The sequence below is a fragment of the Misgurnus anguillicaudatus genome, chromosome 9, assembly GCF_027580225.2.
Source record: "Misgurnus anguillicaudatus chromosome 9, ASM2758022v2, whole genome shotgun sequence".
Taxonomy (NCBI): domain Eukaryota; kingdom Metazoa; phylum Chordata; class Actinopteri; order Cypriniformes; family Cobitidae; genus Misgurnus; species Misgurnus anguillicaudatus.
This window is the reverse complement of record NC_073345.2, coordinates 30,353,617-30,425,705: the sequence shown is the minus strand read 5'-3', so window position 1 is coordinate 30,425,705 and position 72,089 is coordinate 30,353,617.

The window sequence follows — 72,089 nt, the reverse complement described above, 5'->3', positions numbered from 1 at the left end:
AAAGAGAGTGCTGTTTTTCCTGGCTGACTTCATTATCTCTAATGCGGTAACGCCCAGAGGCGGTACCCACTGTTCACATGGTAATGAAGAGACGAACAGTTCAAACAAATACAAACAAAGTGTAAAGTTGTATCAGATTTAAAGACTTTACCGCATGTTTGGATGATAAACTTTATACACAAACACGTGAGGAAGATCTTCATTTATGTCTGGACATTGAGGAAGAGAAGCGTTTATCTTTAACATTACGTAAGAAGAAGAACAATGCAAGACGCACTGGAGGAGGATATATTTCTGACAACATGACACAGTTTATTTATCCTCATTTATATTTGCTATCATGTAATATGCTTATGGCTTGTGCAGTTCAGCCTACATACAGGTAAGTGACCTCAGCAGACTGCATGCTTCGAATTAAAAACGTTTGCATTGTTTACAAATGAGGAAATACAGTAATTCACTTTCGTTTCCTTTATGGCAACTTTCAGTAAGGCTGCACTTCAGGATCTTTTAAGTGTGTGCTGTACATGCAACATGCAACGCAATTCCATACATTGCGATTTACATGCGACACCGGTTTTAATGAGCGCCACGTTATTTACACGGAGACATGAGTACTCGCACACATGGTCGCCATATGCAATGTTTGTTTTTAAAGTTTATACGCACTTACAGAAACGCATTAAAACATTGTTAAAAACAGAAGCTAGATGATCAGTCGATGGGCATCTGAAAACAGTAATCTGAAAACATTTTTTTTTTTCAAACTAATCACGGCAGATGTTTATCTAATGTCCTGAATATAGTTTATGTACATGATAGTTTATCTGAATGCAGTGAATCAGTAATATTTACCCATCAGTTATGTATGTAAGGGTATTTCTGTGGAAAATGCATGCTAACAGCTCTTTATAACTCTCTTATAGGTCTACATCCCTCTCATCAGTACAAAACTACGAAGATTTTTATACTTGATTCCCGATTTAACTCAATGAATATAGATTTAATACAAATACTATATTTGAAGAGTTTGGTTCCAAAGCGCGATGAACGCCATTTTAAAAAAAATTAGTTACTGCCAAAATCAGTATTATATCAGGTCAGTAGTTAAAAGTAAATTCTTAATTTTACGCAAAATCCAATATCCGCCGTGTTATTTTGTCATCTTTTCTCCCTTTTTTCCCAAAATGCGATAAACGCCAGTCCTCCTTTTTTACAGAACGCAATAAATCCATTTCTGATATTACAGCCCACCAGTCACGCAATGTAAACAAACAATGGCGGACGCGCTGAGTACACGGAGTCCTAGTTTTCCTCATCTACTTTGTACTTCGTGATCAACAAACAAAACAAAATAATACTTTAATTGCATTGCTAAACCTGTGATGGTTTTCTGTGATGGGAAAGAAACGTAAGCCATCAACATCTAATATTTTCCCTGAGAGGAACTCGGGAGACGGGTGCTTGTTCTCCCGACAGCATCAAGCTTCTCATGCTAACACATTGACCCCAGAGGATCTTATGAAAAACTTTCCATAATTTTACTCAAAGTCAACGAAAATCGAGCAGGACCAAAAACATTTTACAGCTGATCGCTGTGAAAGACGTTAAGCGACGTCGTAACCGCAATGACAGTGATCTTAATATGACAAAGTAAGTGTTTTGATTAATGACATTAATTGTTATATTTTTAATTAGTGTGTACAACTAGTCAACTAAATGAATATAACATGGCAAAGATGAATGCACATTTATATAGGCTATTGATTCAATAGATTTATAGCATTTTGAATAAAAACTTGTCATGGATTTATTGCATTTTGTGGAAAAAATAATCAGTTTTTATAATAAATCTTTGAAAATCAACTTATGGATTTGAATTTTTTATGTTTTTATAACCTAAAGATGTATGTGAAAGTTTGTAACAGAAAATAGTTGTTTTCATCTTGTCACTTTCTTGGTATAGAAAACACGTTTTTACCAAAATTTGTCAAAATGGATTTATTGCGTTTTGGAACCAAACTCTTCATTTATAAAAAAAAGAACAGTAACCATAAGTTTACAAGTGGGTAATTAATAAAAGGAAATTAATTGCCACAAACCTGAATATGAAACTCTTTTATTTTAGGTACACTTTAGAACATTAAAACAGAACCCATCTCTAATGTTCAAATGCATACAATTATGGTAAATACAATATAATGTTGATGCAAGATGAAAAATGTATGATGAAAAAAGTCAGAACAGTCGCATTCCTTGATCAATCAGGAACAGGTTATTTCATAAAAATCGATTCGTGGCCTTTGAGAATCGATTTTGAATAGACCACATTTAAAAAAAAAAGATTAAGCAAAGCCATATACTATTGATGGGTATGCATTAAATAATGCCTTAAAATAACCCCCAGAACAATGTTTTGTCTGAGATAACTGTGCTATAAGTGTAATAATTGACTCTGGTCCTTTGAATTATTTGAAAATAACGCTCCACTTTGCGACAAACCACATTACCACCTTTGGGTGTGCTTAATTTTCGAATAATTCAACATAGATGGGTATAATTTTTGTACATATTAAGTCCATATTCTTTCTTTAACTACTGTAACAACATAAACTTGTAACATCATGATTTTTAGTGACAATTCATTTAAAATTAAATCTACAGATTTCACATCTAGAAATAAAAGTAATCAAACACAAAAGTATGGGAATTAACTTCACAGTTGCATGTTTAGTCATGAACAAAACAGTTTTCCAGACCGGTGCAGATACAGAACAGGCTGGACAAAACCAGCAAAAACAAAAAATAAATAACTAATTATTAAGGCTACCTCAAGATACTGGTTTATCATAATGCTATAAAATCCTGCAAGAGTAAATGGAGTATATGTGATAAACATGCTGACAGTAGTTATGAGAATGAGATAAAACGCTCTTCTCTTCATGTGGTTTTCCTCCTCTCTCTCTCTCCCTCTCTCTCCTGGTCCTGACTGCTTCAAAGCTCTGAGAACAGCCAAACAACAAAACATCTGGATGGAGAGGAAGACGAGGAACTGGACTGAGAAAAACCACGTAAATACAACCAGGTCATGTAAAAAATATTTTAAAAACAAGCTGGCAAAACAGGATGCAAGGCTGATGATCCAGGCAACAGTGCAACAGATGACTTTATATCTGAGAGGTTTGTACTTCAGAAAGGTTACAGGATGAACCACAGCCAGGTAACGCTCGACACAGATCAGACACTGAAACAGAGGACGACCGGTGAAAAAAATCCCATCTAAAAAATAGTCAATTTTCTGGAGATTTATAAACCAAATTTCCAGTATTTCCACTAAACAATCCAGGCAGATAATAATCTCACACACAGAGCAATTGAGGGTAAAAAAATCTAATGCCGTTCCACTTTCTGATCTTGTGACGATGAGCCATATAACACAGATGTGTGTAGGAAGACCAACCAGGATATTAATGCTTAATAAACAAATGAACAGACAGCGTATTGGCTCCGTATTGTATGGGAATGATTCGGTTATGTTGAGGTTCAGTGTAGAGTTATCCATGTCTACTTTATCTTCTTTAACTGGGATCTATTGCAAGAGCAAATGGATCAAGTCATACAGAATGCATGAATGAAGTAATATAATGACAGAGTTTTGTCATCATAATTAAAAAAAAAATTGCCTTGGATTTTATGTTTTCTCAATTCTAGTTCAAGCTTATAATTCCTAAACTATATGACAAAGGCAATCACACCGACATTTTCAGATATAGTTAAACAACAAATAAAAGAAAACAGTTTGTCACCTGACGAGTGAATCTGCAGTCTCTATGCATGTAAATAAATCCCAGTGCTGAAGTGAATTTTATCCATAAAGTCAGTGTAAAGAATTATTGTTAAGCCCTGCAAAAATCACCTCCTTAAAAATGGTGAAACAGATCAAGTAAAATGAGGTTGAGCTTTATAATGAATCAATCAAAGATGACCAATGATGAACTCAAAAAAAGAATATCCAGTCTCGCCTGATATAAATCTCTATAAAGCTCCTCTGTTTTATACTCTACATCAAAGCTGCCTTATGAATGTGTGATAAATTACAAAACAACAATTATGCAAATGTTTAAGTAGAAAAAGATTCAAAAACATCAGGTCTTTTATTCAAATTGTTTAAAATATTTGAATAAAACATAAATCTTACTCCTTTATGCACAGCTGTAATAGGATAGCTTATGATTGTTTTTCACATCAATATAATAAATAACAATTTCTGTGAATGTAAAGCAAAGTCATGGTGGCAGTCATGGCCTAATAATTAAGTCATGCTTGTAACCTGGGATTCTGCTAACAAACTGGTATTTCTGAATGGCCAGAGGCTGCAATGAAGCGGAAATATTTGATGAATGTATACTACATGCCAAGAGCATTCGGTCAATATCAAGATCAGATTTTTTACCAAAGTGCGTTTAGCCGCTTTTGCATCTGAACTCTTGTTATATATGACGATAGTCTATGTCCAACACATTCTCACTCCCCAAGGCGTCAAAATCTAAATCTGTTGCTTTCATGCTAATCCCTCAGCGTCGGTTATAGACGAAAGGGAATCCCGGAAGGTGATGCCGTCACGTTATGTGACGATCGCCAGGATCATGCCGCTTCTGGATGGTAACTACTCAATTTTTTTCCAATTGTGACCCGTCACGGAAAGTAGGGTCACACGTCGGCAGCACAAGTTTCACGAGTTCACACTTACAAATAATTCAGAACAGAGATATTAATATGCGTATTTGGCGTGCTGTCCGAGGAGAGGGCTCCGAGCTCGTTAATGGACTGAGCCTGGAGCGCTTCCTGGCGGGGAGAGGGTTCCGGGCTCAGCCTTAGGCCCGAACCCAGAACAATCCCCCCTGTTCTGGTTAGTAAGTAGACTATGCAATCGTGCGGAGAAGGGGAGGTGGAGGGATGCTGAAACTATCGAGGAATGAGGGTGAGTTGGTTTCCAGTCTATATAGGTTTCTGTTGATGCCGATCAGGTGGATAGCTGATTGCTGATTGTCAACAGCTGGTCATAGTTGAGGTGATTAGGTTGATTATTTGAACGTGTTCCTCCCGAACTTTGGCTATGTTTACACGTGGGTGGCTATTTTCATAAACGAACATTTCAACCTCTCCGGTTTCAAAAATAATATCGTGCACACATGTCAGTTTTCAGAAAAGTGTTTATTTACACGTACCCTTGCATATTTGCCGTCAAGAGACGCTCTCGCGATACTTTGACATCATCCGTCCGTCGGTTCTTGCAGCGCCGCATGAAGTCAAACATGCGTAAAATTGCTGACCTCCGAGCACTCGTCTCTGCTCCTCGACATAATGGAGCATCTGTATTTGCAAATACAAACACACGAAACGAGTTTGCACGAACATAAATGTGATCTTGGAAGCATTCAGAGTAGCAGTCACATGTAAACATGGGTCGCACCTTTGACGTAGGTGCGAGCTCTGGCGCATACTCTGTGACGTTGCCTGCTTAAACATCCGTTTGCCTCACTTTACATGCACCCGTGCAACCGAAGATTTTCAAGATCTCCACTCTGGCCGGAGTTTTTAGAAACAATCGGTTTCAGAGGCGAGTTCTCCGTTTGCGTGTAAACGAGGGGCACAAACGAAGGTAAATCTCTCCGTTTTTAAAAATAACCATGTACATGTAAACAGAGCCTTTGTTAGTTAAACATCATTTCGAGAAAATGAGAAATAAAGGTTTTTTTTCCAAAATTTGTGATTTTCGTTTTATTGCAGAATCTGTTAGTTGAGATCACAAAGAAGCCTGTCCATGTTTGAGATAGCAGTTTTTGTATATTTAAAAGCTTACATTTTGCGGTTTAAATCGGCTTGTTTTTCCAGAGATTCTAGCATGCAGTGGGGGGCGTCATTGTCTGTGAGTATATTTACATACTGTATAAGCTTGTGTTTTCGCCTCCACCCCCAAAAGGAACAGCGTGACTATTAAATAAGGATAACTAATGACTTACCCTTATGTCGTTCTAAACTCGGAAGACCTCCCTTCATCTTCGGAACACAGTTTAAGATGTTTTAACATTAGATTTAGTTCGAGAGCTTTCTGTTCCTCCATTGAGAATCTTTGTATGGTTTCCATATCCAGAAAGGTAATAAAAACACCATCAAAGTCCATGTGACATCAGTGGGTCATTAAGAATGTGATGAAGCATCGAAAATACAGTTTGGTCCAAAAATAGCAAGAATTATTTGAGCTCTTCCGGCTCGAGCGTGAAGTCACGTGATTGTAGTGAAGCGGCTGCCCTGTTCCTCAGACATGTTGGTTGAGGTTTTTTTTCAAACTTATAGCGTGCGTCTCCCCAGACTGCTAACGAAGCTCAGGCGCACAAAACAAAAGAAAAAGAAAAGAAGCTGAGGCGGAACAAATAACAGTCAGGCGCGTCGTACGTCAACCGCGTCACTGACTTTATGCGGCGCCGCAGTCGGATGACGTCAAAGTACAGCGAGAGCGCTTCAAGAAATCTTACGGAGTAGTTTAATTTCGACTCGCTATAGCGGTACTTTGACGTCATCTCTCTGTCAGTTCTTGCAGCACAGCATGAAGTCAAACCTACATACACAGAGATCGTTGAATTTGTTATAAAATTGGCTACATGTTTTGTCTATCAATATTTTCCATGAAGTCATTGGCTGATGAAGGAACGAGTGAGCGATTGGTTACATCCCTAAAGGACTTAACGTTTTCGACTGTGCTGTTTTTGGATTATCTATTATACTACCTCCCTATTTTAAACAAACAAATTAAATAAAAAAGTTTGTCACCTGAATAGTGAATCTGCAGACTCTCTTCTGTAAATCCATGTGCTGTACATGTACAAATCTCTCATATCGGTCCATCTATATGGTTTGTTGCACATTCAGTCAAAACATATGCAAATATTTGTTTTGTAAATGGTTCGTATGATGGTCTTCTATTCAAATTGTTAAATTTTCAATAAAATTAGTGGACAATTGTACTTTCATGATACCATTTCAATACCAAAACTACCATAGATGACCAGCTAACTTATTATTGAAAATTTTACTTCAAAAGCAAATATTTAAACTTTACAGACTGTTTTGAGGCATTAAATATTAATTAAGATAATTAAGTCAACTTTACTCACTATCAGTTCTTACTAGTTTTACTTAAAACCAGTTTGACTTTATTTCATAAAATGTATGTGCAAAGGCTCATGAGAATTACAGAAGTTTAGATTTAGATCAGATTTTAATGAAAATAATTGCTTTGTTTGAAGTCACCATTTTGATTAGTTTTTGTTTTAGTTGGGTTAATGACCTTTTCACATCAGTTGCAGTTGTGTTTCATTTTAAACAGATCAGCTAAAATTGTCTGTTTTATGCCTTTAGTCTGTAATTAAGTTAAACATATTTAAAAAATAAATAATTAAAAGAATAGTGTTCAAAAAGATCATGCTTGTTCTATTAAATCAATGAGACACAATGATTGTCCGGGACAATGCGTTCAGATAACTCGTCTGGGTAATATACTTATGCTGCAATAGTTAGCCTGTCTGGAACCAAGTGGAAATAATACAACAGTAAATATAGCCTACTGAATCTATAGATTTACAAAATATTTTTTTGGAAACTGAAATTAGGTGCTGGCAGGCATTGCATGCAATATAAAACAGCCATGCAAATTTTTGAGAACCAAAAAGGTCCAATATTTGAAAACCTCAAAATAGTGACAAACCCAAAATAAGTGATGATGGTTTACATTTAGCCACTTACTGGAAAATAATGTTTTCCTAATTAAAATCATATTTTTAAAGAGCACCTATTTCATTGCTAAAAAACTTTATGTTGTGTATTTGGTATAATACAATGTGTTTGCATGGTTTATGGTTCAAAATACTTTTTTTTGTAGCTCCAGATATCCCTGGCTTCCTCAAACGATCTGATTTGTTACAAAGCTCATTGATCTGAAAATGTGTGTCCACGATTGGCCAGCTTACCAGTATGTTGTGATTGGCCTGTATACCTCTGATGTCAGCCAGAAATGTGACGCTCACCATGTTTGAAATATTCGGTTACAATGCCATGCTGACAGGAGTTAATATTGTCTTTACTACCTTATCAACATGAGCCGAATCGGATCCAGAAAATGCAAATGACTAAGCTGATCGATCAACTTTACCAGCACGGCTTGAGCAAAATGAAACAGATTGCTAAGGTAAAGGATACTAAAACATTAACAGACTGATATCACGTAAAGTTGTGTTCACAAAACATTTTATTAATTTATTTGTTTCCATGGCACAAATTCAGCTTTTTCTTGTGCCTTGAGCACAAATGGCTTTTCGTGTCCCTCATACAAATTTCTATAAATAGTTTTTCGTGTCGGTGGCATTTCATGTATTGTTTTCTCAATTTTTTTTTCTTATTTTCTTACCTTTGCTTGTGGTTGGAATTAGTTTCTGTTACAATTTTAGACATTCTAACCCAAACCCCAACTCCAGACGAAAATAGTTTTAAAAGCAGAGGAAAAATATGTAGAAACCAATACATAACTACATCCTAACACAAACCCCAAATCAAATTTTTTGTGACCATAACACAACTTTCCGTGAAATCATGTTGAACATTAAATCATGTCTGCATTTATGATCACAGAAATGACAAACAACAAGCGCTACTCAGCACTGCACAAAACTCGTTTTTGAATCAGGTTTAGTTAGTAGTAAATTATTCAAATATGAAAACATAGACTACTTACAGGCTGTATTTCAGAAGCGGGTGGAATTATGATAATGACCTTCGTTTCCACATCAAGTAAACTGTTGCCTACAATCTGTGTGTCATCATTTACTTTGGGATTTGTACCTTTCGCATATTGCACACTTACATGCACACTTACACACAAGAAATGGAAAATTGTGAATCAGATTACTGGTGCTTTTACAAACTAGAAAAAATAATGTATGTAGAAATAAAACAATTGTGATGTCATGAATGATGAAGTCAAAAACCAGCATGGTGAAGGAAAGATAAATATTTACTAAAAAAGATTAACTCTTTCACCGCCATTGACGAGATATCTCGTCAATTAAGAGAAAACGCTTTCCCGCCAATGGAGAGATTTTCCGTCTTTATGCAATGGCAATTTTTTTTAAAAACGCTGGCGGTGAAAGAGTTAACCTTCTAACATTATACACTTTCATGTGGACGATGGCAACTATTCATGTTAAATTAAGACTAACAATAACATACATCCATTGAGTTTCCAAACCATCACAGTTTCAGTCCATCACAAAACATCCATAGACACACAAACACAAATTCACATTTACACAGCTATTAGAAATTCTGTGTAAACATCAACAGTAATTTAGAATTTTCACATATAGAAATAAAAGTTATTTTTTTTCTTTACAACTGCAAGATTTATGATTAACAAAAGCAGCGGAGTTTTCCAACCCGGTGTAGGTAAAAAACAGGATGAACATAGCCAGACAAAATAAAACAAACTGAATGAAATAAAGAAGGGTTCTCAGAAAACTGTTGTGTTATAATGCTATAGATTTCTGAAATAACAAATGGAACATATGTGATAACCATGTTTAAAGTATTTATGAGAATAACATTAAACGCTCTTCTCTTCATGTTGTTTTCCTCGTCTCTCTCTCTCCCTCTCTCTCCTGGTCCTGACTGCTTCAGAGCTCTGAGAACAGCCAAACAACTAAACATCTGAATGGAGAGAAAGACGATCCCCTGCACTGAGATCAGCCATGTATATATAGCCAGTTCATGTAAAGTTATGAGAAACATGCAGCTCAAACAATAACAAAAACAAATGATCCATGCAGCGGTGCAACAGATCAGTCTGTATCTTAGAGGTTTGTACTTCAGAAAGGTTACGGGATGAACCACAGCCAGGTAACGCTCGACACAGATCACACACTGAAAAAGGGGACGACCACTGACGCATAGTCCAAGTAAAAAACTGGCAAATCCGTGGAGACCTGAAAACCACACAGCCATTGTTCTAAAGAAACAAAACAGGCAGATTCCAATTTCACAAACCGAGAGATTCAGGCTGAAAATCTCTAATGCCATTTCACTTTCTGATTTGGCAATAAACCATATGATATAAGAGTGTGTAGGAAGACCAACCAGGACATTCAACAATGAAACTGCAACAGACACAAATTTATTTAGCTGAAGAAAAGAAGCCGTAGAGTTTGTGGTGGATTCAGTTATATTGAGGTTCAGTGTTGAGTTATTCACGTCCATTTTATCTTCTTAAACTGTGATCTATTGAAAGAGTACATGGATCAGATCAATCAGACTTGTATACAGAAAACTGAAACAATTACACTCGTGATATCATCTAGGAGAACTTGGCAGAAGTCAATTCAACTTAACTTATATTCAATTGTTTATATAGAAATTTGTTAAATTATTTCAATATTAAATTATTTATATTAAATTTTATTTATATTCAATTATATATTTATTTATATTTAATTTTATTAATTTTATTAAATAAAATTAAATGTAATTTATATTTAATACAATGTAGATAATATTCATTTTTATAGTACATACATGTAGCCCTTTTTAAAATCACTCAATTGTGCAGATTAAAGGCGGAGTCCACGATGTTTGAAAAATGCGTTGGAAAAGGAGATGGGCCGACTACCAAAACACACTTATAGCCAATCAAATCAAATCAAATGCCCGGTTGCGTATGTGTGGGGCGGGTCTATCAACAGAAGGTCCAGATTCTATTGGGGTAGGGGCGTGTTTGTTTAGGTGATTTCAAATATCAACATTGGCTTTCAAACATCATGGACTCCGCCTTTAATAAAAACTAGAGAAAGCACAGAAAAATCAGATGACCACAAAAGTAGCAAAGTTCAACAAATATTGGCTCTATCATACACCTGGCGCAATGCAGCGCAATGAACAATGCAAGAGTCTTTTGCTAGTTTCATCCCGGCACAATGATCATTTTCATGTTTAGCAGCACGTTGTTTAAATAGCAAAAGCATTTGTGCCAATTTTTGCGACGTTCTGATCTAAAAACAAGGTGTGTTCAGGCGCGTTGCTATTGAGGCAACTAAAATAGACTACACTATGCCATTGACCAACTAAAACCTGGTCTAAAGTTTAAAGTCTATGGCGCAATAGTGTTTTTATTATTTAATGAGCGCGTTAGAAATATGCGCCTAAACGGGACGACAACGCGGGTGTGCTTATCACACACATGGATGTGCAGCAGCACAAAAAAGCTTTTAAATATGAAAAATAAAGCATTAAAATGTAAAAGATTATTATTGAGATTCTTGGATATAAATAAGGACTGATTATGAGATGTTAGAAGGCGTAAAGAGCTGCTTCACCTGTAGCCTGGTAAGTAAATAAATGCTTTGCTTTAAACAAATGAATCTATTTTTAAATTCTACCTCACGGATTTATTGTATATGATGACTCTGTACCTGTGGATATGATGAGATGAGAACAATTTTTAAGTAATGCTTTAAAAAACTCATGGCGCTGTCCGAGTGCTGAAACGGCACTCAGCATTTGTAAATTCTTTATTTGCTGTTTGTTACAAATAGAGTATTTTTAGAGTACAAACCTTTTCTTACATAAATTATTTGTTGATGATATTGGATAGCCATACATTTAAGGCAATTAAAAGCCTGCTATTTTTACTTCCATGACTAAAAGAAAAAAGTTTTAAAGGTTTCAATCCAAAAAATAACAATTTCAATACAAGTGAAAAACAACACAATTATTTAACATTAATCTTAAACTGGGGATCTTCTTCATTCGCTTAGTTTTTTTGTTTACAAAGTCCATCATCTAAATAGGGATTAGACATAGCGCCAGCGCAACTGGCTTTTAAAAGGGATGAGAGATAAGACTCTCATTGGTTTATTGCACGTTACACCCAAAACACACCCATTACTCATAAAAAAGGACCAACCCTTTTCGACCTTGCGCTCAGCGCACAAACCATTTTTCCTGTTCTTAAATTAGCAAAAGTGGATTCGGACATGCCAATTTAGACCATGAGCTGTGCGCTTTCGACTATGCGCTTAGATCGTTAAAATAGGGCCATATGATTTATTAAAACTAGTGAGCGTAGTATTAATGTTATGTAAAGACATTTTTTTAAGCCAAAGTCATGTTACATTTTAGTCAATATATTTTGGTAAGAATGGCTCTCATATGGGTCATATACAGTACTGCTTCAGATGAGCTGAGGACTCTTAAATAATATTTTTGTTTAAGTTCTCATAGCCTCATTATGCAATTACAAGGTAACATCAGGTAGATTATTTAAATTATGTTTTGTAAAAAAAATTTTCTTGGTGAATAAGTAAAACAACGCAACTGGCAATTGTGCACTTAAAGAGTAAAATTAATTGTTACTATATGATAAATCCATTACGCAGTCATTATACCAAATTTGAGAAATTTAATTTAAAACACACTCTGTTCATTTATAAAAAATGTCCTTACGCAAAATGCTATTTTTTCTAAAGAATGGATTTCAATGTCAATATGTCAATGTCAATAGCTAGTTCAACTGTCCATAACGTTTACACTATAAGTTTACACTATACCTATGGCAATAACACAGACATGCTTTATATTATTAAAAAGAATAAAACAAACAAATAAAACAAAGAGCAATTGTCACCTGAAGAGTGAAGCTGTCCCAATCTCTCGTCATGTAAATACGTTTTTGACTAGTGTCTGTCACAAAACGTCAAAAGGATAAAAACATGGTTTCATTTGTATTATTTGTATGGTAGGTTGCATTTATGCAAACAAAACAGATGCAAATAAAGTTTAAAAGAATTGTTCATATAGACGTCTATTCAAATAATTCTGATGTGAAATGATTCATGTCCCCTTATTTGTAAGTTGCTTTGAAAAATAAATAATGTAAATTGTTAAAAATGTAATCAAACAAAATGTAAAACATGAAAGTGAACTATTGGCCAGTTTCCTGGACAGGCCTTATCCAAGTCCCAGATTAAAATGCATGTTTGAGCCACTTTAATTTAAAAACAGCATCCACTGACATATCAGTACCACTGTGTATGTTTTTTCTAAAAACTACTTAAATGTCATAATATAACTAAAGCCTATAGTCCTGGATTAATCTTAACCCTGTCCTGGAAACCACCCCTATATGTTGTAATGTTTACGGTAGGAAATGTACAAAATATCTTCATGTATAATTATCTTGATATCCTAATGATTTTTGGCATAAACTAAAAAAATACATCATTTTGACCCAAATGTATTTTATGGATTTTGCTACAAATACACTACACCTACGCTGTGAAAAGCAGCGCATTAGTTTGCATGTTTCAAATGGCGATCACATTCAAAGTGCAAATGGTCACGACATTTCATTTGGATGGCTTACATGCAAATACTGTACATTAGTTATTGAGATATTTGGTTCAGAGTCACAGTGTTATGTTTAAGTCTATATGCTAAGACTATGCTAAGTCTTAAAACAGCAATACAGTGTGGACAGATAAAAGGCATGTTCTTATTTTCAGTTCAGTTCAGTTTATTTCTATGTCCTTATTTTATAGCTAAGCTGATGAAAATGGTCCAAAATAGTAAAGCAGAGCCATCGACACTTAAGGTTGTGGACTCTGCTTTACGCACTGATGAGGTGAACCAATAAGCATCACCTCAGTCTTGTCACTGTTCAGAAAAAGAAAGTTGTCAGACATCCATTTCTTAATCTCAGTAAAACATTGAGACACAGGCATATTGACATCTGGTTTGAAATGTGTATAGATCTGAGTGTCACCAGCATAAAAGTGATAGTTAAGACCAAATGATCTTTAAAGCTGGCCAAATGGAAAAAGTAATGGGCCCAAAACTGACCTCTGAGGAACACCAGATTGCACCACACCGACCTCAGACTTGCAGTTGCCCATCAAAACAATCTGCTTATGATCGGAAAGATACGACTTAAACCATTTTAAGGAAGAATCAAAACTCCAAAGATAGGAGGATTAAAATTGAGTGATCTATAGGGTCAAAAGCAGCACTAAGATCAAGAAGAATCAGTATAGATAGACATCCAGGATCAAAAGCCATTAACAAGTCTTTAGTGACCTTAAATGGTTACGGGGTTACCGGTGTTGTGTGGAAGTCTGTTCCCCCTGTGTTTTCCTTTAGTGTAGTGTTTTTATCGCGTTTTTATCACATTATACATTTATTCTTTATATACATTGAAAGTTTTAATGGCTACTGGGATGTGTGTGCATTTATGTAATGTATCTTGATTGTTCTTGATTGTAAATCAATTATTTTTACAGCATGAATCATATTATATGTATAATATATATACAGTATGTATTGTGTATGGAAACATAACAGTTTTAAGACAAACAGTAGAGAGAGAAAAAAAAGCAAAAATACAGGCTATATGTTAAAAGACATAAAACTGTCAGATATGAAATATTTAATACATTTAATAATATAATACATGATATTATTGCATTTAGTATAACCAATTCAAATCTTTAATCTTTCTAAATAAAATATAAATGTAAACGCTGTAAACATAGAGGGAACAGACTTCGATCGGGAACAAACACCGGCGGCGGCGCCGTCTTTGATTCATTAGTTCTGATACCAAATAAAGTCAACTGCATAAATAGCCCTGATCCATTGCAAACATATTTTATTTTTAAGTCTTAAAATGTCCATAACATAAAATCATTGTCAGCATATCATAGTTTGACTTGTACTGCGCTGCGCTGATTTCTAAAGACTGCGGCGATAGCGTTTTGCCTTCAAACAACGCTAAGAGAGAGATTACGAATGGTCCAGACCAACCTTACGAAAGTGTGACTTACAGAAGATATACTTAGCGTACGAACGTTTTGGGAATCGTGCCATAGAGATAAGAGAGAGGTTAAGGAATAGGTTAAGAACTACTTAGCGATAAGAACGTTTTGGGGAACCGGGCCCAGATCTGACACCTTTGCAGCCTTATATTCGAGTAAGCTGTCTTTCTAGGTTTGGTGATGAAGAGTTAATCCTGATAAGTGCCATCTACGCTCCATTTTGCGACACAACGCCTTAATTGTACAAAATCATCATTGTACCCTGGAGCAGAGCATGGAAAAAAAACAGATCGTGATGTCAAGGCGACCAGTGTGTCTAGGCCAGACAGGAGAACAGAATTCAGCACAGAAACATTATGTTCACATTCATGTTGTTTTCCTCCTCTCTCTCTCTCCCTCTCTCTCCTGATCCTGACTGCTTCAAAGCTCTGAGAACAGCCAAACAACAAAACAACTGGATGAAAAGGAAGACGATGTTCTGGACTGAGAGGAGCCATATACTGTATTTACCGGTAGGGCATGTAAAAAAATATTAAAAACATGCGTGCCAAAGAGGATCCAAGACTGATGATCCAGACAACAGTGCAGCAGATGACTTTATATCTGAGAGGTTTGAACTTTAGAAAGGTCACAGGATGAACCACAGCCAGGTAACGCTTGACGCAGATTAGACACTGAAACAGAGGACGGCCGGTCATAAGTAGTCCTTGTAAAAAACTGACAATTCCTTGGAAACTTAAAAACCACATTGCCAGTATTTCCAAGAAACAATCCAGGCAGATAATAATCTCACAAATGGAGAAACTGAAGGTGAAAAACTCTAAAGCCATTTCACTTTCTGATTTGATGATGAGCCATATAACACAGATGTGTGTAGGAAGACCAACCACTCCATTGATGCTTAATAAACAAATGAACAGAGAGTTCATCAGTCCAAAGAAAGGAGTTGTAGAGTCTGTGAATGTTTAAGTTATGTTGTGGTTCAGTGTTGAGTTATTCATGTCCACTTTATCTTGATAAACTGTTATGTATTGAAAGAGTAAATGTATCAGGTCATACAGACTGCAAAATAAACATCAGACAGCAAATGACTCTGGACTCCGGATCTACTGACTTTGGCACGTGTCCGATACAGATCCAGTCGTCTGCTGTGGAGTTTGCTCATCATAATTGAAAAATGTACTTTTCATAGTCTATGTACACATGCAAAGTTTTATTCATACAGTATTTGCCCTGGGAAAGGATTTCAAGTTCCCTTTCAGTCGGTCACTACAAAGTCACGTCGTGACCGACGAATTGGGAACCGCTTCGCGGGTGACCTATCTACTTCGAGAAACTATGAAAACGCCAATGAACTTGGCATGCAGGTATTTGCATAATGCCGGCGCCGCCCCACCAGGTGCGCATATAAGCCGCAGGTGCACAACACCAAATCAGTTTTTACTGCTTCGAAGCCGGCAGACATCTGCTTACGAGAAGCGAACTGATCTTCGTAGATCCTTTTCTAAGAGAAAAATATCTCAGCTTGCCGAAGTTGGTTGGACCAAGGCACCTCAGCGGAGGCTCACAGTGTTTTCTCCACCCTTTTCTCTCTCTCTCTCTCTCTCTCTCTCTCTCTCTCTCTCTCTCTCTCTCTCTCTCTCTCTCTCTATCTCTTAATTTAGGATTTGAGTTCGAGTGAGTGCGTTGCCTCTCCCTGTGTGTTTCACCAGCTTGCACAAAAGAGTGATTTCTCTAAAATAGCAGCACGTTTGAGCTTTGTGTCTTTTTAAAGACAGCCACTCATTCGTGTCACGGTCGGGTTCGTCTTTTTAAAGATGTAATTCCGTCCGTGCTCCGTTTCTGGATGCGGTGTGTTCATCACCCCCCGGGATGGCCACGAGCGTTGTCTTTCATGTCTTTTAACCACATTTCGCTTCCAGATTTGTTAAATATTGTGTCCAGTCTAAGATCGACCACTTGCTCTCTTGACATTATTCCAACTACATTACTGAAGGAAGTGTTGAACTCAGTTGCACCAACTATTAATTCTATCATTAACAGTTCCTTACAGTCAGGCTCTGTTCCATCTTGCTTTAAACATGCAGTGATTAATCCGCTGCTTAAAAAGGGAAATTTTGATCCATTTGACCTAAACAACTATAGACCTATTTCGAAATTGCCATTCCTATCCAAAGTATTGGAGAAAGTTGTTTTAAGTCAACTAACCCCATATCTAATCGAGAATAATATACTAGATCCTTTTCAGTCTGGGTTTAGATCTAAACATAGCACCGAGTCTGCCTTGCTCAGAGTGGTCAATGAGTTGTTGCTATTTGTTGATTCTGGAAATTGCGCTGTTTTATTACTACTGGATTTGAGCGCAGCATTCGACACAGTGGATCATTGTATTCTTTTAAACCGGTTACAAACTGAGATTGGTATCTGTGACTCAGCCTTGAATTGGTTTAAGTCATATCTCACTGATAGGACCTTCTCAGTCGAAATTGGTCAGTTTAATTCATCACCAGCTTTTGTTACGTGTGGGGTGCCACAGGGTTCCATCTTAGGCCCGATTTTATTTTCTATATATATGCTTCCCTTACGCTACATTTTTGAATTTCACAAGGTTCCATATCATATCTATGTGGATGATACCCATCTGTACATGTCAATAAAACCTGGAGCAACACCTTTTCAGACATGCTGGCCTGCTTAAATGACATCAAAAGTTGGATGGGTGAAAACTTTCTTCAATTGAATGAAAATAAAACTGAAGTAATTCTCTTCGGTCCCCCACATTTGGTGCATGGTCTGACTCCAGGATTAGGTCCTTTACAAGCTAATATCCGCACTTGTGTAAAAAACCTGGGTGTTGTTGTTGACGCAGAGCTAAAATTTGATAAGCAAATAAACTCTGTTGTTAGTGCTAGCTTCTTCCAGCTTAGGTGTTTACGGAAATTAAAATCCTTTTTATCCTTTGGTGACTTAGAGACACTTATTCATGCCTTCATCTCAACGAGGCTTGATTATTGTAATGCATTATATGCTGGTATAAACCAGTATTCCCTAGCCCGTCTGCAACTAGTCCAGAATGCTGCAGCCCGCTTCTTGACGGGGACGAAAAAACGTGAGCACATCACCCCTATTATGGCTATTATGTTGCTGTACATGATAACAAATTTTGGTATGACTGTTCCTATGTATTTTATTGTGAAGCACTTTGGTCAGCAGAAATGCTGTTTTACAGGTGCTATATAAATAAAGTGACCTTGACCTTGGGGCTCCAGCACGCAGAGGTAGCATTTCGTGTTAGTTCATGCTACGTCTGCGAGGGCATGTCTATGGCGGATTTGCAGAGACGGGTGCCGTTCCTCCGGCAATGGCCCCCGCCTTCCAAACCTGGTTCTGCTAGGAGCGCAGCCACCAGGCTTGTGAAGGATGACCTCCATATAACGGTGCTGGGTCGGTCTGCTGGTTCGTCCAGTAGCCCCAGCGCCCTGATCCGTTGCCAGCGGAGGTCCCGATGGAGACCAGCGGCCCGTGTTCTACGGTGTCCTCGCGCTCTGTCGAGCCTCCACCGGAGATGATGTCCACCGTAATGTCGGAGGGGGGGTTGTCAGCCTCGGACGTCGATCCAGACCCGCTCCCGCCTTCGGGTAGGGTTGCAGGACCTGCGTTCGATCCCGAGATGGCAGCCATGCTCGCTCGGGCGGCGGCAGTCTGCTTGGGGTGGACTGAACCTCCCCCACCCGAACAGTCCCGCCTTGATGATTGGTACTTCGGGGGTGCCAGGGCTTCTCAGTCCTCGCCCCCGGTGCCCTTCTTCCCGAGGTGCATGAAGAGCTGACGCAGTCGTGGAATACTCCGTTTCAGCCTTCACCTCTCACCTCTCTCGAGGGTGGAGATGCCAGGGGGTATACTGGTATCCCGTCAGTGGAGCGACCGGTCGCGAATGCAGTTGTGTTCGGCCGGTGTCGCTTCCTCCTGGCAGGACCAACCTACTCTCCCTTCACGGGCCTGTAAGCAGTCTTCCGCGGCCCAACCGGTGCTGCTTACAAAGCCTGTGGGGAGGCAGCTTCAGCCCTGCATGCCATGGCATTGCTGCAGGTTCACCAGGCTACGGCTCTGAGGGACCTGCACGCGGGAGGTCACGATTCGACGGAGTTCTCCGAGCTCCGTGCAGCAACTGATCTGGTACTTAGTGCGACCAAGGTCACCGCACGTGCCGTCGGTCGTGCAATGTCTACCCTGGTAGTCCAGTAACGCCATCTCTGGCTGTGCCTGGCAGACATGAAGGATGCTGATAAGACCCGACTCCTGAATGCTCCGGTTTCCCAGGCCGGCCTGTTTGGCGAGACGGTCAAGGAGTTTGCGCAGCAATTCTCCACGGCCAAGAAGAAGCAGACTGAGGCCATCGCTCAGATCATGCCACGTCGGAAGCGTCCTGCACCTGCCCTGCCCACGTCGGCGCCTCAGCCTGCTCCTCGCCGAGGGTGTCCTGCGGCGGCCGCCAAGGCGGTTTACGCTCGCATCACCTGTCGCATCTTGCCCATCACCTCCTCACTTGGAGTCAGAAGAACTTGAGGTCTCTTCATGCCATTTACATTCCGGGCACGCTCAATATAGAGGCGGATGCGCTCTCTCGGGCTGGGCGTCCCGGCGAATGGCGACTCCACCCCATAGCGGTTCAGCAGATTTGGAGACGTTTCGGCAAAGCGCAGATAGATCTGTTTGCTTCCCCAGAGACGGACCATTGTCGCCTGTTCTATTCACTAGCTGATGACTAGGTCACTCAAGGAAGCCCCATTTGAGCCTCTGCATAGTGTGAGTGTTACATTTCTTACTATGAAGACTTTAACTCTCCTTGCTTTGGCCTCTGTTAAGAGGATAGGGGATATTCATGCATTTTCGGTCGATGATTTGTGCCTTCAGTTCGGGCCAGCTGCATACAGCGTAACACTTAGACCCCGGCCCGGCTTCGTGCCCAAAGTTCCCACCACACCTTTTAGAGATCAGGTGGTGAACCTGCAAGCGCTGCCTTTGGAGGAGGCAGACGTTGTGCCCTGTTTGTGCACTACGTGTGTATATAGATAGGACGCAAAGCTTTAGGACCTCAGACCAGCTCTTTGTTTGTTACGGTGGTCAGCAGAAAGGGAAAGCTGTCACCAAGCAGAGGATGTCCCATTGGATTGTAGATACTATAGCCCTTGCATATCAAAAGCAAGACGTGCCTTGTCCATTTAATTCATGTGCTCACTCTACATGCAGTGTGGCATCATCTTGGGCACTGGCTTGCGGTTCCTCGCTAACGGATATTTGTAGAGCTGCAGGCTGGGCGACACCTAATACGTTCAAGATTTTATAGTGTTCATGTTGAGCCAGTATCCACTCGGGGTTATTTCTGTTAACTAGTTAAGAACACCGAGGGTCGGCTCGTGTGTCGGCTTGGAGCCTCTATTTTGGTGCTGCACATTTGCACCATTATGAAAGGCTGTCGAGGCAAAAACATCACAAAAACTGTTTTTGGCTGTCCTCCACCGCCCTGATAGCCGATGTTGCGGAGCATCCGCTGTCAGCCTATCACTGATGTATTCTTTGTAAACCTTATGGGGAGGGCGGAGAGCTTTTGCAGGCACTGGAAGGGTTCAGCTGCAGTGGAGTTTTGGTAGGGATTCCCAATTCGTCGGTCACGACGTGACGTCGTAGTGACCCACTGAAAGGGAACATCTCGGTTACGTATGTTATGGATGACGTCACGTCCCGTCGCCACAGTTTGCTGTTCCATTGCTGTTCTCGAAGTAGATAGGTCACCCGCGAAGCGGTTCCCAATTCGTCGGTCATGACGTGACATCTCCGTTCCCTTCCTTCAGGGAACGAGGGTTATATATGTAACCGAGACGTTTCTCAATATCTAGTTCAACTTACATGCTCATATTTCTTATGGTATATGACAATGACAAACAGATGTTTCAAATATAATTAAACAAACAAATTAAATAAAAGAGTTTGTTACCTGAATAGTGAATCTGCAGTCTCTCTTCTGTAAATCTATGTGCTGTACATGTACATGCTCTCATATCTGTTCATCTATATGGTATGTTGCACATTCAGTCAAAACATATGCAAATATTTGGTTTGTAAATGGTTCGTATCATGGTCTTCTATTTAATGGTTAAATTTTGAATAAAAATTAGTGGGCAGTTGTACTTACATTATACCATTTCAATACCAAAACTACAATAGAGGACCAGCAAACTTATTCTTGAAGATTTTATTTCAGATGCAAATATTTAAACTTTACTGACTGTTTTTGAGGCATTAAAAGTCCCTTTAAAATGTAGTTTGTGTTCTTAATTGATTTGCATTTGTGTATTTTAACAGATGCTTTTATCCAAAGTGACTTACAGTGCACTACATAGTAAAATAATGAATCAGTAAAATCTAATATCTGTCATTACTTTGATAATTCAAGTCAACTTTACTCACTATCAGTTCTTACTAGTTTTATTAAGTATCATTAATTTGTTCAGTAAATCAAACAGTTTATTTTTGCTTTGAGGGATGCTAACTTAAAACAGAATGTATTGTCAATCAAGTCATCATCAACTCCATCAACTCAAAAACAGCACTGCCATATTCACTTATTAAAACCAGTTTGACTTTATTTCATAAAATGTATGTGCAAAGGCTCTTGAGAATTACAGACGTTTAGATTTAGTGCATATTTTAATGAAAATAATTTTGTTTGAAGTCACCATTTTGACCAGTTTTTGTTTTAGTTGGGTTTATGACCTTTTCTTATCAGTTGCAGTTTCATTTAAAACAGATCAGCTAACATTGTCTGTTTTATGCCTCTAGTCTGTAATTAAAATAAACATATTGAAAAAAAAAAAAAAGAATAGTGTTCAAAAAGATCATGCTTGTTTTATTAAATCAATGAAGCTGATGTGTACAGATACAATGATTAGGATATTAAAGTAGATCAATATTTAGATCAATTTAAGTCAAAGTTAGCTTGTCCGGAACAAAGCATTCACATAACTCGTCTGGGTAATATACTTATGCCGCAATAGTTAGCCTGTCTGGAAACAAGCGGAAATAATACAACAGTAAATATTCCACATACCATATATTTTTGTAGCTCCAGATATCCATGGCTTCCTGAATAATTTTGATACAAAGCTCATCGATCTGAAAAACGGTGTCCCCGATTGGCTAACTTACCAGAACGTTCTGATTGGCCTGAATTCTGACATCAGCTGAAAATGTGACGCTCCTTAACATGTTTGAAAGATTTGGTCACAATGCAATGCTGACAGGAGTTAATATTGTCTTTACTACTTTATCAACATGAGCCGAATCGGATCCAGTAAATGCAGATGACCAAGCTGATTGATCAACTTTATTAGCGCGGCTAAAGCAAAACGAAACAGATTGGTACGGTAAGGATACTAAAACATTAACAGACTGATATCACGGAAAGTCGTGCTATAGTCACAAACAATTTTATTAATTTATTCATGTCTATGGCATGAAATGCAGCTTTTTTTGTATCTTGAGCATGAATGTCTTTTTCGAGCATGAAATAGTTTTTTCATGTCCGTGGCACGACTTTCTTTTTAGTTTCATTTTATGTATTGTTTTCTCATTGTTTTTTCTTATTTTCTTACCATTGTCGCTTGGGGTTGGAATCAGTTTCTGTTACAATTTTAGACACCCAAACCTCAACTCTAACCCCAACTCCATGCGAGAATAGTTTTAAAAGCGGAAGAAAAATATGTAGAAACCAATACATAAAAGTACATCCTAACCACAAATCGAATTATTTGTGACCATAACACAACTTTCCGTCAGATCATGTTAAACATTAAAATCATGTCTGCATTTATGATCGCAGAAATGACAAAACAACAAGCGCTACTCGGCACTGCACAAAACTCGTTTTTGTATCAGGTTTAGTTAGTAAATTATTTAAATATGAAAACATAGACTACTTACAGACTATAAGTCAGAAGCGGGTGGAATTATGATAATTACCGCCGTGTCCACATCAAGTAAACTGTTGCCTACAATCTGTGTGTCATCATTTACTTTGGGATTTACCTTTCGCATATTGCACACTTACATGTACACTTACACACAAGAAATGGAAAATTGTGAATCAGATTAATGGTGCTTTTACAAACTAGAAAAAAATGATATATGTAGAAACAGGGGCGATCCCAAGATTTTATAAATGGGGGGCACAGGGGGGACTAAGAACCAGTCAGGGGGGGCCAATCAGAAAATTCAAATGAAAATAAATACTGGTTTAGAAAATATTAAGCATGGTTCTTGTGCAATGCCACATGCTCTAATATAGATGGTATTAATTTTTTGTATTTTGCATGGATTAGACAACACAGTTATGTTCCAGAATACTTCACTTTATGAAGTTCTCAACGTAGGTTCGGGAGGAGCCTAAAACATTCAGGCCTGTCAATCATCTGGATAGCCTATTTAAGCGAGTTAATCTCCACGCCTTACATTGATGATTCATCCGGCATCCCTCCTCCTCCCCAATTCTCCTCCTTTATGTTGCCTATTTCTCTCTCTGCTCAATGTTAAAAAGGGGGGATTTCTGAACTTGGGGCTCGAGCCGAGTCTCGGGTTCGAGCTCCCTCTGAGGACAGCAAGCCAAATTTTACATTACCATCATTCAATAGACTGAAAGCGCAGGCGAACTAGTGAAAAATAAATTGTCATAATGTACTCATCCTAAAGTTATTTCAAACCTGTATGAGTTTTTCTTCTGCTGAACAAAAAATAAAATATTTTGAAGAATCTTAGTAGCCAGAAAGTTGATGAACCCCATTGACTGCATGTTATTTTGTTCCTACATATGAAGTCAATGGGATCCATCAACTGATTTTGGTTACCAACATTCTTAACTCTTTTCTTTTTTATGTTCAGCAGAAGAAAGAAACTCATACAGGTTTGAAACAAGTTTAGGTATATGACCATTTAAATTAAATGAACAATTCCTTTAAGTAGGCTATCTAAATTGCGTGTAGCTGGTATTAGTTAACTTTCTGACATATCAGGATTTTGGGAAAATATTAGCCTACTTAAAAATGTGTTTTTCTACTCTGTCTGATCTGACTTTCAATGTTTATTATACTGTATTTTAACACAACTGAATGCTATTTTTACATATTATCTGTTCTGTTGTCAGATATAAAGAAAGAGTTTAAAATAGTGACCAAACCTGACCTAATAACACCTCGTGTTTAATCCAACCAGCTGTTACTTTATACTGCTAAAATCCTAATTTAAATGCGACATTGTCTGATACAATTTACACTGAAGAGCTGATACGAGGTGATTTCGGATTACCTGTGTGTCTCATGCAGGGTTGCTCTTCTCATCTGATTGTGTTTATGAGCGCTTTTAATTTGATAGTTTATAGAGTGATAGTTTAATTGTAGGTCACGTATAGGGCAGACAATTCAGCGCAAATTCAAAAATATCAGAGCACCATAGGGAGGGAGAGAGCTCATGCACAGAGAACTGGTGTGTGTGTGGGAAAACACTAACCTTTCGTTAAGTCATAATACTAGATCAACCGTCTTCTCTGTCAGTAACATCTGTTGATTATTAACTTTTACGTGAAAAGACAACGGAGGAACCCAGGTGGAAAACACCGCCAACTTTCAACTCCTTCACTCAGTGCCATGTAAGAGAGGCACTGTCGAGGTTCCGAACGCAGCAGTGAGAAAGTGTGCACGTGAGAGAAAGGCGCTGCTGAGCGCTTGCAAAAGCGAACAAAGCCGTTTTAAATAGTAAAATAAAATGTAAATGGTAATCATGAAAAATCTGTTTGATTTGTGTTAATTTGTGCCAGTTTTGAATCTGTGGCGGGGCGCCCTCCTTCATCGCGTTCGCACGAGTCTCAAATCAAACAGTGATTGACAACTGGTCCAATGGTGTGGTGGGTGTCGTGGTGTCTCTTTCCTCTGGTTTTAAAAACGCGCAACTACTGTGCTCGCTTTGTCTTTGCGTTCGCGCGAGTCTCAAATAAAACAGTGATTGACAGCTCTCTGGTCCAATGGTGCGGTGGGCATTTCAGGTTGACAGTAAATCTAGCTGACTCAATGAGATTGGAAAGGGGGCACTAGGGGGGGGGGCAATCATATTCCAGGGGGGGGTGCCACCCCATAACAACCCCCCCCCCTCTAGACACACCCCTGTGTAGAAATAAAACAATTGTGATGTCATGAATGATGAAGTCAAAAACCAGCATGGTGAAGGAAAGATAAATATTTACTAAAAAAGATTAAACTTCTAACATGATACACTTTCATGTGGACGATGGCAACTATTCATGTTAAATTAAGACTATAACATCCATCCATCGATTCAGTTTCCAAACCAGCTTGCTCTCTGGACAGAGGTTCAGTCCATCACAGAACACCCATAGACACACAAACACAAATTCACATTTACACAGCTATTAGAAATTCTGTCTAAACATCAACAGTAATTTAGAATTTTTTTTCTTTACAACTGCAAGATTTATGATTAACAAAAACAGCGGAGTTTTCCAACCCGGTGTAGGTAAAAAACAGGATGAACATAGCCAGACAAAATAAAACAAACTGAATGAAATAAAGAAGGGGTCTCAGAAAACTGTTGTGTTATAATGCTATAGATTTCTGAAATAACAAATGGAACATATGTGAAAGCCATATTTACAGTATTTATAAGAATAACATTAAACGCTTTTCTCTTCACGTGATTTTCCTCCTCTCTCTCTCTCCCTCTCTCTCCTGGTCCTGACTGCTTCAGAGCTCTGAGAACAGCCACACAACAAAACAACTGAAGGCAGAAGTAGATGATGCCCTGCACTAAGAGCAGCCATGTATATATAGCCAGTTCATGTAAATTTACGAGAAACATGCAGCTTAAGCAATAACAAAAACAAATGATCCATGCAGCGGTGCAGTAGATTAGTCTGTATCTGAGAGGTTTATACTTCAGAAAGGTTACAGGATGAATCACAGCTAGGTAACGCTCGACACAGATCACAGACTGAAAAAGGGGACGACCACTGACGCATAGTCCAGATAAAAAAATGACCAATCCGTGGAGACCTGAAAACCACACAGCCATTGTTTTAAAGAAACATAACAGGCAGATTCCAATTTCACAAACCGAGAAATTCAGGGTGAAAATCTCTAATGCCATTTCACTTTCTGATTTGGCAATAAGCCATATGACATAGGAGTGTGTAGGAAGACCAACCAGGACATCCAACAATGAAACTGCAACAGACACAAGTGTATATAGTTGAAGAAAAGGAGCTGTAAAGTTTGTGGTGGATTCAGTTATGTTGAGGTTCAGTGTTGAATTATTCACGTCCATTTTATCTTCTTAAACTGTGATCTATTGAAAGAGTACATGGATTAGATCAATCAGACTTGTATTGAGAAAACTGAAACAATTAAACACTCGTGAAATTATCTAGGAGAGCTTGGCAGAAGTGAAGTAATTTCAATTCAATTTTATTTATATTCAATTATTTATATTCAATTTTATTCCATTATTTTGATATTCAATTATTTATTTATATTTAATTTTATTAAATAAAATTTAATTCAATTTAATTTATATTTAATACAATGTATATAATATTCCTTATACTACATACCTGTAGCGTTTTTCACAATTGCTCAATTGTTCCAATGCAGCTTTACATTAATAAAAACTAGAGAAAACACAGAAAAATCAGATGACAACAAAAGTAGCAAAGTACAGCGACCAATTTATATGTAATGTATAGAAAAAAGTCAAGTTACATTTTAGTGAATACATTTTTTCGTAAGAATGGCTCTCATATGGGTCATATACAGTAATGCTTCAGAGGAGCAGATGACTCTTACATAATATATTTGTTTAAGTTCTCATAGCCTCATTATGCAATTAGTAGATTATTTATGTTTTGTAAATAGTTTTTGTTTCTGGGTGAATAAGTAAAACAACGCAACTGGCGATTGTGCACTTAAAGAGTACATTTAAACGTGACTATAGGATAAATCCATTACGCAGTCATCATATAAACTTTGAGAAATATAATTTATAATACAGTCTGTTAATTTCTTTAAATTATTCTTACGCAAAATGCAATTTTTCCTAGAGAATGGATTTCAATATCAATATTTCTATAGCTAGTGCAAACTGTCCATAACGTTTACACTATAAGTTTACACTATACCTATGGCAATAACACAGACATGCTTCATGTTATTAAAAATTAATAAAACAAAGAGCAATTTGTCACCTGAAGAGTGAAGCTGTCCCAATCTCTTGTCAAGTAAATGCATTTCTGAGCAGTGTCTGTCACAAAACCCGTCAAAAGGAAAAACACTTGGTTTCATTTGTATTATTCGTATGTTAAGGAGCATTATGCAAACAAAACATATATATGCAAATCAAGTTTAAAAGAATTGTTCATATGGACGTCTATTCAAATAATTCTGATGTGAAATGATTTATTCCCCCTTATTTGTAAGCTGCTTTGAATAATAAATCATGTAAATAGTTAAAAATTAAATGAAACAACATTTGAAAAAAAAACATGAAAGTGAACTATGGGGCAGTTTTCCAGACAGGGCTTATCCTAGTCCCAGATTAAAATGCATGTTTGAACTGCCTTAGCTTGCACGGACATATCAGTACAATTAAGATGCATACCAGTATTGTTTTTGTAAGGTATCTTTGTAAAAACTTCTTACATTTTCTAATATAACTAAAGCCTAGTCCTGATAAACTAAACCCTGTCATGGAAACCACCCCTGTTGTAATATCTATGGTAGGAAATGTACAAAATATCTTCATGTATAATTATCTTGATATCAAGATTTTTGTCATAAAAGAAAAATATATATATAATTTTGACCCAAATGTATTTTTTGGATTTTGCTACAAATACACTACTACTACTACGCTACTACTATGTTGGTTATTTATATGATCTTATTTTAACTACAAACATTTGTTTTCTGTAGCCGCACATTAGTTTGCATGCTTTCAAATGGTGATCACATTCAAAGTGCAAATGGACACGACTTTTTCATCTGGATGGCTTACATGCAAATACTGTCCATTAGTTTTTGGGATATATGCTTCAAAGTCACAGTGTTATGTTTAAGTCTATATGCTATGGCAAAGTCTTAAAACAACAATACAGTGTGTACACATAAAGACATGTTATTATTTTCAGTTCAGTTTATTTCCATGTTCTTATTTTATAGCTAAACTGATGAATATGGTTTTCAGATTTGGGACAGTCTGTAACACTTTCTGCCAACTTCACCCAAGTGACCAATAGCTCAGTTTGATACTGTTTATAGCTGCTTGCAATGGTTTTGTTGTTGATCTAATACTTAAACAAACTACATACATATACTATATTATACATACTATACTAAATTATATATTAATACAACACAAAGATATTTGATTGGTTTACATATGACAACTGTTGGGGGGGTTGTGAGTTATGTAACTTTTCTAATCTTTTAAGGTTTAAATTGAGTGACAGGTAAATTGCCGCTGCTGTCACTGCTGTTAAGCTGGGGGAGTGGTTTTAGAAACCATGCACCTAAGCTCCACCCATGTTAGCCTTTTTACCCATTTTCGGTTATTTGCAAGTGATGCGGTGCCAGGATGGCGACGGCAGACTCGGACAACTTTGTGGTTCAAAAATGCTCTTCAGAATCCTACTGATGATGTCATAGACACTACGTCCATGTTTTATGGTGTGGACCTTGTTCTTTGTTTTCATTCTCATGAGAAAAGGTACAAAAAGGTATCACAATTGTCACTGGGACAGTACCTTTTCAAAAAGTACACTTTTGTACCTAAAAGGTGCATTCTGGCACCTCAAATGTACACATTGCTACAGAAATGGTACATATAGGACCTTATTGAAAAGGTACTGTCCCAAGGACAACTTTTTTTTTGAAAGTGTTGGGTATAATGTTTAGGCCTATAAGCTACAATTTCCAATAGCCTTTAATTGTAAGTGCATTATAGAAATGTACAGTAATAATGATATTTGCTTGCATTCATAAATTGACTATAATGATATTGACAAAGCTAACATGTTGAATGGATAAAATTATTTAAAGTTACTAAAACTTATTAAATATTTAGCAAAAACAAAGGTTTGTTTAACAATGAAAATAATACTATAGCATTAAAGAATGAAATGTTTAAGAACAAACTTTTTCATCTATTACATCACATAATTTACTGTTAGATAAATAGTCAAAATATGTTCTTTAACCTTTTAAACTCTGTGGACATGCTGGTGGGTCCAAACCTGCAACAAATTCATAAAAATAAAAGTTGTGGAGCACAAAGTTTTCTGTAAAATAAGACGTAGATTACTCTTTTTAAATCCAGGCAAGCCCAATTCTTCTAAATTCTATTTATACTGAAAGCAGAGTTGTATAGTACTTAAGTATTTTCACTTTCTACATAAAAGTACATTTTCAATTATTCGTATTTTATTTGTGTTTTTCTTTGGAAAACAAACATTCCAAAACATATTATCATAATTTTTACTCCACTACATTTCATAATTTCAAGTTTTTGGTTTATATTTAATATCTAAGTACATTAAACATCTAGTAATTTTTCGTACTTTTACTCAAGAAAGTAAAAGTACACAATTTTTATGTAATTAGGCATTAAATCAATTTCAATATGCAATATATAATGAATACGCAGTATGATTTTATGCTTTAGAATGTAGTGAACATTTTTTAGTAAAGAAAAGTAAATTTTTTTCCCAAGACAAACACTCTGATAAAGCATAGATGTTTGGAAAATGTAACTAAAATACTTAAGTATTATACACCTCTGAGTAAAAGGTCCTAATATGTACCATACAGTAAAGATGGTACCAATATGTACCTTTTGAGGTACTAATATGAACTCTTAAGGTCCAAAAATGCACTTTTTGAAAAGGTACTGCCATAGTGACAGCTGGGGTAGATTTTGACCATTTGTTCTGACAGTATAGTTATTATCAAGTAACAGTAAATATTACAAAAACACAGCTTATTCTCTAAATAACCTTAATGTTTTTTAAATAGTTAAATTTTTATAATCTGGTATCTAATGTGATGTTTTTCTGAATGCCAATCAGTAAAACTCTTTAAATCTTAAATCTTTAAAACTTGGAAAGTTTGATCACGTGTATGCACTTATAGACATTTTACAATGAAGATTTAAACTTCATCACTAATTAAAGTAAGATTATTGACATTTCATGAAGTTCAGCTTCCCTACTCGATTCAGAAAAAGAAGAGGCTGCACCAAACCAGCAAAAAGAAAGCAAAGATAAACAATAGCCATAACGATGTCAGAATATAGACTCCATAGGTAATTAATAAGTACTAAAGTAATTTCAGGAGCATTTATGACTATCGTGGCCACAGTAGTCATGAGAATGAGATGAAATGCTCTTCTCTTCATGTTGTTTTCCTCCTCTCTCTCTCTTCCTCTCTCTCCTGGTCCTGACTGCTTCAGAGCTCTGAGAACAGCCACACAACAAAACAACTGAATGAAGAGAAAGAGGAAGAACTGCGCAAAATAGGAAATAAAATCAAACTGAATGAGTGAAAATAACTGTGTCATAAAAATTAATATACAAGAGACAAAACATGTGACCCAGGCAACAGCACAACACATCAGTCTGTATCTGAGAGGTTTGTATTTCAGAAATGTTACAGGATGAACAACAGCCAGGTAACGCTCGACACAGATCAGACACTGAAACAGAGGACAACCGGTAACCGGAAATCCATCTAAAAAAATCACAGCTTTCCAAACACTTTCAAATTCAAAAGGGAAAAGAGCTAAAATAGATTGCATGCAATAGACAATCTCACAGATCGAGAAGTTGAGAATGAAGATTTCTGCTGCAAGCCCATTTCCAGTTCCTCTTACAATAAGCCAAATCACATAGAAGTTGATAGGAAAACTCAACAGAAGAGTCAATATATTTTCCACTTTAATGTCCCATTTATAAAACACCATAGTGTTGTTGCAGGCTGAAAAATTGTAGGAATTGAATTCATCAATAAAGTTCTCACAGGTTACATTCATCTCTTCAATGTGTGCAGTCGAAAAAAACGAAACTGTGATCTATAAATGAGAATTCAAGGAAGTGTTAGTACACCAGCACATAAAACATAATTTATAAAATGACATAGGATGTATACAGTATCACTCTCAACTAATGTTTACTTGTTTGGGTGTACTAGACTAAATGCAAGAAATCAATATCATATTAAAATCATTGTCAATGCTAGTCATTAGACTAAACTTTTTTATTTTTTGTTTGTGTTATACACTCACAGAAATAAAGGTGCAAAAGCTGTCACTGGGACAGTAAGGTACCCAAAGAGTGCATATTAGTACTTCAAAGGTACATATTGGTATTTCAGAGATACATATTGGTACCTAAAAGGCACATATATGTACATTAATGGTATATATTAGGACCTTTTTAAACGGTACTGCCCCAGTGACAGCTTTTGTACCTTTATTTTTGACAGTGAAGTTTGAAAACCACTGATGCAGTGCACAGATTGTATTCACATTCATTTCTTTAAGATTATATGTCATATCTATTTTATGATTTCTATTCGTACACTATACCTACACACACATTTTCACATAATATTTTAAATAAAAATAAAGAGTTTGTCACCTGAAGAGTGAATCCTGTCCAGTATCTCTACATATAAATGAATCGCTGTTGTCTTGCACAAAGCTGTCACAAGTATATAAGCACAGATATGAGTGTAGATGTGTATTGTAATATATTGCATGTTGCATTATGCAAACAATACATATGCAAATCAAGTTTAAAAAATGATTCATAACAGATAGTCTTACATTGAGGAGATTAAACTATTTGAATAACACTGAACAGATGCTTGGATGTAGTCTACTTTAAATATGACAATGTATTACTCTACCAGGCTCTCAGGACTGTCCTCCTGTCATTTACTGAAAAAAATCAGGATAGATGAAAGAAGCAGTGGACATCTGATAACCCAACTGTGCGCTGCTGCTTTTCTCACTTTTTTAAAATATGTCAACTACTGCCACCCACAATCTGCTCAATTCAGCGCTGGGTTATTTGGGCTTAAACAATTATATTACTATTTTGATTTTCTAAATTAAATTGTGTTCCCGTCGCTTTGGCCCGAATGCGTGTGGGCCCCTAGGACCGTGCCCATAATGCCCATTGCCCCCTGGCTGCGGCACTTTCAAAATAACGTATTTGCCCCTGCAAAAGACCCAAAATGTGAATTGCCCCTAAAATAGCAAGTCCAATGTGACTGATTTCCAAAGTAGGAAAATTAATACTACCTATGGAAGTCAAAGCGGCTTAAAACTGTTTGGTTACAAAATTTTTGAAAAAAAAAATCTTGATCTTTTGATCTTTTGATTTGATTTTAGCAGAATAAGAAATCTTATACAGATTTGTAAAACAACTGGAGTGTGATTAAAGGTGCAGTGTGTAATTTTTATAAGGATCTCTTGAAAGAAATGCAAAATAATATACAAAACTATATTATCAGGGGTGTATAAAGACATTTCATAATGAACCGTTATGTGTTTATTACCTTAGAATGAGACGTTTTTACCTACATACACTGAGGGTCCCCTTACATGGAAGTCACTATTTTGTGCTACCATGTTTCTTCAAACATACAAACGTTTTTTACTAAGTTGTCTCCGACGATGGCATGTTTGTCTGGTGGCGGCTACCGTAGCTTCTCTATGCGTTTCAAAAGCGAGAGGTGAGCAGTGGACTGAGCCGTGGGTTGCAATTCGCAACCTCACCACTAGATGCCTCTAAAATGTACACACTGCACCTTTAAATGATGACAGATTGTTTTTTGGGGGTTAACAATCCTTTTAATCTACTGTATAGACAACCTTCAAAGTTCAGTTTGTAAACATAATAATAATAAACTTTATTTTGTATAGCGCCTTTAAAAGTAGCATCTCAAAGCGCTTGACATAAAAGATGAAATTAAAAAGATACACATAACATTACAGGCACTAAAACTAATCATACAAAAAAATAATAACAAACAAAATAATACGTGAGAAAAAAAGTGTTGATTAACTTTTCAGAAAATGTCGACATGGGATGACGTTTAGCAGTGTTTCTGAGATGAAAAAATTATGCTTTGACAGTGTTACGAACATGATGATAAAATCTTAAATTGACGTTGAATATCACCCCCAGATTTTTTAGTTTAGTTAGGAATTGTAAAGCAGAGCCATCGACACTTAAGGTTGTGGACTCTGCTTTACGCAACTGATGATGTGAACCAATAAGCAACACCTCTTGTCACTGTTCAGACAAAGAAAGTTGTCAGACATCCATTTCTTAATCTCAGTAAAACATTGAGACACAGACATATTGACATCTGGTTTAGAATGTGTATAGTTCTGAGTGTCATCAGCATAAAAGTGATAGTTAAGACCAAGTGATCTTAAAAGCTGGCCAAATGGAAAAATGTAAAAAGGAACGGGCCCAAAACTGTTCCCTGAGGAACACCAGATTGCACCACCGACCTCAGACTTGCAGTCACCCATCACAACAAACTGCTTACAATCAGAAAGGTACGACTTAAACCATTTTAAGGCAGAATCAAAACTACAAAGATAGGGGGGAAATTGAGTGATCTATAGTGTCAAAAGCAGCACTAACATCAAGAAGAATCAGTATAGATAGACATCCAGAATCAAAAGCCATTAACAATCCTTTAGTGACCTTAACTAATGCTGTTTCTGTGCTTTGGAGTTTATGGAATCCAGACTGAAGTGGTTCAAAAAGATTGTTGGTGGATAGATGAGGGAGCAATTGAGAAGCCACTATTTGTTCAAAAATTTTGGCGGGGAATGGAATATTAGAGATGGGACGAAAATGTTTCAGATTCTTCACTCCATTTTGCGACACAACGCCTTCATTGTGTGACAGGATTGGCCCTTCCTTTTTCTGGATTTGTTGGTTGTCATGCTCATGATCATCCTATCACTAGGCAGGGGGGACGTATAAATTTGGCTGTGAAGCAGGAATGGTGTCATGGGTCACGCCCCTTTCTGCGTCATCTTTAGTTGCTGACCAGGTATGTTTTGGTTATGTTGGTTGAGGGTTAGTAGTGCGTTGGGTCTTATGTCAGTATTTTCCTTTTCTAGTGTTGTATGTTTGGACAAACCTTGTGCTTGGTTGATGTGTTCCCTCTCGGCAGGTAAGTGAAACCGCTATAATACATTTTTCTTGTAATTGGTATGCGTCTGTGTTTGTGTATAGTCTGAGGTGAGCTGGAGGGACACTTTAATAGTACAGACAGTTGCCTGAAGTTACACATTGTGCCCGTTGTTTGCTGTGAGATCTATTAAATCAATTGAGCCCACGGGTGCACAGAATGCTGTGTACATAATTGGTGGGTAGATCGCACACATACGGTATGTAGTTTTGAAGTTCTAACTATGCTATAGTCCAAATAGTTTATAGGTTGTATGATATTGTTAACTTTATTATAGATTGTGTTGTCGCGTATCGGCGATTCCTGTTCCCCTGTGCACATTTATCTCAGATCGACAGAACGAGCCTGCAGCTTTCTAGCGTACCCTTGCATTAACCTGTGTTTCCGGATCGCTCATTCAAACGGTACGTGTTTTAAAGTGTAATAAACATTACGCATGTAGATTGTTGTTTCATGTATTTCTATTTTAACTTTATTACAGACTTGTTGCGTCTATGGGCGATTAACTTTTGTACGGTCAGGGCTTCGTGGGAATTATCAGAATATGTGTCAGAATATGTCTTCCATAAATATTCAAGAAATAATATAGCAATTTCGGGAGCATTTATGACTACCGTGGCCACAGTAGTTATGAGAATTAGATGAAACGCTCTTCTCTACATGTGGTTTTCCTCCTCTCTCTCTCTCCTTCTCTCTCCTGGTCCTGACTGCTTCAGAGCTCTGAGAACAGCCAAGCAACAAAACAACTTGATGAAAAGAAAGACGATGTTCTGGATTAAGAAGAGCCATATATATAAAGAGCCATATATGAATCTCTTCTGTAAATCCATGTGCTGTACATGTACATGCTCTCATATCTGTTCATCTATATTGTATGTTCTACATTCAGTCAAAACATATGCAAATATTTGGTTTGTAAATGGCTCGTATGATGGTCTTCTATTCAAATGGTTAAATTTGGAATAAAAATTAGTGGGCAATTTTACGTACATGATATACCATTTCAATACCAAAACTACAATAGAGGACCAGCTAACTTATTCTTGAAGATTTTATTTCAGAAGCAAATATTTAAACTTTACTGACTGTTTTGAGGCATTAAAAGTCCCTTTAAAATGTAGTTTGTGTTCTTAATGGATTTACATTTGTGTATTTTAACAGATGCTTTCATAGTAAATGAATCAGTAAATTCTAATATCTGTCATTACTTTGATAAATTAAGTCAACTTTACTCACTATTAGTTCTTACTAGTTTTTATTAAGTATCATTAATTTGTTCAGTAAATAAAACAGTTATTTATTGCTTTGAGTGATGCTAACTTAAAACAGAATGTATCAAGTGATTTCTTGAGTCAATCAAGTCATCATCAACTCCATCAACTCAAAAACATCACTGATATTCACTTATTAAAACCAGTTTGACTTTATTTCATAAAATGTATGTGCAAAGGCTCTTGAGAATTACAGAAGGTTAGATTTATATAATATTTTAATGAAAATAATTGCTTTGTTTGAAGCCACCATTTTGATCAGTTTTTGTTTTAGTGGGGTTTATGACCTTTTCCCATCAGTTGCAGTTGTGTTTAATTTAAAACAGATCAGCTAAAATTGTCTGTTTTATGCCTTTAGTCTGTAATTAAATTAAATATATTGAAAAAATAAACAATACAAATAATAGTGTTCAAAAAGATCATGCTTTTTATATTAAATGAATAAAGCTGATGTGTACAGATAGGACACAATGATACGAATATTAAAGTAGATCGATATTTAGATTAATTTCAGTCTGAACTAGTTAGCTTGTCTTGAACAAAGCATTCACATAACTCGTCTGGGTAATATACTTATGCCGCAATAGTTAGCCTGTCTGGAACCAAGTGGAAATAATACCACAGTAAATATAACCTACTGTATTTACAGTTTTACAAAAGAAAATTGTGGAAACTGAAATTAGGTCCTGGCAGGCATCACATGAAATATAAAACAGCCATGCACATTTTTGAGAACCAAAAAGGTCCAATATTTAAAAAATCTCAAAAATAGTGACAAAACCAAAATTAAGTGATCCTGGTTAATATATAGCCATACGGTAAGGATACTAAAACATTAACAGACTAATATCGCGGAAAGTCGTGCTACAGTCACAAACAATTTTATTTATGTCTATAGCACAAAATTCAGCTTTTTCATGTCTGTGGCACAACTTTTTTTTTGTTTCATTTTAATTATTGTTTTCTTCTTATTTTCTTAACATTTTTGCTTAAGGTTGGGGTAAGAATCACTTTCTGTCACAATTTTAGACATCCTAACCCAAACCCCAACTCCAGGCAAGAATAGTTTGAAAGCTGAAGAAAAACATAAAGAAAGCAATACATAAAAGTACATCCTAACCCAAACCTGATCATGTTGAACATTAAAACTATGCATTAGGAAATTCTTTAAAAATGAAAACAGAGACTACTTACTGGCTGTATTTCAGAAGTGCGCGAAATTATGATAATGACCATCGTGTCTGTCAACTGGCCTAGAAAGTAAACTGTTGCCTACAATCTGTGTGTTTGTTGTAGTCCAAGAAAAGAGATTTAAGTTAGAAACGTTAACTCGCGTCATCACTTACTTTGGGATTTGTACCTTTCGCATAATGTTAACATGTACTACACACTTACACACAAGAAATGGAAAATTGTGAATCAGATTACTGGTGCTTTTACAAACTAGAAAAAAATATACACACATATCCGAATTCACATTTACACAGCTATTTAGTGTAAACATCAACAGTAATTTAGGATTTCTACATATTAGAAATAAAAGTTAATATTTTAACTTCACAACTACAAGATTTGTGATTAACAAAAACAGCGGAGTTTTCCAGCCCGGTGTAGGTAAAAAACAGGATGAACAAAACCAGACAAAATAAAGCAAACTGAATTAAATAAAGAAGGGATCTCAGAAAACTGTTGTGTTATAATGCTATAGATTCCTGAAATAGCAAATGAAACATATGTGATAACCATGTTTAAAGTATTTATGAGAATAACATTAAAAGCTCTTCTCTTCATGTTGTTTTCCTCGTCTCTCTCTCTCCCTCTCTCTCCTGGTCCTGACTGCTTCAGAGCTCTGAGAACAGCCACACAACAAAACAACTGAAGGCAGAAGAAGACGAGGAACTGCACTGAGAGCAGCCATGTATATATAGCCAGCATATGTAAATTTATAAGAAACATGCAGCTTAAGCAATAACAAAAACAAATGATCCATGCAGCGGTACAACAGATCAGTCTGTATCTGAGAGGTTTATACTTCAGAAAGGTTACGGGATGAACCACAGCCAAGTAACGCTCGACACAGATCACAGACTGAAACAGAGGACGACCACTGAAGCATAGTCCAAGTAAAAAACTGGCAAATCCGTGGAGACCTGAAAACCACAAAGTCATTGTTCTGAAGAAACCAAACAGGCAGATTCCAATTTCACAAACCGAGAGATTCAGGCTGAAAATCTCTAATGCCATTCCACTTTCTGATTTGACAATAAGCCATATGACATAGGAGTGTGTAGGAAGACCAACCAGGACATTCAACAAAGCAACTGAAACATAAAGTAATTTATTTAGCTGAAGGAAAGGAGTCATAAAGTTTGTGGTGGATTCAGTTATGTTGAGGTTCAGTGTTGAGTTATTCACGTCCATTTTATCTTCTTAAACTGTGATCTATTGAAAGAGTACATGGGTCAGATCATACATTGTATAAACAATTAGACACTCATGAAATCATCCATCGAGAGCTTGGCAGAAGTCAATTCAATTTTATTGATATAGTGCTTTACACCATTGCTCAATTGTTCCAACGCAGCTTTACATTAATAAAAACTGACCACAAAAGTTGCAAAGGTACAACGACTAAGATTTATTTGAACTATAGTGAGCTTAATGTAATGTATATAAATTTAAGCTAAAGTCAAGCTACATGTTAGTCAAAATATTTTTTTGTAAGAATGGCTCTTATATGGCTGACTTACAGTATTGCTTCAGATGAGCTGAGGAGAAGAGGACACATTTTTTTTCTAATAGCCTCAGTATGCAATTACAAGGTAAAATGAGTACTAGTAGATTGCTAAAATTATGTTTTTAATAGGGCTGTCAATAGATTAAAATATTTAATCTAGATTAATCGCATGATTTCATGAGTTAACTCGCGATTAATCGCAAATAAATCATACGTTTTTATCTGTCCTAAATTTACCTTAATTAAAAATGTTCAGTTTATTAATACTCTAATCAACATGGGTGTGGACAAATATAGATTTGTGAGCTGTGCTGACAAATAAAATCGGAATGAGCAAATTTTATAAAATTAGTGTTTTATATTTTGACATTCTCTATTAAAAAACGTCAAACAATGCATGACTTGTTTGAATCTTCAACCTGTTTGAACATTGCAAAAAATGACTTTCTCACTTGGCATTTTTGTCTTGTTTCAGTGGAAATATCTGGAAGTTCTTGGATTAAGGTGCTTTTTCTTGATGAGCAAAATGACCTAGGTAAATAGGTCTAGTTTTAAGACAAATAATATACAATTTAAGTGACATTGTCCTTAAGAAAAAAAAAAATCTTTTTTCACAATTTTTTCTCACCCCATTGGCAGATAATTTTGCTTGTTTTAAACAATTAATTCAAGTAAAATTTTCTCACTCCTTTGGCAGTTATTTTTGCTTGTTTTAAGCACAAATTCACTTTTTGTATATTTTTTGTCTAAAAACTAGTATTATTTTCTTAGGTCACCTTGCTCATCAAGAAAATACATCTTGATTTAAGAATTTTTCGATATTTCTACTGAAAACAAGACAAAAATACCAAGTAAGAAAGTCATTTTTTGCAGTGAAGTTGACAGTTTATTGTTATTTAGCACACACAAAGTCAAAAACAATATCAATATATGTTTGTTTGACTTCAGATATAACAGATTATAAGTCCTGCATGAATTCTTGTCAAAACATATATTTGTAAAACTGTAATTTTGTGTAGTACAAATCGGGTTCGCTCACTCGCGCCTCTGTGTGCATGCGAGGAAGATTGTTTTTGAGTTTTATCGCTCTTCATAACTCTTTAAACATTAATCAGGTCCTGAACTTTATCTCTCTTAATAACCATTTTAACATCAAGCAAGTCCTGCAATTTATTTCTAAATTTCTGCATGCTTTAAAGCAAAACCAAAATACGTGAATGATGTTTAATGACTATTTAGAGCACTGGATTTGCTAGACAAGAGCTTAATATTCTTATTTTTATGAAAACCTCTGACTCATTTAGACAGCGCGGGTCACAGTAAGGCTGTCCTAATATATCCAACTATAGGCTGGACCAAGGGTGTTGCGTCAAATCACCATTAATAAAATTAGTGTTGTTAAAATTAATTTGCGTTAACGCGTTATTAACGTGTTAATTTTGACAGCTCTAGTTTTAAAAGAACATTTAATATTACGTAATTAACCTAGTAAAGAGAGAATTAAATTTAATCATGACTATAGGATAAATCCATTTATGCAGTCATCATATATAATTTATTACACAGTCTGTTCTTTTATATAAAAATATTGTTAAGCAAAATGCTTTTTTTTTCTAGAGAATCGATTTCAATATCAATATTTCTAGCCAGTTCAACTGTCCATGATGTTCATTTTACCTATGGCAATAACACAGACATGCGTCATATTATTAAAAATGAATAAAAATCAAATAAAACAAAGAACAATCTGTCACCTGAAGAGTGAAGCTGTCCCAATCTCTCGTCATGTAAATAAGTTTCTGAGCAGTGTCTGTCACAAAACCCGTCAAAAGGAAAAAAACATGGTTTCATTTGTTTTATTTGTATGGTAAGTTGCATATATGCAAACAAAACATACGCAAATAAAGTTTAAAAAATTGTTCATATGGTCATCTATTCAAATAATTCTGATGTGAAATGATTCATGATCCCTTATTTGTAAGTTGATCTGAATAATAAATAATGTAAATGGTTAAAATTTAAATGAAACAAATGAAGAAAAAACATGAAAGTGAACATGGGCAGTTTCCCAGACAGTGCTTATCATAGTTCCAGATTAAAATGCATGAACTGCCTTAATTTAAAAACAGCTTGCACTGACATAGAGCAGTTCCATTGTGTTGTCTCAAAATGCATACCAGTATTGTTTTTTGTAAGATATGTTTGTAAAAATTACTTAAATGTCCTAATATAAAAAAAATAAGAGCTGTCCAAACTGAAAACAACTTGACATATCTTAAAATACATCAGTGTCCTTTGTTTTGCCTTAAAATGCACACAAGTAATGTTTTAGGGATGCACCGAATCCAGATATTTTTTTCGGTTCGGCCCAATACCGAAACCGAATACCGAATCCTACTCGCATCCTTTTTCCATTAACACAGTAAAACACATTAATGAAGTAAACAACGTCCACAGCAGTGTATTTTCCATTTTATTTTATTTTAACTGTAAAAAATGATAGGCAACATTATGCCAGGATAATAAGTGGGAAAAACTATTTTGACAATTACCATAAGCCTATGCATAATGAGAGCGAAGCAGTGCGACGCACTCGTTTTTTGCAGGTGCGTCCGCTAAATGTAAACCGCCCCTAAAGCTCACCGAAAATAAAACGCTTATCTCCACCTCAGCACCTGATGTGTGTAATCAACGGCCGCGTGATGTCGACCAGCATAGCGCAAGCCTAGGGTTCGGTTCGGTGGAAAAAAATCTAAGATTCGGCCGAACCCGAACCCCGTCAAAAAGCCCAGTATTTGGCCGAATCCGAATCCTGGAATTGGTGCATGCCTAGTTTTTAGTAAGGCATGTTTGTTAAAACTAGTTATATTCCCTTATTAAACTAAGGCCTAGTCCTGCCACTCTAAAAACAAACGGTGATATATAGCACCAAAAGGGGTTCTTTGCTCGTAATCATAGAAGAACCGTTTTTAGTGCCATATAGCACCGGTGAAGCACCAGTGAAGCACCTGTGTAGAACCATAAAGTGCTATGTACAACCATATGTGGTGCTATATGGCCCCTATTTGGTTCTACACAGGTGCTTCACTGGTGCTTCACCGGTGCTATATGGCACTAAAAACGGTTCTTCTATGATTACGAGCAAAGAACCACTTTTGGTGCTATATAGCACCGTTTGTTAATCCCTGTCCTGGAAACCCTGTTGTAATATTTACGGTAGGAAATGTAAAAAATATCTTCATGTATCATTATATTTACTTCATATCCTTATATTTTTGGCATAAAATAAAAAATATTAAAATTTAACCCAAATGTTTGTTTTTTTTTGCTACAAATATACTACTACTACTTACTATGCTACTTATGACTGGCTATTTATATGATCTTATTTTATTAACAGGCATATTTTTTTCTGCAAATAGCAGCACATTAGTTTGCATGCTTTCAAATAGCAATCACATTCAAAGTGCAAATGGACACAACTTTTCATCTGGATGGCTTACATGCAAATAATGTACATTAGTTATTGAGATTTTTGGTTCAGAGTCACAGTGTTTTGTTTAAGTCTATATGGCAAATAAAACAGCAATACAGTGTGTACAGATAAAGGCATGTTCTCATTTTCAGTTCAGTTTATTTCTATTTTCTCATTTTATAGCTAAACTGATGAAAATGGTCCAAAATTGGGACAGTATGTAATAGCTCAGTTTGATACTGTTTAAAGCTGCATGTAATAGTTTTGTTGTTGATCACTACATACACATACTATATTATACATACAATACAAAATTATATTAGTATAGGCCTTATGCCCAGCTGCACTACTTCCTGAACTTCCTTGTTTCCTGTCTGCCATTATTGGACAAACCGATTAATCCAGGTGTGCCTGACCTCAGTAGTCACAACAATTAATTAGTTTGTCCAATAATGGCAGACAGGAAACAAGGAGCTGGCTGAAGTTCAGGAAGTAGTGCAGCTGGGCATGAAGCCTATTGTATTAAGCCTTAAAGTACTGCATAATTAAGGGCGTGGCTACTTGAGTGACAGGTAAATTGCCGCTGCGGTAACTGCTGTTAAGCTGGGGGAGTGGTTTTAGAAACCAGCCACCTAAGCTCCATCCATGTTAGCCTTTTCACTACCACTACCAGTTATTTGCAAGTGATGCGGTGCCAGGATGGTGACGGCAGACTCGGACAACTTTGTGGTTCAAAAATGCTCTTCAGAATCCTACGGATGATGTCATAGACACTACGTCCATGTTTTATGGTGTGGACCTTGTTCTTTGTTTTCATTCTCAGGAGAAAAGGTACAAAAATGTATCACAATTGTCACTGGGACAGTACCTTTTCAAAAAGTACACTTTTGTACCTAAAAGGTGCATTCTGGCACCTCAAATGTACACATTGCTACCGAAATGGTACATATAGGACCTTATTGAAAAGGTACTGTCCCAAGGACACTTTTTTTTTGAAAGTGTTGGGTATAATGTTTAGGCCTATAAGCTACAATTCCCAATAGCCTTTAATTGTAAGTGCATTACAGAAATGTACAGTAATAATGATATTTGCTTGCATTCATAAATTGACTATAATGATATTGACAAAGCTAACATGTACTGAATGGATAAAATTATTAAGTTACTAAAACGTATTAAATATTTAGCAAAAACAAAGGTTTGTTTAACAATGAAAATAATACTATAGCATTAAAGAATGAAATGTTTAAGAACAAACTTTTTCATCTATTACATCACATAATTTACTTTTAGATAAAATGGTCAAAATATGTTCTTTAAAACCTCTTAAACTCTGTGGACATGCTGGTGGGTCCAAACCTGCAACAAATTCATAAAAAGTTGTGGAGCACAAAGTTTTCTGTAAAATAAGACGTATTACTCTTTTTAAATCCAGGCAAGCCCAATTCTGCTAAATTCTAATTATACTGCAGAGTAAAAGCAGAGTTGTATAGTAATTAAGTATTTTTACTTTCTACATAAAAGTAAATTTTCAATTATTCGTATTTTATACGTGTTTTTCTTTGGAAAACAAACATTCCAAAACATATTATCATAATTTTTACTCCACTACATTTCATAATTTCAAGTTTTTGGTTTATATTTAATATTTAAGTACATTAAACATCTAGTAATTTTTTGTACTTTTACTTAATTTTTTTTTGTATTTTTACTCAAGAAAGTAAAAGTACACAATTTTTATGTAATTAGGCATTCAATCAATTTCAATATGCAATATATAATGAATACGCAGTATGATTTTATGCTTTAGAATGTAATGAACATTTTTTAGTAAAGAAAAGTAAATTTTTCCCAAGACAAACACTCTGATAAAGCATAGATGCTTGGAAAATGTAACTAAAATACTTAAGTATTATCCACCTCTGAGTAAAAGGTCCTAATATGTACCATACAGTAAAGATGGTACCAATATGTACCTGTTGAGGTACTAATATGAACTCTTAAGGTCCAAAAATGCACTTTTTGAAAGGGTACCGCCATAGTGACAGCTGGGGTAGATTTTGACCATTTGTTCTGACAGTGTAGTTATTATCAAGTAACAGTAAATATTACAAAAACACAGCTTATTCTCTAAATAACCTTAATGTTTTTTAAATAGTTACATTTTTATAATCTGGTATCTAATGTGATGTTTTTCTGAATGCCAATCAGTGAAACTTTTTAAATCTTAAATCTTTAAAACTTGGAAAGTTTGATCTCATGTGTGCACTTATAGACATTTTACAATGAAGATTTAAACTTCATCACTAATTAAAGTAAGATTACTGACATTTCATGAAGTTCAGCTTCCCTACTCGATTCAGAAAAAGAAGAGGCTGCACCAAACCAGCAAAAAGAAAGCAAAGATAAACAATACCCATAACAATGTCAGAATATAGACTCCATAGGTAATTAATAAGTACTAAAGTAATTTCAGGAGCATTTATGACTATCGTGGCCACAGTAGTTATGAGAATGAGATGAAACGCTCTTCTCTTCATGTTGTTTTCTTCCTCTCTCTCTCTTCCTCTCTCTCCTGGTCCTGACTGCTTCAGAGCTCTGAGAACAGCCACACAACAATACAACTGAATGGAGAAGAAGAGGAAGAACTGCGCAAAATAGGAAATAAAATAAAACGGATAGAGTGAAAATAACTGTGTCAAAAAAATGAATATACAAGAGACAAAACATGTGACCCAGGCAACAGCACAACACATCAGTCTGTATCTGAGAGGTTTGAACTTCAGAAAGGTTACAGGATGAACAACAGCCAGGTAACGCTCGACACAGATCAGACACTGAAACAGAGGACAACCGGTAACCGGAAATCCATCTAAAAAATTCACAGCTCCCCAGACACTTGCGAATTCAACGGAGAAAAGACACAAAATACCTTCCATGCAATACACAATCTCACAGATAGAGAAGTTGAGAATGAAGATTTCTGCTGCAAGTCCATTTCCAGTTCCTCTTACAATAAGCCAAATCACATAGAAGTTGATAGGAAAACTCAACAGAACAGTCAATATATTTTCCACTATATTGTCCCATTTATAAAACACCATAGTGTTGTTGCAGGCTGAAAAATTGTAGGAATTGAATTCATCAATAAAGTTCTCACAGGTTACATTCATCTCTTCAATGTGTGCAGTCGAAAAAAACGAAACTGTGATCTATAAATGAGAATTCAAGGAAGTGTTAGTACACCAGCACATAAAACATAATTTATAAAATGACATAGGATGTATACAGTATCACTCTCAACTAATGTTTACTTGTTTGGGTGTACTAGGGAACCTAGACTAAATGCAAGAAATCAATATCATGATTTCTATTCATACACTATACATACACACATAATATTTTAAATAAAAATAAAGAGTTTGTCACCTGAAGAGTGAATCCTGTCCAGTATCTCTACATATAAATGAATCGCTGTTGTCTTGCACAAAGCTGTCACCAGTATATGAGCACGAATATGAGCGTGTATGTGTATTGTAATATATTGCATGTTGCATTATGCAAACAATACATTATGCAAATAAAGTTTTACAAAATGTTCATAACAGATAGTCTTACATTGAGGAGATTAAACTATTTGAATAACACTGAACAGATGCTTGGATGTAGTCTACTTTAAATATGACAATGTATTACTCTACCAGGCTTGTCCTCCTGTCATTTACAGAAAAAATTCAGGATAGATGAAATAAGTAGTGGACATCTGATAACCCAACTGTGCGCTGCTGCTTTTCTCACTCATTTTAAACTATGACGACTACTGCCACCCACAATCTGCTCAATTCAGCGCTGGGTTATTTGGACTTAAACAATTATATTATTATTTTGATTTTCTAAATTAAATTTTGTTCCCGTCGCTTTGGCCCGAATGCGTGTGGGCCCCTAGGCTGCGGCGTATCAAAATAACGTATTTGCCCCCACAAAAGACCCAAAATGTGAATTGCCCCTAAAACAGCAAGTCCAATGTGACTGATTTCCAAAGTAGGAAAATTAATACTACCTCTATGGACGTCACTGGTTCTTAAAACTGTTTGGTTAAAAAAAAAATTGAAAAAAAAAATCTTCCTTTGTTTTTAGCAGAATAAAATTCTTATACAGATTTGTAAAACAACTGGAGTGTGATTAAAGGTGCAGTGTGTAATTTTTATAAGGATCTCTTGAAAGAAATGCAAAATAATATACAAAACTATATTATCAGGGGTGTATAAAGACATTTCATAATGAACCGTTATGTGTTTATTACCTTAGAATGAGACATTTTTATCTACATACACTGAGGGTCCCCTTACATGGAAGTCACTATTTTGTGCTACCATGTTTCTTCAAACATACAAACGTTTTTTACTAAGTTGTCTCTGACGATGGCATGTTTGTCTGGTGGCGGCTACCGTAGCTTCTCTATGCGTTTCAAAAGCGAGAGGTGAGCAGTGGACTGAGCCGTGGGTTGCAATTCGCAACCTCACCACTCGATCCCTCTAAAATGTACACAATGCACCTTTAAATGATGACAGATTGTTTTGGGGGGGTTAACAGTTTTTGGGGGGTTAACAATCCTTTTAATGTACTGTATAGACAACCTTCAAAGTTCAGTTTGTAATAATAATAAACTTTATTTTGTATAGCGCCTTTAAAAGTAGCATCTCAAAGTGCTTGACATAAAAGATGAAATTAAAAAGATACACATAACATTACAGGCACTAAAACTAATCATACAAAAAATAAAAAGCCAATAAATAACAAACAAAAAAATATGTGAGGAAAAAAAGTGTTGATTAACCTTTCAGCCACAGAAAATGACGTTTAGCAGTGTTTCTGAGATGAAAAAATTATGCTTTGACAGTGTTGATCATGATGATGATCAAATGTTAAATTGACGTTGAATATCACCCCCAGATATTTTAGTTTAGTTAGGAATTGTAAAGCAGAGCCATCGACACTTAAGGTTGGAGACTCTGCTTTACGCAGTGATGAGGTGAACCAATAAGCATCACCTCAGTCTTGTCACTGTTCAGACAAAGAAAGTTGTCAGACATCCATTTCTTAATCTCTGTAAAACATTGAGACACAGGCATATTGACATCTGGTTTAGAATGTGTATAGTTCTGAGTGTCATCAGCATAAAAGTGATAGTTAAGACCAAGTGATCTTAAAAGCTGGCCAAATGGAAAAATGTAAAAAGGAACGGGCCCAAAACTGTTCCCTGAGGAACACCAGATTGCACCACACCGACCTCAGACTTGCAGTCACCCATCACAACAAACTGCTTACAATCAGAAAGGTACGACTTAAACCATTTTAAGGCAGAATCAAAACTACAAAGATAGGGGGAAAATTGAGTGATCTATAGTGTCAAAAGCAGCACTAACATAAAGAAGAATCAGTATAGATAGACATCCAGAATCAAAAGCCATTAACAAGTTTTTAGTGACCTTAACAAACGCTGTTTCTGTGCTTTGGAGTTTATGGAATCCAGACTGAAGTGGTTCAAAAAGATGGTTGGTGGATAGATGCGGGAGCAATTGAGAAGTCACTGTTTGGTCTAAAATTTTGGCGAGGAATGGAAGATTAGAGATGGGACGAACATTTTTCAGATTCTTCACTCCATTTTGCGACACAACGCCTTCATTGTGTGACAGGATTGGTCCTTCCTCCTTCCGGATTTGTTGGTTTTCATGCTCATTGATCATCCTATCACTAGGCAGGGGGAACGTATAAATTTGGCCGTGAAGCAGGAATTGTGTCATGGGTCACGCCCCATGTGTCATCTCTAGTTGCTGACCAGGTATGTTTTGGTTATGTTGGTTGAGGGTTAGTAGTGCGCTGGGTCTTATGTCAGTATTTTCCTTTTCTAGTGTTGTATATTTGGACAAACCTTGTGGCTAGTGCTTGGTTGATGTGTTCCCTCTCGGCAGGTAAGTGAAACCGCTATAATGCATTTTTTGTGTAAGACTGCGCTTGTAATTGGTATGCGTCTGTGTTTGTGTATAGTCTGAGGTGAGCTGGAGGGACACTTTAATAGTACAGACAGTTGCCTGACATTACACATTGTGCCCGTTGTTTGCTGTGAGATCTATTAAATCGATTGAGCCCACGGGTGCACAGAATGCTGTGTACGTGATTGGTGGGTAGATCGCACACATACGGTATGTAGTTTTAAAGTTCTAACCATGCTATAGTCCAAATAGTTGGTTGTACGTGTTTTAAAGTGTAATAAACATGAAGCATGGATGTTGTTGTTTAATGTATTTCTATTTTAACTTTATTACAAACTTGTTGGATCTATGGAAGAAATAATATAGCAATTTTGGGTGCTTTTATGACTACCGTGGTCACAGTAGTTATGAGAATGAGATGAAACGCTCTTCTCATGTTGTTTTCCTCCTCTCTCTCTCTCCCTCTCTCTCCTGGTCCTGACTGCTTCAGAGCTCTGAGAACAGCCAAACAACAAAACAACTGGATGAAGAGAAAGACGATGTTCTGGATTAAGAAGAGCCACATGATGCAAAGATGATCCAGACAGCAGTGCAGCAGATGACTTTACATCTGAGAGGTTTGAACTTCAGAAAGGTTACAGGATGAACCACAGCCAGGTAACGCTCGACACAGATCAGACACTAAAACAGAGGACGGCCCGTCATAAGTAGTCCTTGTAAAAAAGTGACAATTCCCTGGAAACTTAAAAACCACATTGCCAGTATTTCCAAGAAATAATCCAGGCAGATAATAATCTCACAAATGGAGAAACTGAAGGCAAAAACTTTAATGCCAATCCACTTTCTGATTTGATGATGAGCCATATAACACAAATGTGTGTATGTAGAAAGACCAACCAAGACATTGATGCTTAATAAACAAATGAACAGAGGGTTTATCAGCCCAAAGAATGGAGATGTAGAGAATGTAGTCATGTTGTGGTTCAGTGTTGAGTTATTCACGTCCACTTTATCTTCATTAACTGTGATCTATTGAAAGAGTAAATGGATCAGGTCATACAGACTGCAAAATAAACATCAGACAGCAGATGACTCTGGACTCCGGAGCTACTGACTTTGGCACGTGTCCGATACAGATCCAGTCGTCTGCTGTGGAGTTTGCGCATCATAATTGAAAAATATACTTTCATAGTCTATGTACACATGCAAAGTTTTATTCATACAGTATTTGCCCTGAAAGGATTTCAAGTTTTTCAGTATCTAGTTCAACTAACCTGCTCATAATTCCTACGCTATATGACAATGACAAACAGACATTTTCAGATATAATTAAACAAACAAATGAAATAAAAGAGTTTGTTACCTGAAGAGTGAATCTGCAGTCCCTCTACTGTAAATCCATGTGCTGTACATGTACAAATCTCTCATATGTGTTCATCTATATGGTATGTTGCACATTCAGTCAAAACATATGCAAATATTTGGTTTGTAAAAGGTTCGTATGATGGTCTTCTATTCAAATGTTACATTTTGAATAAAATTTAGTGGACAATTGTACTTACATGATACAATTTCAATACCAAAACTTCAATAGAGGACCAGCTAACTTATTCTTGAAGATTTTGGTAACACTTTATTTTACGGTGTCTTTGTTGCACATGTTACATGTAATTATTATAGTAATAGCAGTTAATTATGCATAATAACATGCAACTAATCCTAAACCAAACCCTTTACCTAACCCCAACTCTACAGTAAGTACATGTTGTTGATGATTATTACTTGCTACTTAAATATATAATTACAATGTAACAGTGACACCTTAAAATAAAGTGTAACCAAGATTTTATTTCAGAAGCAAATATTTAAACTTTATGTAATGTTTTGAGGCATTAAAAGTCTCTTTAAAATGTAGTTTGTCCTCTAAATGGATTACATTTGTGTATTTTAACAGATGCTTTTATCCAAAGTGACTTAATGAATCAGTAAATTCTAATATCTGTCATTACTTTGATAAATTAAGTCAACTTTACTATCAGTTTCTTACTAGTTTTTATTAAGTATCATTAATTTTTTCAGGAAATAAAACTTAAAACAGAATGTATAAACTGATTTGTTGAGTCAATCAAGTCATCATCAACTCTTTATTTCATAAAATGTTTGTGCAAAAGCTTTTGAGATTTACAGAATTTTAGATTTAGATCATATTTTAATGAAAATAATTGCTTTGTTTGAAGTCACAATTTTGATCAGTTTTTGTTTTAGTTGAGTGTATGACCTTTTCTGATTAGTTGCAGTTGTGTTTCATTTAAAGCAGATGAGCTAAAATTGTCTGTTTTATGCCTCTAGTCTGTAATTAAGGGTGCTCTAAGCCAGTGGTTCTCAAACTGGGGGCCGGGGCCCCCAGGGGGGCTGCGAGATGGTACCAGGGGGGCCCCAGTTTTATGACATTTTATAAAATAAATTAATTTATCATGAATTCTGTGCAATTAAACCTAAAAAAAATTAGACTACTAACCAACAGCACTACTTCGTATCATTTAATATGTTTTGTTTAATTAAAAGTTGAGTTTTAAAACAGTTTCTTGTCATACATTTTCTTTGGGGGGGCCGTGTAGGAATGCGCCGTACACAAGGGGGGCCGCGTGCTGAAAAAGTTTGAGAACCACTGCTGTAAGCGAATTCACGCGTTTTAGACCATAATTTTTTTTGTTACATACAGCAAACATCTCCTCACTATTTGCTTGCTGCCTGTTCGCTGATCAAACTGTAAAAAAACGCGATCTCTGCAGACAGCCCAGGCTCCACAAACTGCAATAATAACAAAGTGGCCAATCCTACCCCCACGAAACATAATAAAGTGTTTCAGCCAATAAACGAGAAGAAGGATTTGGGGGTGGAGGTTGGGTGCGTTCATGAAATCAATAAAGCTGATGTGTACTGATCCAGGACACAATGATTAGGATATTAAAGTAGATCAATATTTAGATCAATATAAGTCCAAACTAGTTAGCTTGTCCAGAACAACGCATTCACATAACTTGTCTGGGTAATATACTTATGCTGCAAATTTTTGGAAACTGAAATTAGGTCCTGGCAGGCATCGCATGCAATATAAAACAGCCATGCAATTTTTTTACCTAAAAGGTCCAATAGTTGAAAAGCTCAAAATAGTGACAAACCCAAAATAGGTGATAATAGTTTACATATAGACACTTGCTGGAAAATAATGTTTTCCTAATTAAAATCATATTTTTTAAAGAGCACCTATTTCATTGCTAAAAAAAATTATGTTGTGTATTTGGTATAATACATTGTGTTTGCATGGTTTATGGTTCAAAATACACATTGTTTTTCACATACCATAAGATTTCATATCCTCAAACGATCTGATTTGTTACAATGCTCATTGATCTGAAAATCTATGCCCCCAATTGGCCAGCTTACCAGTACGTTGTGATTGGCCTGAATACCTCTGACGTCAGTCTAATGTGACGCTCCTTAACATGTTTGAAAGATTCGGTCATAATGCAATTCTGACAGGAGTAAATATTGTCTTTACTACCTTATCAACATGAGCCAAAACGGATCCAGTAAATGAAGATGACCAAGCTGATTGATCAACTTTATTAGCGCGGCTTGAGCAGAACGAAACAGATTGGTACGGTAAGGATACTAAAACATTACAGACTGATATCACGGAAAGTTGTGTTATAGTCACCAACAATTTTATTAATTTATTCATGTCTATGGCACAAAATTCTGCTTTTTTGTGTCCGTGGCACAACTTTCTTTTTTGTTTCATTTTATCTATTTTTTTCTTATTGTTTTTTCCTTAGTTTCTTACCATTTTTGGTTAGAATTTGGGGTTAGAATCACTTTCTGTTAAAATTTTAGACATCCAAACCCCAACTCTTACCCCAGACAAGAATAGTTTTAAAAGCAGAAGAAAAACTTATTTTGGGATTTGTACCTTTCGCATATTGTTAACATGTACTAATACACACTTACACACAAGAAATGGAAAAATTGTGAATCAGAAAACTGGTGCTTTTACAAACTAGGGAAAAATGATGTATATAGAAAATAAAACAATTGTGATGTTATGAATGATTAAGTCAAAAAAACAGCATGGTGAAGGAAAGATAAATATTTACTAAAAAAGATTAACCTTCTAACATGATACACTAACAATAACATCCATCCATTCAGTTTCCAAACCCGCTTGCTCTCTGGACAGAGGTTTAGTCCATTACAAAACACCCATAGACACACAAACCCAAATTCACATTTACACAGCAATTAGAAATTTTGTGTAAACATCAACAGTAATTTAGGATTTCTACATATTAGAAATAAAAGTAAATATTTTAAATTCACAACTGCAAGATTTATGAAGAACAAAAGCAGCGGAGTTTTCCAACCCGGTGTAAGTAAAAAACAGGATGAACATAGCCAGACAAAATAAAGCAAACTGAATTAAATAAAGAAGGGTTCTCAGAAAACTGTTGTGTTATAATGCTATAGATTCCTGAAATAACAAATGGAACATATGTGATAACCATGTTAAAAGTATTTATGAGAATAACATTAAACGCTTTTTTCTTCATGTGATTTTCCTCCTCTCTCTGTCTCCCTCTCTCTCCTGGTCCTGACTGCTTTAGAGCTCTGAGAACAGCCACACAACAAAACAACTGAATGAAGAAGAAGACGAGGAACTGCACTGAGATCAGCCATGTATATATAGCCAGTTCATGTAAATTTATAAGAAACATGCAGCTTAAGCAATAACAAAAACAAATGATCCATGCAGCGGTACAACAGATCAGTCTGTATCTGAGAGGTTTGTACTTCAGAAAGGTTACGGGATGAACCACAGCCAGGTAACGCTCGACACAGATCACAGACTGAAACAGAGGACGACCACCGACGCATAGTCCATGTAAAAAAATGGCAAATCCGTGGAGACCTGAAAACCACACAGCCATTGTTCTAAAGAAACCAAACAGGCAGATTCCAATTTCACAAACAGAGAGATTCAGGCTGAAAATCTCTAATGCTATTCCACTTTCTGATGTGGCAATAAGCCATATGACATAGGAGTGTGTAGGAAGACCAACCAGGACATTCAACAAAGCAACTGATACATAAACTAATTTATTTAGCTGAAGGAAAGGAGTCGTAAAGTTTGTGGTGGATTCAGTCATGTTGAGGTTCAGTGTTGAGTTATTCACGTCCATTTTATCTTCTGTAACTTTGATCTATTGAAAGAGTACATGTATCAGATCATACATTGTATAAACAATTAGACACTCATGAAATCATCCATCGAGAGCTTGGCAGAAGTCAATTAAATTTTATTGATATAGGGCTTTTCACGATTGCTCAATTGTGCCAACGCAGCTTTACATTAATAAAAACTGACCGCAAAAGTTGCAAGGTACAACGACTAAGATTTATTTAAACTATAGTGAGCTTAATGTAATGTGTATAAGTTCAAGCTAAAGTCAAGCTACATTTTAGTCAAAATATTTTTTGTAAGAATGGCTTTTACAGTATATGGGTGACATACAGCATTGCGTCAGATGAGCTGAGGAGAAGAGGATTTTTTTTCTAATAGCCTTAGTATGCAATTACAAGGTAAAACAAGCAGCGATGGAAGGGCCCTCGCACGCATGTGCACCGCTACCCTATGGCATTAGTAAAGCAGTGAACCAGGGGGGTATGAATTAAAGTGGGTAAATATAGGTGGATATTCAAAGGGAAATTGATGTGCCACACCGCCTGTGTGCAGCAGGTAGCGCTATGACTGTACCTGATTATTGATATATTGACGTGTTCAGGCCGGGACCCTTATCAAACTTGTGAAGTCGGGGGCAGATCGGATAATGTATGCCTGAATTACAACAGCTTCCTGTTTCATGGCGAAATATCACACTTTGCCAGGCTGCCACGGACACGCACTTCAACGAAAAGTCAAGATCTTCGCAATTTATCACCGCAAAGGGCTTAACATCAGTCTGATCAAATATGATTATGATTTTATTAAATCTCTAAGAGCAGTAAATCACAGCGTAAAACATGGCATTTCCTGCTACCTCTAGGTGGCGCTATGACTGAAGCTGAATATTGGCATTAAAATGTGTTCAGGTCAAGACCCTTATCAAACATGTGAAGTGTGGGGCAGATTGGACATTGTATGCCTTAGTTATAACAACTTCCTGTTTCATGGCGAAAACGCTGAACTTTGTCAGGCCGCCACGGACACACACTCCAACGAAAAGTCAAAAACTCCGCAATTTAACATCGCAAAGGCCTTTAGATGAGATTGACCAAATATGATGACGATCTGATAAAATCTCTAGGAGGAGTTCGTTAAAGTATGAAGCCTGGAAATGACAAAATTTGCACAGAAATCACAGCAATAAATCAAAATCGCCGACTTCCTGTGGGGTTTAGAGCTTCGCTCCAAGAGACTTTTTTGTAAGTCTTGGGGTGATAGATGATCCTACCAAATTTCGTATCTGTATGTTTTTCGTAGTGGGGGGGCTGTTCTTTTGAAATTTTGTAGGTGGCGCTATCGAGCCATTTCTACACGCCTATTTCTGTCTCCTATGCCACATGTAAATTTTCGCCACTTCTGACTTGTGTGCAACGTTTTATGACTTTTTGAGCTTGTTTAGCCTGTCAAAAATGTGATTCATTTAGCGATACTTTGCGAGGCCGCCACGGACACGCCCTTTAATGAAAAGTCAAGGTCGTCGCTATTTATCGTTACAAAAAGTCTTGAGATTAGACTGATGAAATATGATGTTGATATGGTTAAATCTCTAAGAGCAGTAAGTTACAGCATAAAACATAGTATTTCCTGTTGCCTCTAGGTGGCGCTATAACTGTCACTGAATTATACCATGTTGATGTGTTCAGGCCGGGACCCTTATCAAACGTGTGATGTCAGGGGCAGATCGGACAATGTATGCCTGAATTACAACAGCTTCCTGTTTCATGGCGAAACATCACACTTTGCCAGGCCGCCACGGACACGTTCTTCAATGAAAAGTCAAAAGCTCCGCAATTTAGCATCGCAAAGGCCTTTAGATGATACTGACCAAATATGATGATGATCGGATTAAATCTCTAGGAGGAGTTCGTTAAAGTACGACGCTTGGAAATGTCAAAAAATGACAGATAAAATTCAAAATGGCCGACTTCCTGTGGGGTTTAGAGGTTCGCTCCAAGAGACTTTTTTGTAGGTCTTGGAGTGATAGATGATCCTACCAAATTTCGTATCTGTAAGTTTTTCGTAGTGGGGGGGCTGTTCTCTTGAAATTTTGCAGGTGGCGCTATCGAGCCATTTTTACACGCCCACTTCTGACGCCTATACTACATGTAAATTTTCGCCACTTCTGACGCGTGTGCAAATTTTCATGAGTTTTCGGGTATGTTTAGGCCCTCAAAAATGCGATCCATTTCGGAGAAGAAGAAGAAGAAGAAGAAGAAGAAGAAGAAGAAGAAGAAGAAGAAGAAAAATAATTAAAGCTGCAAGCAGCGATGGAAGGGCCCTCGCACGCATGTGCACCGCCACCCTATGGCATTAGTAAAGCAGTAAACCAGGGGGGTATGAATTAAAGTGGGTAAATACAGGTGGATATTCAAAAGAACTTTGATGTGTAACACAGTGTAAAACCTGACATTTCCTGCTGCCAGCAGATGGCGCTATGACTGTACCTGATTATTGTTATATTGACGTGTTCAGGCCGGGACCCTTATCAAACGTGTGAAGTCTGGAGCAGATCAAACAATGTATGCCTGAATTACAACAGCTTCCTGTTTCATGGTGAAACATCACACTTTGCCAGGCTGCCACAGACACGCCCTTCAACGAAAAGTTAAGATCTTCGCAATTTATCATCGCAAAGGGCTTAGAATCAGTCTGACCAAATATGATGATGATTTTATTAAATCTCTAAGAGCAGTAAATCACAGCGTAAAACATGGCATTTCCTGCTACCTCTAGGTGGCGCTATGACTGAAGCTAAATATTGGCATTGAAATGTGTTCAGGCCAAGACTCTTATCAAATGTGTGAAGTGTGGGGCAGATTGAACATTGTATGCCTTAGTTATAACAACTTCCTGTTTCATGGCAAAAACGCTGAAATTTGTCAGGCCGCCACGGACACACCCTCCAACGAAAAGTCAAAAGCTCCGCAATTTAACATCGCAAAGGCCTTTAGATGAGATTGACCAAATATGATGACGATCTGATAAAATCTCTAGGAGGAGTTCGTTAAAGTACGAAGGCTGGAAATGACCAAATTTGCACAGAAATCACAGTGAAAAATCAAAATGGCCGACTTCCTGTGGGGTTTAGAGCTTCGCTCCAAGAGACTTTTTTGTAGGTCTTGGGGTGATACATGATCCTACCAAATTTCGTATCGGTACGTTTTTCGTAGTGGGGGGGGCTGTTCTTTTGAAATTTTGCAGGTGGCGCTATTGAGCCATTTCTACACGCCTACTTCTGGCGCCTATGCCAAATGTAAATTTTCGCCACTTCTGACGTGTGTGCAGAATTTCATGAGTTTTCGAGTATGTTTAGGCCCTAAAAATTGCGATTCACTTTGGAGAAGAAACGGAATAATAATAATAATTAAAGCTGCAAGCAGCGATGGAAGGGCCCTCGCACGAATGTGCACCGCTACCCAATGGCATTAGTAAAGCAGTGAACCAGGGGGATATGAATTAAAGTGGGTAAATATAGGTGGATATTCAAAGGAAAATTTATGTGCCACACCGGCTGCAGGCAGCAGGTGGCGCTATGACTATACCTGATTATTGTTATGTTGACGTGTTCAGGCCAGGACCCTTATCAAACGTGTGAAGTTGGGGCCAGATTGGACAATGTACGCCTGAATTACAACAGCTTCCTGTTTCATGGTAAAACATCACAATTTGCCAGGCCGCCACGGACACGCACTTCAACGAAAAGTCAAGATCTGCGCAATATATCATCTGAAAGTCCATAAGATCAGTATGACGAAATATGATAATAATGTGATCAAATCTCTAAGAGCAGTAAATCCCAGCGTAAAACATGGTATTTTCTCCTACTTCTAGGTGGCGCTATGACCGAAGCTGAATATTGGCATTGAAATGTGTTCAGGTCAAGACCCTTATCAAACATGTGAAGTGTGGGGCAGATTGGACATTGTATGTCTGAGTTAGAACAACTTCCTGTTTCATGGCGAAAACGCTGAAATTTGTCAGGCTGCCACGGACACACCCTCCAACGAAAAGTCAAAAGCTCCGCAATTTAGCATCACAAAGGCCTTTAGATGATACTGACCAAATATGATGATGATCGGATTAAATCTCTGGGAGGAGTTCGTTAAAGTACGATGCTTGGAAATGTCAAAAAATGACAGAGAAAATTCAAAATGGCTGACTTCCTGTGGGGTTTAGAGCTTAGCTCCAATATACTTTTTTGTAGGTCTTGGGGTGATAGATGATCCTACCAAATTTCATATCTGTACGTTTTTCGTGGCGGGGGGGCTGTTCTCTTGAAATTTTGCAGGTGGCGCTATCGAGCCATTTCTACACGCCCACTTCTGACACCTATACTACATGTACATTTTCGCCACTTCTGACGCGTGTGCAAATTTTCATGAGTTTTCGGGTATGTTTAGGCCCGAAAATGCGATCCATTTCGGAGAAGAAGAAGAAGAAGAAAAATAATAATAAATATAGCTGCAAGCAGCGATGGCGGGCCCTCGCACGTTTTTTTACCGCTACACGGTGCCTCCGAAAAAACGATGCACGGTGGGCAAGGGCATCAAGTGGGTAAATATCAGTGGACTATTTCATGTTGCTACTGATCCATTTAGGTACTGTAGGTAAAAGAAACCCCACATTTTAGACAAACGGGGGCGCTAGTGAGACACTAAATAGACACACCTTTATCTGGCCTTTTTGTCAACACTTAACAGCCGACAACTCTGATGTGTGTGCCAAATTTAAATTTAATCTAAGCACGCCAAGAGCCTTAAATATGCCTGAAATAAAATTAAAGTTTGACGTGTTGCCATGGGAACAGCGTTCGAGATGTCAAAAATCCTTCGCAATTTAGCATCTACAATGTCTCAGCATCATGTTGACCACTTCTGGTGTCAATAACATTATTTACCTAGAAAGAGTATTTAAAAAAACATCGCATGCAACTGTAATGCTTAAATAAGCCTTTAAAATGAAAGTAAAATTTGTCGCGTTGCCATAGGAACAACATTCGAGATATCAAAAATCCCTTCGCAATTTATCATCTACAATGTCTCAGCATCATGTTGACCACTTTTGGTGTCAATCGCATGAATATCCTAGAAGGAGTATTTAAAAGTTCACTGCATGAAACTGTAAGGCTTAAATATGCCTTTAAAATGAAAGTAAAGTTTGACAGGTTGCCATGGGAACAGCGTTCGAGATATCAAAAATCCCTTCGCAATTTATCATCTACTATGCCTCAGCATCATGTTGACCACTTTTGGTGTCAATTGCATGATTTTTCTAGAAGGAGTACTAAAAAGAACATTGCCTGGAACTGTCAAAAAAATCCAGCTTTGTAAATGACACACTTCCTGGCGCCTGGTGGTGGCGCTATACCCGAGACTCACAATAGGCACATCAATGCGATCGGAATCTTCAGACGAACAAACGCCCCGCGTGTCATCACAATAAGACATTTTTTGCCTTAGATATTAGACACTTCCTGTTTCTCTGATTTCGCCATGACTTTGTCGCTTCGCCATGGCAGAACCGTTCGAGATATCAAAAATCCCTTCGCAATTTAGCAAGTACAATGTCTCGACATCATGATCACCACGTTTGGTGTCATTTGCATGAATCCCCTAGAAGGAGTATTCAAAAGTTCACCACATGCATTTTTTAAACAATCCGAAATAGCCGACTTCCTGTTGGGCGGAGCTTAAATGTTAGAGGGCGAAAGTTGTTCGGGTCGATGAGATCTATATGTGTACCAACTCTCGTACATGTGCGTACATTTTTGCCCGATCTGTGCCCCAATGTTTGTTTTTGAATTACAGGGGGCGCTACAGAGCTCCCTTGCCACGCCCGTATTCCAGCCTTTGCATGAGCCTAGTGGCACGCGACTCTGACGTGTGTGCCAAATTTCAAGACTTTTCGAGTATGTTAAGGCTCCCAAATTAGCACAAGTGTTGAAAAAAAATAAAATAAAAAATAATAAATTCGAGCAAAAACAATAGGGCTTCGCACCTTTCGGTGCAGGCCATTCTGGCCTGCTCCTCGGTGCTCGGGCCCTAATAATAAACGGAGCAAAAGCAATAGGGCTTTGCACCCACGGTGCAGGCCATTCTGGCCTGCTCCTCGGTGCTCGGGCCCTAATTAAAGCTGCAAGCAGCGATGGAAGGGCCCTCGCACACATGTGCACCGCCACCTATCCGCAATTTATCATCGCAAAGGGCTTAGAATCAGTCTGACCAAATATGATGATGATTTTATTAAATCTCTAAGAGCAGTAAATCACAGCGTAAAACATGGCATTTCCTGCTACCTTTAGGTGGCGCTATGACTGAAGCTGAATATTGGCATTGAAATGTGTTCAGGCCAAGACTCTTATCAAACGTGTGAAGTGTGTGGCAGATTGAACATTGTATGCCTTAGTTATAACAACTTCCTGTTTCATGGCGAAAACGCTGAACTTTGTCAGGCCGCCACGGACACACCCTCCAACGAAAAGTAAAAAGCTCCGCAATTTAACATCGCAAAGGCCTTTAGATGAGATTGACCAAATATGATGATGATCTGATAAAATCTCTAGGAGGAGTTCGTTAAAGTACGACGCTTGGAAATGTCAAAAAATGACAGAGAAAATTCAAAATGGCTGACTTCCTGTGGGGTTTAGAGCTTAGCTCCAAGAGACTTTTTTGAAGGTCTTGGGGTCATAGATAACCCTACCAAATTTCGTATCTGTACGTTTTTCGTAGTGGGGGGGCTGTTCTCTTGAAATTTTGCAGGTGGCGCTATCGAGCCATTTTTATACACCCACTTCTGACACCTATACTACATGTAAATTTTCGCCACTTCTGACGCGTGTGTAAATTTTCATGAGTTTTCGGGTATGTTTAGGCCCTCAAAAATGCGATCCATTTCGGAGAAGAAGAAGAAGAAGAAGAAGAAGAAGAAGAAGAAGAAGAAGAAGAAGAAAATAATAATAAACGGAGCAAAAACAATAGGGCTTTGCACCCACGGTGCAGGCCATTCTGGCCTGCTCCTCGGTGCTCGGGCCCTAATAATAAACGGAGCAAAAACAATAGGGCTTTGCACCCACGGTGCAGGCCATTCTGGCCTGCTCCTCGGTGCTCGGGCCCTAATGAGTACTAGTAGATTGTTTAAATTATGTTTTTAATAGGGCTGTCAATAGATTAATCTCATGATTTCATGAGTTAACTCGCGATTTATCGCAAATTTATCTCACATTTTATCTGTCCTAAACTGGGGTGTGAGGACCCTATTGTTCTTCAAGGAGTTATTATTATTAGGGCCCGAGCACACCAGTGTGAGGACCCTATTGTTTTTGCTCGGTTTATTAGGGCCCGAGCACCGAGGAGCAGGCCAGAATGGCCTGCACCGAAAGGTGCGAAGCCCTATTGTTTTTGCTCGGATTATAATTAGGGCCCGAGCACCGAGGAGCAGGCCAGAATGGCCTGCACCGAAAGGTGCGAAGCCCTATTGGTTTTGCTCGAATTTATTGTTTTTTTTTTTTTTTTTTTATTTTTTTTTTTTTATTTTTTTTTTTTTTAACACTTTTGGGGATTTTGGGTGCCTTAACATACTCGAAAACTCTTGAAATTTGGCACAGATGTCAGAGTCGTCCGTCATTGCAGAAAACCAAAGGCTGGACAACGGGCGTGGCACAGGGGCTCTGTAGCGCCCCCTGTAATGCAGAAGAAACCATTGATGCACAGATCGGGCAAAAATGTACGCACATGTACGAGAATTGGTACGCTTATAGATCTCATCAACCCGAACAACTTTCGCCCTCTAACATTTAAGCTCCGCCCAACAGGAAGTCGGCTATTTTGCATTGTTTAAAAAATGCATGCGGTGAACTTTTAAATACTCCTCCTAGGGGATTCATGCAAATGACACCAAACGTGGTGATCATGATGTCGAGACATTGTACTTGCTAAATTGCGAAGGGATTTTTGATATCTCGAACGGTCCTGCCATGGCGAGGCGACAAAGTTGTGGCGAAATCAGCGAAACATGAAGTGTCTAATATCTAAGGCAAAAAAATTCTTATTGTTATGCCAAGCGGAGCGTTTGTTCGTCTGAAGATTCCGATCGCATCGATGTGCCTATTGTGAGTCTCAGGTATAGCGCCACCACCAGGCGCCAGGAAGTGTGTCAGTCATGAACTTTTAAATACTTCTCCTAGGGAATTCATACGATTGACACCAAACGTGGTGAACATGATGCTGAGACATTGGACTTGATAAATTGCGAAGGGATTTTTGATATCTCGAACGGTGTTGCCATGGCGAGGCGACAAATTTATGGCGAATTCAGAGAAACAGGAAGTGTCTAATATCTAAAGCAAAAAAATGTCTTATCGGGATGAAACGCAGTGTGTATGTTCGGCCAAGGATTCCGATCGCATCGATGTGCCTATTGTGAGTCTCGGGTATAGCGCCACCAACAGGCACCAGGAAGTGTGGCAGTCACAAAAGGTGGACTTTTTGACAGTTCCATGCAATGTTCTTTTAAATACTCCTCCTAGGATTTTCATGCAATTGACACCGAAAGTGGTCAACATAATGCTGAGACATTGGACTTGAAAAAATTGCGAAGGGATTTTTGATATCTCGAACGGTGTTGCCATGGCGAAGCGGCGAAGTCATGGCGAAATCAGAGAAACAGGAAGTGTCTAATATCTAAGGCAAAAAATGTCTTATAGTGATGACACGGGGGGTGTTTGTTCGACTGAAGATTCCGATCGCATCGATGTGCCTATTGTGAGTCTCGGGTATAGCGCCACCACCAGACACCAGGAAGTGTTGCAGTCACAAAGGTTGATTTTTTTGACAGTTCCATGTGATGTTCTTTTAAATACTCCTCCTAGAATGTTTATGCGATTGACACCAAAAGTGGTCAACGTGATGCCAAGACATAGTAGATGATAAATTGCGAAGGGATTTTTGATATCTCGAACGTTGTTCCCATGACAACGCGTCAAACTTTACTTTCATTTTAAAGGCAAATTTAAGCCCTTCAGTTGCATGCAGTGAACTTTTCAATACTCCTTCTAGGATATTCATGCGATTGACACCAAACGTGGTCAACATGATGCTGAGACAATGGAGATGATAAAATGCGAAGGGATTTTTGACATCTCGAACGCTGTTGCCATGGCAACGCATCAAAGTTTACTATTATTTCAGGAATATTTAAGCCTCTTGGCATGCTTAGATTAACTTCAAATTTGGCACACACATCGAGTTGTCAACTGTTAAGTGTTGACAAACAGGTCAGACATAGGTGTGCCTCTTAAGTTGCTCACTAGCGCCCCCGTTTGTCCAAAATGTGGGGTTTCTTTTACCTACAGTCCCCAATTGGGTCAGTAACAACATAAATAGTCCACTGATATTTACCCACTTGATGCACTTGCCCACCGTTCATTGTTTTCTCGGAGGCACCGTGTAGCGGTAAAAATACGTGCGAGGGCCCGCCATCGCTGCTTGCAGCTATATTTTTATTATTATTATTTTTTTTTATTATTTTTTTTTTACGTTTCGGGGCAATTTGGGGGCCTTAACATACTCAAAAACTCTTGAAATTTTGCACAGACATCAGAGTCGTCGGCCATCAGGTCCGGGCAAAGGCCGGACCACGGGCGTGGCAAGGGAGCTCTGTAGCGCCCCCTGTAATTCAAAAACAAACATTGGGGCACAGATCGGGCAAAAATGTACGCACATGTACGAGAGTTGGTACACATATAGAACTCATCGACCCGAACAACTTTCGCCCTTAAACCTATTAGCTCCGCCCAACAGGAAGTCGGCCATTTTTGATTGTTTCAAAAACGCATGTGATGAACTTTTAAATACTCCTCCTAGGGGATTTATGCGATTGACACCAAACGCGGTGAAGATGATGTCGAGACATTGTACTTGCTAAATTGTGAAGGAATTTTTGATATCTCGAACGGTTCTGCCATGGCGAAGCGACAAAGTCATGGCGAAATCAGAGAAACAGGAAGTGTCTAATATCTAAGGCAAAAAATGTCTTATTGTAATGATACGCAGGACGTTTGTTCATCTGAAGATTCCGAACGCATCGATGTGCCTATTGTGAGTCTCGGGTATAGCGCCACCACCAGGTGCCAGGAAGTGTGTCAGTCACAAAGGTGGATTTTTTTGACAGTTCCATCCAATGTTCTTTTAAATACTCCTTCTAGGATTTTCATGCGATTGACACCAAAAGTGGTCAACATGATGCCGAGGCATAGTAGATGATAAATTGCGAAGGGATTTTTGATATCTCCAACGCTGTTCCCATGGCAACGTGCCAAATTTTACTTTAATTTTAGGCATGTTTAAGGCTCTTGGCGTGCTTAGATTAACCTAAAACTTGGCACACACATCAGAGTTGTCGACTGTTAAGTGTGCACAAAAAGGTCAGATAAAGACGTGTCTCTTAAGTGGCTCACCAGCACCCCTGTTTGTCTAAAATGTGGGGTTTCTTTTACCTACAGTCCCCAAATGGGTCAATAACAACATGAAATAGCCCACTGATATTTACCCACTTGATGCACTTGCTCACCGTGCATCGTTTTCTCGGAGGCATCGTATAGCGGTAAAATAACGTGCGAGGGCCCGCCATCGCTGCTTGCAGCTATATTTATTATTATTATTATTATTATTCCGTTTCTTCTCCAAAGTGAATCGCATTTTTGAGGGCCTAAACATACTCGAAAACTCATGAAATTTTGCAAACACGTCAGAAGTGGCGAAAATTTACATGTGGCATAGGCGCCAGAAGTGGGCGTGTAGAAATGGCTCAATAGCGCCACCTGCAAAATTTCAAAAGAACAGCCCCCCCCACTACGAAAAACGTACAGATACGAAATTTGGTAGGATCATGTATCACCCCAAGACCTACAAAAAAGTCTCTTGGAGCGAAGCTCTAAACCCCACAGGAAGTCGGTCATTTTGAATTTTCTCTGTCATTTTTTGACATTTCCAGCCTTCGTACTTTAACGAACTCCTCCTAGAGATTTTATCAGATCGTCATCATATTTGGTCAATCTGATCTAAAGGCCTTTGCGATGTTAAATTGCGGAGCTTTTGACTTTTCGTTGGAGGGTGTGTCCGTGGCGGCCTGACAAAATTCAGCGTTTTCGCCATGAAACAGGAAGTTGTTTTAACTCAGGCATACAATGTTCAATCTGCCCCACACTTCACATGTTTGATAAGAGTCTTGGCCTGAACACATTTCAATGCCAATATTCAGCTTCAGTCCTAGCGCCACCTAGAGGTAGCAGGAAATGCCATGTTTTACGTTGTGATTTACTACTCTTAGAGATTTAATCAAATCATCATCATATTTGGTCAGACTGATGTTAAGCCCTTTGCCGTGATAAATTGCGAAGATCTTGACTTTTCGTTGAAGAGCGTGTCCGTGGCGGCCTGGCAAAGTGAGATGTTTTGACATGAAACAGGAAGCTGTTGTAATTCAGGCATACATTATCCGATCTGCTTCAGACTTCACACGTTTGATAAGGGTCCCGGCCTGAACACGTCAATATAACAATAATCAGGTACCATCATAGCGCCACCTGCTGCACACAGGCGGTGTGGCACATCAGTTTCCCTTTGAATATCCAGCTGTATTTACCCACTTTAATTTATACCCCCCTGGTTTACTGCTTTACTAATGCCATAGGGTAGCGGTGCATATGCGTGCGAGGGCCCTTACATCGCTGCTTGCAGCTTTAATTATTATTATTATTATTTTTCTACGACTTCAGCGGGACTTTAGAGGGCCTAAACATACTCGAAAACTCATGAAATTTTGCACAGATGTCAAGAGTGATGAAAATTTACATGTGGTGTAGGCTTTGGAATTAGGCGTGGGAAAATGGCTCTATAGCGCCACCTACAAATTTTCAACGAAGCAGCCCTCGGACTGTGTTTGACGTACAATTACGAAATTCGGTACGCTTCTGTAGCATGACAAGGCCTACAAAAAAGTCTCTTGGAGCGAAGCCGTAAACCAAACAGGAAACAGAGGACGAAACCAAACAGGAAGTCAGCTATTCGGAGTTATTTTTGTGATTTGGGCGCAGTTTTTGTCATTTCCAGTCGTCATACTATAACTAACTCCTCCTACAGTTTTCGTCTGATCATCTTCATATTTGGTGAGTGTCATCTTAAGGCCTTTGTGATGCTAAATTAAGAAGGATTTGACTCTACGTAAAAATTTGTGTCGGTTCTGGCCCGACAAAGTTTGATGTTTTCCAATAAAACAGGAAGTTGCTGGAACTCATGCATACAATGTCCGATCTGTCCCAAATTTCACATGATTGCTAAGAGTCCTGACCTGAACACATCTACATAACAATTTTCATTTATAGCCATAGCGCCACCAGCTGGCAACCTGAAGGAACATGTTTTAGCACCACTTTCAAATATTGAATGAAGCAGCCCTTGGACTGTGTTTAACTTACATGTACGAATTTCGGTATGCTCATGTATTATTACAAGCCCTACAAAAAAGTATCTTGGAGCAACGCCCTACATCAAACAGGAAGTCAGCTATTTTTAATTATTTCTCAGATGTTGGCTCAGTTTTTCTCATTTCCAGCAGTCATACTTTAACTAACTCCTCCTACAGTTTTCGTCGGATCATCATCATATTTGGCGAGTCTCATCTTAAGGCCTTTGTGATGCTAAATTGCAAAGGATTTGATTCTATATTAAAATTTGTGTCTGTTTCGGCCAGCCAAAGTTTGATGTTTCGCTATGAAACAGGTTGCTGGAACTCAGGCATACAGTGTCCGATCTGTCCCAAACTTCACATGATTGCTAAGAGTCCTGACCTGAACACATCTACATGTCAATAGTCACTTATGGTTATAGCGCCACCAGCTGGCAACAGGAAGTGACATGTTTACACTGATTATGCAATGTCCGATCTTTCCCTAACTTCACATGATTAATTAGAGTCCTGGACTGAACACATCTACATGTCAATAGTCACTTATGGTTATAGCGCCACCAGCTGGCAACAGGAAGTGACATGTTTACACTGATTATGCAATGTCCGATCTTTCCCTAACTTCACATGATTAATAAGAGTCCTGGACTGAACACATCTACATGTCAATAGTCACTTATGATCATAGCGCCACCAGCTGGCAACAGGAAGTGACATGTTTACAATGATTATGCAATGTCTGATCCGTCCCAAACTTCACATGATTAATAAGAGTCCTGGACTGAACACATCTACATTTCAATAGTCACTTATGGTTATAGCGCCACCAGCTGGCAACAGGAAGTGACATGTTTACACTGATTATGCAATGTCCGATCTTTCCCTAACTTCACATGATTAATAAGAGTCCTGGACTGAACACATCTACCTGTCAATAGTCACTTATGGTTATAGCGCCACCAGCTGGCAACAGGAAGTGACATGTTTACAATGATTATGCAATGTCTGATCTGTCCCAAACTTCACATGATTAATAAGAGTCCTGGACTCAACACATCTACATGTCAATAGTCACTTATGGTTATAGCGCCACCAGCTGGCAACAGGAAGTGACATGTTTACACTGATTATGCAATGTCTGATCTTTCCCTAACTTCACATGATTAATATAGTCCTGGACTGAACACATCTACATGTCAATAGTCAACACATCCTCACCCCATGTCGTCAATATTTGACGACACTTGACCATTCGTCAATATGTGACGGGGAGGGTATACCTTGACGAACTGGGGACTTCAATACTATTACGTCCGTTGCATTCTCTTTCCTATTTTCTTACCATTTTCGCGTCGGTTTAGGATTAGATTACGCAAAATTAAACAGTGTAGGCAAAATTAAACAGTTGTCACCTGGCGTTGGGGTTAGAGTTAGGTACGACAGTTGTCACCTGGCGTTGGGGTTAGAGTTAGGTTTGGGTAGGGATGTCATTATGTAAATCTAACCCTAAACCGACACGAAAATGGTAAGAAAATAGGAAAGAGAATGCAACGGACGTAATAGTATTGAAGTACAGTTCGTCAAAAAATGACGCGAAAGGTATACCCTCCCCGTCACATATTGACGAATGGTCAGGGTGGGGTGAGGATGGGTTGCAAATTGTCACCAGTGTTGGGCAAGTTACTGAAAATTAGTAATTAGTTACAGTTACTAGTTACTTCTTTTAAAAGTAACTGAATTACTGTCACGGTCGGTTAATACCGGAAAGTGGAAACAAAAGGATGAACCCAAACGCAGAGGAATGTATGAAAATATAACTATATTTTAATAAAACCGAACAAAACAAACCCACGTGGTGGCAAAACAGAACATGAAATAATAACACTGTGATGGAACACAAATTACAACATGAGAATAACAGGAACAGATAACTGAGTACATAAACACGGAATATACAACAACGCACGCACACCACACAGAGAACACGAGGGCATTATATAGACAGCACACCAATGAGGAACAGGTGAACATAATTAATCACGTAAGACACGAGTACATAAGGGAGTAGGGTGAAAGTGACAAGACACTGGGAACACAATGCTGCCATGGCCTTGCCCTCTAACATCCCACCTGGATAATAACCAGTGTCAGGCAAGACCATGACAGCCACAAGACACTGAGAACACGTGTCACACAGACATGATGTGAAAACACACGTGTTCCCACGTAAACACAATGCTGCCATGGTCTTGCCCTCTAACATCCAACCTGGATACTACCCAAGGTCAGGCAAGACCATGACAGCCACAAAACACTGGGAACATGTGGAAGCCACACACTATATGCCTCCACATGCTCCCACACAGAACATAGTACTGTCATGGTCTTGCCAGATACACTCAAACCTGAGTCTAGTGCAAAATATCTGGCCAGCCCATGACAATTACTGTACCAGTTACTGTATATCAAAAGTAATTAGTTACTTAGAAAAGTAACTTTTAAGTTACTTTTATGTCTGCTTTTTAAATGTAAATATGAACAGTACTGAACAGTCAAACAATAAAATGATATGGATGGGCTATTTTACACGTAAGACTCTAATATATCACATACTGTAGGAGCCTATTTTGCTTTAGATTCAACCTTTGAATATTTTTGTTAGAAATTATTTTAATATGTAAACTTAGTTTATTTATGTATATCATTTAGACCATTTAGACAAATATTCTGCATGTTTACAAAAATATATAATGTATTAAAATTATGTAGTGTCTCTTTAAAAACTTGGAGACAATTGTGTCAACATGTCATATTTTCTAAAATAAATTATAATTTTTCTGATTTCATATTTATTTTAATAAGTTAGAAACGTCTCCGCTGTGTCCTGCTGACAGGCGCGATGCGCGTGCAGCAGATGAGGCAAATTATGGGTCCTCCGAAGGTTAGACCGTCTCATTTCATTTCAGTTCTCTTCGCAAACTTCTGAGCGCCTTGACAGGCCGAGTGTTCACCTTTTATCGCATGCTTAGTAGGGTGCAGCCCTTGCATTGGAACACAGGGACTGCACTCTTTGGTCATAAATTGTTTGTTTTCTGTTGGATTTAAATGATACACAGGATTAAAGGAAGATATTTAATCAGAAAACGGAGTAGGCTACGTGGATTGTTTTGTCGGACGGACACAGAGCGAGTGGATTGTTTTGTCAGACGGACACAGAGCGAGTGGATTGTTTGTTCGGATACGGAGAGACTGAAACTAAAACTAAAACGAGCTCACACATACTATGGAGTTTTAACACGGGTGTACAGCGCAGTGTGAATATTTTAGTGGAAACAACAATCGCGGATCGTTCTCTTCCATGAAGCCGATGTAAACATCTAAGAATATATGAACATTTCTTAGATTTATTACCTTTGTGGACTACAAATGCAAGTTGATGTCATACTGCGATTGCTTGGTGAAGATAATTTACAAACATGAGAACGGATGGATTATGACTTGCGCACAATTTTTAAACAAAGGTATGTAGTCCCGTTTAGATTTTTCATGTTCATTCTATATGCACTGTCAGCTATGATGAAGTGTAATTAATCATTGCGCCGCCAACTACGGTCCTGCGACGTCAGATATGTCTTGTCTATTTTTTACAAAATAGAGTAACGCGAGTAACGAACTCATTTAAATTTCAGTAATTGTAATTGCGTTAATTGATTTAAAAAAATACTTCGTTAAATGCTTGTTACTGCTAAAAGTAGTGGAGTTACAGTTACAGTTACTTTGTAACGCGTTACTCCCATCACTGATAGTCACTTATGATGCCAATAGTCCGTTATGGTCATAGCGCCACCAGATGGTAACAGGAAGTAACATGTTTACAATGATAATGCAATGTCGGATTTGTCCCAAACTTCACATGATTGATAAGAGTCCTGGATTGAACACATCTACGTGCCAATATTTACATGTAGTCACTCATACTCACACACACTCGCTCACGCCCGCTCTCTCTCTCTCTCTCTCTCTCTCTCTCTCTCTCATGCTATCTTACACGATGCTACCTCGCTGTCATTTGTAATTAGCAACAGGAAATGTGGCACATTATACTACACTTTTAAATGGTTCACCTATGTTTACATGCTTAACTGCTTATTTACTACTGTTCCCTTTAATTCTTATGCCACAGCGTGGCGGTGTCATGTGTGCGAGGGCCCTTCCATCACTGCTTGCAGTTTTAATTAGAGCATTGGATTTGCTAGACAAGAGCTTAATATTCTTATTTTTATGAAAACCTCTGGCTCATTTAGACAGCACGGGTCACAGAAAGGGTGTCCTAATATATCCAACTATAGGCTGGACCAAGGGCGTTGCGTCAAATAACCATTAATAAAATTAGTGTTGTTAAAATTAATTTGCGTTAACGTGTTATTAACGTGTTAATTTTGACAGCCCTAGTTTTAAAAGAACATTTAATATTACGTAATTAACCTAGTAAAGAGAGAATTAAATTTAAACATGACTATAGGATAAACCCATTTATGCAGTCATCATATATAATTTATTATACAGTCTGTTCTTTTATATAAAATATTGTTAAGCAAAATGCATTTTTTTCTCTAGAGAATGGATTTCAATATCAATATTTCTAGCCAGTTCAACTGTCCATGATGTTCGTTTGACCTATGGCAATAACACAGACATGCGTCATATTATTAAAAATGAATAAAACAAACAAATAAAACAAAGACCAATTGTCACCTGAAAAGTGAAGCTGTCCCAATCTCTCGTCATGTAAATAAGTTTCTGAGAAGTGTCTGTCACAAAACCTGTCAAAAGGAAAAAAACATGGTTTCATTTGTATTATTTGTATGGTTAGTTGCATATATGCAAACAAAACATACGCAAATAAAGTTTAAAAAAATTGTTGATATGGTCATCTATTCAAATAATTCTGATGTGAAATGATTCATGTTCCCGTATTTGTAAGTTCCTTTGAATAATAAATAATGTAAATGGTTAAAATTTAAATGAAACAAATGAAAAAAGAACATGAAAGTGAATATTGGGCAGTTTCCCAGAAGATGCATACCAGTAAATTACTTAAATGTCCTAATATAAATAAGGCCTAGTCCTAAATTCATCCAAACCCTGTCCTGGAAACCACCCCTATAGGATGGTTTCCCGGACAGGGATTAGACTAGTCCTAGACTAAAAAAAATTAAGAGCTGTCCAAACTAAAAACAATTTGCACTGATATATCTGAAAATACATCAGTGCCCTTTGTTTTGCCTTAAAATGCACACAAGTAATGTTTTTAGCAATGTTTGTCAAAACTAGTTACATTACCTAATTATACTGAGGCCTAGTCCTCGTTTAAACTAATCCCTGTCCGGGAAACCACCCCTGTACAAAATATCTTCATGTATCATTATATTTACTTCATTTCCTAATATTTTTTGGCATAAAATATATATAATTTTGCTACTACTACTATGCTACTTATGACTGGCTATTTATATGATCTTATTTTATTAACAGACATATTTTTCTGCAAATAGCAGCACATTAGTTTGCATGCTTTCAAATGGCAATCACATTCAAAGTGCAAATGGACACAACTTTTCATCTGGATGGCTTACATGCAAATACTGTACATTAGTTATTGAGATTTTTGGTTCAGAGTCACAGTGTTATGTTTAAGTCTATCACTCTTAACTTTAATGTTTACTTGTTTAGGTGTACCAGGGAACCTGACTGAATGCAAGAAATCAAAACAAATTTATATATGATATATCATATTAAAATCATTGTCAATGCTAGTCATTAGACTAAACCTTTATTTTTTGTGTGCGTTATAGTTAAAAAAAACTGCTGCAGTGCACAGATTGTATTCACATTTATTTCTTTAAGATTATATCTATTGCATAATTTCTATTCGTACACTATGCACAGGCCCATAACACACACACATATTTTTACATAATATTTTAAAGAAAAACAAATAAAAAAGTTTGTCACCTGAAGAGTGAATCATGTCCAGTATCTCTACATATAAATGAATCGATGTTGTCTGGCACAAAGCTGTCACAAGTATATGAGTATGGATATATGCGTGGATGTGTATTGTAATATATTGCATGTTGCAGTATGCAAACAATACATATGCAAATACAGTTAAAAAAATGGTTCATAACAGATAGTCTTACATACAAATGGTTAAACTATTTGAATAACAATGCACAGATGTTTGCTATGAATGTAAACTAATTCATAACAATGTATTGTTTACTGATTTACTAATTTACTAACTACTCACACATCACCATTTAACAAAAAAAAAAAAAGGTTTTACACTTCTCAAGGAATTTTTTTGTAATGACACACCTATAAAATTCGGAAAATGTATAAATCCAGCATATTTATAATGTGCAGACACCATCAAATTGCATTCCTTGTTTAGAGCAGTGATTATCAAACTTTTTCAGCGTGCGGCCCCCCTTGTGTACAGTGCATTTCTTCGCGGCCCCCCCAAAGAAATATTATGACAAATTTGTTCTAAAATGTAAAATTTTAATGAAACAAAACATATAAAATTAAAGGTAGTGCTGTTGGTTAGTAGCCTTATAT